Raw genomic sequence first — 63,827 nt, 5'->3', positions numbered from 1 at the left:
TCACCTTGGGTGTACAGAGTTGGGTAGTGGATCATGAGGCTGTCTAGCAAGGCTACAGCACCATTCCTCCCCTGGGTCCTCAGCAGATCCAACATGTAGCCTATAAACAGTAGAGAAGGGTATAAAGCTATTTTTAAATCCAACCCTAACATTTGAAGATTCCATCTTGTTTTGTCTTAATTTGTCAACAAAAGCACAACATCATCACTTCTCTTCACAGAAAAGTCAATGAATACTTAGTTACATCAAAAAGTTAAAATGTTACCAACTAGAGCAAATCAGTACACTCTCAAACACTATCAGGTGGCATAGCATGTTGGTTTTACTTCTAAATATTTGATCATGGTAATGTGAGTTTTGCTGGAATTTCCTCTGACTGTCTCAACAGCCAAGGTAAACAAAATCAGGTGCAGTAAAAATACCATCTAAAAAAAGAGTGCAACATGATGCTTGAAGTGCAGCTGTCCAAATTGGAAGCCCCAGTATTTTCAAATCTGACCCGCAATGGTCAATAGTTTTTTTCTTTTTGTTTGGTTTGGTTTTATTTTGTCCTTTTGGCTTAGCCCATGAGTTCAGAGTCCCCACAGCGGATCATTGTCTGCATGTTGATTTGTTGTTTTTGCTTTACACCGCATGCCCTTCCTGACGCAACCCTCCCCAATTTCTACTGGGCTTGGACCAGCACTGCACAGCTGGGGAGGGGAATGGACTGTTGGGGGTTCAGTGTCTTGCCCAGAGACACTTTGACTTATAGACAGGGATTGAGATACTGACCCTATGGTCTGTGGATGACTGCCTTACCAACTGAGCTACAGCCAGGAGAGGCTAATTAGTGATAAGGTAGCCATCCATATTTACATTTTTGCAGTATCCAAATTATGGTGACCACAGTTTAGTAATTTGAGCTAGTGAGGATGATTTATGAGTAAGCGCATTTAAGTGTTTGATTACGTGTTGAGATTTTTTTAACTTGAGTTGGGTACATATATTTGGAAAACATGGATGTTGTGAAATCTGAGAACGTAAAGGTTCAAAATGAAGTGTTAGTCAGTGGGTTGACTCTTAGTGAGAGGGACAATAAAGTTTTTGACTTCCTGAAACAGTGTGGACATGTGATAAGGTTAGTTCAGGTGCCTTCCACAGACAAATAGGTCAAGGTTATTGCTGAGTTCCAGCATGAAGCTACAGGGAGGGAGCTAGAGAAACGTTATTTACCTCTTGATAGATCTTGTACAGATAACCAGACAGACAGCAAATAGCTGATCTTCAGCTTCAAATTGCCCAACTGAAAACCCGTAACGATGAAAAAACGGCAAAAAGAGCATCACAAGCAACTAAAAAACTGCACCAGTGAGTTAAAAGTGAACAAGAAAAGGAAGAGATCCAGTAGAACCACAGCATTGGTACCCAAACCCAAGTTGTGTTGTTGTTTCACCTGCGGGGAGGATGGTCACATTGCCTCTGGCTGCAACAATGATCCTAACCCAGCATTATGCGAAAAGGAGAACACTCAAAGAGAAGCAGTGTGAGTGGGAGACCCTTAAAAAAATCCCACTGTCCCATCTCATTTAAACTAGCTCAAGCTTCTGTTGAGGGGCAAACAGAGGCCAGGGATGAACCATGTCCCACTTTTGCAAAGCATAAAAATCTGCTGTATCAAACAATAGCAGACTGTCAAGTCAACTTATGGGAAGGAAGTGTACGGCCAGAGATGCCGTTGTCTACTTGATACAGGTTCACAAGTCACTAGCACTTATCTGAGCACACAGCACATACACCCTCATGACGTTGAGGCAGTAAAGAAACATCTTCAAGCTCTTCTGGAGTCCCCATTTTCATCGCACATTGTAGTGCTGCGGAGAAATGATGGTGATGTGCTCAATCTGGAGGAATCTTTTTCAGCCCTTGCTGGGTCACAGTGGTTCTCTGTGATGGACCAGTCTGAACCAAAGACAGCCTTCGTGTGTCCCTTCGGGTTTTTCGAGTTCAATCATATGCTTCAGGGAATTACAAATGTCCCAAGTACTTTTCAAAGGCTCATGGAAAAATAGACACTGAACCCCAACTTAGTTGCTCCCGGTGAGTCTTGGTCAGATGCGTAGCAGCTCCCCCATCAGTGTGGGTGTGACTGTGAGTGCAAATGGGTGAATAGGAAGCAGCGTAAAACACTTTGAGTGGCAACAGGTAGAAAAGCGCTATATAAGCTCTACCATTTACCATGTAAGACCCGGCTAGCAAATAGTCAATACCTGAACCCTAAGGAACCTTTTGGCGAACGCTGGAGGGATGAATGTTAGAGAGCATTTGAAGGCATCATCGAGAAACTCGCCTCTCCTAATCCAAAATTACCATACTTTGTTCACACAGATGCCAGCACCACGGCGTTAGGAGACCATCATGTGAGAGACCATCATCATTATCATCATCGTCTCTCACGCAGTAAATCCAGATACCCACCCCTTAAACTAGAGTTCTTGGTTCTTAAGTGGGCCATAACTGAAAAGTTTCATGACTATTTGTATGGAAACACTTTTACTGTTGTTAAAGGTGTGTTCGCATAAAAGCTCCATCCGATAAAGCAGCCCCCCCCTGTAAACATCCACACTATGAGGCCTATGGAATTAATATGGAGCTTTCTTTCATCAGAACATAAAAGCCATCCTTGTGATCACCGATCACTTCACCAAATATGCAGTGGCCAGAGATCAAAAGGCCAGTACACTGGCAAAGTGCCTGTGGGAACACTTTCTACTCCATTATGGGTTTCCTGAGTGACTCCTTGGTGACCAGGGAAGAGGTTTCGAGTCACACACCATTTGAGAACTGTGCTCCTTACTGGGCATAAGTAAAGTCCAGACCAGTCTATACGACCTCAGAGGAAATCCAGTAGAGCGCTACAGCCGGACACTCCTGAGCCACCTGGCTACATTAAAGGACAAGGAAAAAACTCGCTGGCATGACTATGTAAAGCACCTTACACATCCATATAACAACAAAGTTTCAGAAAACACAACACTGCAACGTTTTGTGAAATTATGTTTTTCTTGAAATCGTTATTGTGCTCTCGTTTTTTTAATGTTGTGCTTTGCACCTATACTCCAACGAGCAGGTAAAAGTCAGATAGCACAGGACATGCTCTGGTCTCATAAAAAGTAGGTATTATATGGACAGTCCTTACAGAGACAGTACAAATGATGCTCATGAGAACATGTAATCTGAGGAGCCAGTTGAACCACTTTGCATGTTTACCCTCACTGAAAAATCATAATTGTTGGGTTGAAATCTCACCATAGTCCTGTACAACACATGTGCCACAATCAAGGAAGTGTTGAAGCTGTAGTGCATTGCTGATTATAATGTTTGAGATTACATGATGTGAAACATGTTAACAAGCTGGTCTAACATGAACAGACCAGGACAAGTGTGATCAGTAACAGTTTGCTATAACACATCTCATTTCTTGCAAATGAGCTGGTGGTGTTTTATGTTATACTAACATTATAGTAATCGAACAAAATTATAGATTCCAGATTTAAATGCTTCCCAATCAATAAATGGAATATTGCCCTACTGTATCTGGCCATCTAAAAAAATTGCTATATGGAAAATCTGTACAATATGTGGTGCTGAGGCCGCTACAAAATGATAAATGATGGAGAGGATTTAGCATATTACATCCTTTACCACAGGTGCTGCAGTTGTTTTAAGTTAATACACAGCAAATCAAAGAAATCAATGTAGTCGAATCCGTGTATTGTATTTATTAGAATCTGGCAAAAACTACTTGGACACCTAAATGACACCTGACTGGTTGGTGGAGGCTTAAGACCACAAGGAGGTAAATCCAGTTTAAAACAACATTAATGTTTGGGAGAATGTAGCTGAACTTTATAAACGCTACTGCTACCTTCAATATTTAAATGCTGGAGTATCACTCAACCACAACTGAGCTACCTTTTAAACTAACAGCTGGACAAAAAAAGCCAAGCAGAGCAGGTTATTTAATTACTGGCACTAGTGTTTATCAAAGTCTTTATTTTATTACACTATTTGTCAATCATTTCAGTGCAGCACAACGCAAACACAAAAACAAATGTCCTGCTACCACACACTGTTAATTTTCTAATCTTTTCTTTTTATCTTTCCCTCTTTTGCAATCACTCCTGATCCAGGGCCTGTGTGCGGGCTGCCAATGTGAGCGACAGCCTGCGGAGTGCCTCTTGGTGCTGGGGAAACTCGTCACACACGTGGAGCAGGATGCTGCTGACGGCATGCACACGCTGCACCTGGCTTTGCAGAGAGGCTTCTACAGACTCGCTTGTGGATAAGGCTTGGTAGCTGCCCTTACACACCTCCTGCAGCTTCTTGCCCTGGCTTTGTAGAGACACCAGGTGGGCGAGGTTCTACCGGGGGGAAAGAGAAAAGATGGGTACATACTGTATGGTCTGTGCTTTTACTTCTACCTAAGGTGGAAAACCCTGAGTAGCTATTTATATCTGGAATTCTTGGTTAGTAGGTGTGTTTCACGTGATACTCAAGTCTAAACTACCTGAACCAGAAAACAATGCCACCACACCTTCATCAGAGTTATTCAAACGGACTACAATTACAAAACCAAATAATAGACAACTACAACTTTTCACTAAAGAGTCTGTGCTCCTTACCTTTTCTTTGGTATCCTGGAAATTTACAATTTCAGTGTCAACGATGTAGCTGGTGCCGCAAAGTTCTAACAGCTGCTGTTTCTGCTCCTCAATCTTGTTGCTCAGACTCTGCTGATTCTCCTGTAGCTCCTTGATACTCTGCTCAGACTCTGCCACATGCTGAAAACAAGTTTACTGGATATAAGATAACAGTGCAACATGCTACAGTCACATAGGCAAACACTGAGAATCCACTTCTCCCACAATACCTTGAGTGTATCCTGGATCTTACGCTGTAAGCTGTGTATGACAAGAGTTAGGTCGCCCTTTGTAGTTTGTTTGTGAGAGGTGTGGAACATGGCCTCCTTACGGAGGACAGTGGTTTCCCTCCTCTCCACTGCTGCTTCACTTTCCCTCAGCAGCTGCTCCTGTTGCTTCATCAGCTGGTTGAGTCGCACCTGCACAGACACACACATACAGTACTGCATCCACAAACATTAAGCAAACAAACATCAGACTGTAGCTTAAGATGCTTTTCTGATTTCACCTACTGAGTTTTACATACATCTACATTTTACTCATGTTTCGTTCACCCAAACCACACAGCTGATTCTCATGTCATGTAGGTTATTAGTACAAAAGGTATTGCAACTTAATACTGAGGAAAAAAAAAACATTTAAAAAACACACAAGTACTGTTGTCATACTTTAATGTTTTGTAAAATTCTCTCACATTTTGGATTTGGGCAGTTAAACCTTTGGACTTCATAACTTGGTTTTTGAACAGATGTGCAGTGAGAACTGTGGGTTGTTTTATACCTTTTCAAACTATGTCCAATCTATTCAATTTCCATTAGGTGGACTCCCCCTTTTGCAATGTGATTACATTTGCAAAAAAGTTGTAGAAATTAAAAACCATTTTCTTCATCTCAAAATAAAACAACAATTTGCTGCTTCATTGTACATATTTAAAAAACTCAGTATTACAGTTTCCCTTTGTTTAATGAATTTTACCCGGCGTTTACCTCCATACGATGTATCTCAGCCTTAATCGTCTGCATTTCTCCCTGGTCCACCTCCACAGCTGAATGGGTCTCTCTCATGAGCTGCGTCTTTTTCTCCCACAGCATGATTTGCCGCCTGCAGGACACACAAGCAGTAAAGGATGCATGTGAAAAAACACCAAGCATGTATGAACTGGTAATGTCGAGGGAAAATGATTATAAGCAAGCTGAAATGAGCGCTACTTACGGCATGATTTCCTACCAATACGTATGTACTAATTAACTAATTTTTGTTCAGTATATAACAAAGAAATACAATTATTTTTTGACTGGCAGCCACACTGATATATTAGAAAAGAAACTTAATATCTATGACTTACTCATATTCCACCAGACTGTTAAGAAGCCTCTCTTTTTCCTCCTGGGTCTTCTCATATTTCATCTGCATCTCAGTACATTCCAGCTCTGCCTCCTAAACACAATCGTGCACATCACAAAGCAATAATTACCAATATTTACAAAGGAATTCAGTAAAAAGGAATTTAACAACCATCCCATGCCTTAAGTCTGTGGAGGAAGTCTGTCTCCATCAGTATATTTTCCTGCTCCAGGGCCTGGCTGAGCTGTCCATCCTTGCTCAGTAGGGTGTTGAGTTTTACCAAATCTCCCTTCAGCATCTTTGCATTTTTCTCCAGCTCTGTCTGCTCTCTGTACTCTACTTCAAGCTGACCTGGTGGGGTTGGAGGGGGTTTCAGAGTTGTTGGTTTATCGCATGTGGCAATGGTTATACTATAAAAACATCATTTTTGTTGTTTTTTTGTGAGGAACCACACATTACATTCTCAGACACACTGCTTACTAGTTCAATATAAAGCAACGTACTTGAATTTTCTGTGACAATAACTTGTAGTGACATGGAAATGTGGGACTATTGGGGGATGTGTGTGCTTCGTTCACTACGTTACATACTCTCCAAGCGGATTTTATTTTGCTGAATGGCAGTGTACTCTGCCTGCAGTTTGAGCATGCTCTTGCTGCTGGTCTCTATGTCCTGGGTGAGTCCTACTAGAGTTCCCTGCTGTTTTATCCAAAACTGCTGGTCCTTTCTTATATTTTCTGCCAGATCCTCAATCTCTGCAGTCAATGACTCTATCTTGATATGCAGAGGACTCAGGTCTTCATGCTGGGAATACAAAATCACAAAAGAAACATGTGAGCTTATTATTATATACCAGTTGAAAGACTTCTTCTCTTTGATTTATCCACATGAACAACACACAACCAGGGATTACTGCCTCCCCAACATCTCTCACCCCAGTGCTGGCTGCGATTTCACAGATCTTTTTGTTGTATTTTGCAATGGTGGCCTGTTTCTGTCCGATGACTGTAATTAAAGAAGAAATCTTATCCTGGTGGGATGTCAATAACTTGTTGTAGTTCGTGATCTCCTCATCAAGAGTCTCCTGGTTAAGGGCCAGGCTGTCCAGATGTTGGCTGACCATGCTGCTCTCCAGTCCCACAGACACCATCTCGTTCTCTAGCTGCCACAACTGAGAGATCTAAACAGGCCAAACAGACAAAAGGCAAAGATTTTTACGTATGTACAGTATATTTCTACAATTATGCATGTGTTGTTTGTGTCCTTTGTGTAATGTTTTATCTTCAGCACTGTGTTCTTTTTCAAATTTTCCATTTCCTCTCACTTTCCATTGCTTTGGGGAACAAATCTTGGTGATGGTTAACTCGTTAATTCGTCTTTAATGATCCCCTCTTTACCTTATCTTTCTTGAGTGTGGCCATCTTGCCCGTGAGCCGTTCAGAGTACTTGGCAGCTTGGTTGTGGGTGAGCTTCCGCTGCATGTGGGTCATGATCTTGTCCTCCAACTCCAAACGCAGTGCACTCTCTTTCTCCAACTGCCTCTTTTGATCATTCACTTCAGTCTGGTGGGTGTCGCTTTCCTAGAATGCCCAAGGAAAGAAAGAGAAGAGGAAAAAAAAACAAGAATCAGAAAGTGGCATAGTTAAGAAGAGAGAGAGAGAGATACAGAAGCTTTTTTTCATTTGTTTACCTTTGAAAGTCTGGCAAGGGTGTGAACTGTCTCTCTCAGAGTGCGGAGACAGGTGCTGTAGTCGGCCTGCAGGGCCTCCTGCTGGGCTTGCTTCTGACTGATTAACTTCTTAGAGGTGGCACAGTCCACCTGGGACCAGTTCAGCTTCATAGTAAGAGTTTCATTTAGCTCTTGCTCTTCAGTGGTGGATTTCTTGTAGCCTTCAATCTCTCTGTCCAGTACAATAACCTGGTGCTGAACCTCACTGAGGGAAACAAGAACAGCAAAAAGAAATGAACAAAACATGCGTTTGGTTGAATTTTCGTTACCTTTTCATTTAAACTTCAGGATTTTTCTTGGAATTATTTTACCTCACTTAAATGGTCACTGTGAATAAAATAACAAATGACAACATATAAAATGTTATTGTAAATCCTGCATTTTCATGTTGTTTATGAAGCATGTGCCCAGCAGGACTAACTATTATTAATAACAGATTATTAATTAAATGTATATGTGGCCTCCACATAGCATTTTAATATTGAGCCTTCCTTTGCCCCTTTTCTCACCGCAAGGCCGCCTGCATTGCGCTGAAAGCCTCATCTCGTTTCCTCATGCCCACCAGGCTGCTGTTCCACTGCTGCAGCAGCTGTTTACGTGCCAGCATCAGAGACTCCATTTCCATCTCAGCCTGCACACAAACAAACATGGATGATACCACTGATGCGGTATAGATACTTCACCAACAGTCAGCAAGAAAATACAAGACTTAAATTTTCTTTCTGAAGGAGCAATTCAATTCATTTTTGAATAGTTAATGTTATAAATAACTTCACTGATTTTTTGGCCTATTTTGCGAGTAAAATGTCTGCTAAATATTTCTCTACACACTAAACAGCATAATTAGCAAAAAACTGGATCAGGGACAAGATATTTATCTTTGGAGATGGTAGAGGCCAACATAGAGGTAAAGTGAGCATGGATTTTGACCTTACTGTGTGTTCATAAAGCAGCCAGAACTACAACTCCATATCATGTAGTAAACAACTGTTTTGCTAAATAATAATGTGTCAGCAGTATCCTCACAGTTAGTCCTACACCCCCTAAGTGGCCAAACATTAACACTGGTGGTCTTAAGAATGCCATTGAAGACAGGGGTGAGCGTGGCCATTCTGAACCATTCTTTCAAGTTCAAGCGGATTTAACTGCTGTTTGTTCTGACAGGTGGTTAACCCATAATAATACATCAGCATTTATTAGTTCAAAATATTTTTTATAAAAACCATATTATAATTTTTTAAGTTTCATTTTTAAAAATGTCCAACAGTTGCTTTTAGTTTTAACAGTACTCGCATGGTGATTAAACATTTCAAACTTACTGTTTTCTGCCATTTTTACTTACCAGAGACAGGGCCTCCTTGGCTGCCTGTGTCTCCTGTGCTTGAGCTCTGGCCTGGGCTTCATACATGGCTATCTGCTGCATTTGCCTCTCCATTTCCTTTGTTAGGTGTTCCACATACAAATCCTGATAACACAAGACTATTGGTAATTAATTACTTAGTGACAATACCTACAGTTATAAAAAGATGGGATGTTTTTTAATGCGCCTAACTTCAGCCTGTAACCTGCTTTAATTTCTGCTCCTCAGCCTTGCTCTTCTCCACTCCTGCTTTGTGTTTTGCATTCTTCATGGCTTTGACATTAGAGCGTAGATCTTCACTGACTTCTTTTGTGAAGTTAAGATGCATCAACAGGCTGTCAAGTTCTGACTGTACCTGGGACACTATGGAGAAGAGATACAAGCACAAACATTTAAACCTGAACCTTAAACTACTTAAGATGATTTGTTCAAGTTTTATACTATGAACTGAACTTAGGTCAATCTTGGTAAACGAAAACCAATGCGTACAAAGATATTTGAGTTATTTCTGTGTGACTTTTCAGAGATTTCTGTTATCAGCACAAACAGAAAAAGTTAAAGATTATGGTTCAATATACCTCAATTTGTTCCATGGCTATTTAAGAGTGTGTTAAACTGTTGTTATGACCTGGGTCATTATGTGTGTTATTATTGTTATTGTTTTGTTGTCTCCTCCTCCTCCTGTGTTTTGTGTGGGTGTCTGAGGGATGAGCCACAGGTGGTTTTCACGGATTGGTCTATTTGAAATCATTGTCAACACCTGTATAGAGAAGATGTAACTACTTTATTCATACACTCCTGTTTTGGGTTAGAAGTTATACATCCTGTCATTTATTTGTGTATTGTTTTGGTTTGATTAGGTAAAGTAGGGTTTGTGCTCAGGTTTTTTGTTTTGGCCATTGCTCACATCTGAGGCATATGAATTGCTCCCATTGGGTTTTGGAACACTTGGTCTGGTTTCTGCTTGGGGATGGAAAGAGTGGTTGAGCACATCGTGTTATGTCTATGTTCCCTTAGACCAGGAGCATAACATGATTTGGGGGCTCGTTACATGGCTTTGATTCTCCTTTGCCGTAGGTATTATGTTATTTGTCAAGTAGTTGTTTAGTTTTGTCAGGTGAGTAAGGTAATAAGCTTAGATGAGCTGTGTGAGCTCATCTCGCTAGGAGGAGTTTAAAAATCAGCTTCCTGAGAAAATTGTGATACACTAAAATCTTTCTGCGGCTGCTGATGGGTTTGCTTCTGAAACACGCATTATGTCCAGCTGTCATCCAATTTGGTGACTGGCAAGTGTAAAATTGCTGTGCGACTTCAGTTACCCATTGCAGGTATAGAGCTTATACTGCTGGAAAAGTTTTTCCATCTCGGGAGGCTGCTGCCAAAATTCCGTGCACTGAGTGAGATGTGTGTGTACCGCGTATCATCCAGAGAGTCAGCGCGCATTAGAAATATTTCACCAAATGTTCAAAACCATGATTCGGAAGTCCTGTTTCCTATGTTGTTTGCCCTCTGGCTGTAGCATAATGAACCAATCCATGCGCGCTCGCGCCAACTGAAGCAGTATAGTCCACGCCCACCGGTGAGTGGGCCAAAAAGTTGCTACTTTATCGCTCTCATGCTGCGCTCAATCACGTCCGCAATCACACCGTAAGAGAGCGGCGACTGTAGCACTTCTTCCATCTTTATCCTTCAGTGGCTGCCGCTGATGATGCGAGACGCCGTTGCTTGTGAGAAAAATCACAGAGCGGGAATGAACCGTGACGTGGCGGCGAATTTTCTCCGCGTCTTCTGAAGCCGTCTGCATCTCTTTAACTAGGTGCTGAAAATGGGACCAAACAGACCATCAGGGCTGATGGGTCCCTCCATCGTATCCTTCCTGACGGCCTCTGGGATGGAGGAAAGATGGAGTCGTCCGAGCCCGGTTCCTGTAGATGTTGCTCAGTAAGCAGGCGGTCAGGAGGCTCAATGTCAAGGACATCGCTCATAACCCAATACTGCTCCGGGGTTTCCGAGAAAAAGAATCAGCCCGGGAGCGTAGGGTGTCCACAGGTAGAAGCCTGCAGAACATGCAGGAAGCCCGGTCGGTAAGAGCGAGGCCCGCGTGTTGCGCCCCCAAGCAGCCAAGGCAGCGTGAAGGTCACCGGGTTCGATGTAGCCAACGTTACAAGAGCCGCAGATCCTGGTGGCGCCTTCTTAGCTTTGCTCCCGCCGTTATCATCGCCGCCGGAGGTGCTGCCGCTGCGTCGCTTTTCTTTAGAGGACATATCTGCTCTTAGTTGGCACAAGGCTGAAGGATAAAGAGGGAAGAAGTGCTACAGTCGCCGCTGTCTTATAGTGTGATTGCGGACGTGATTGAGCGCACCATAAAGCGATAGAGCGATAAAGTAGCAACTTTTGGCCCACTCACCGGTGGGCGTGGACTATACTGCTTCATTTGGCGCGAGCGTGCAGGGATTGGTGCATTATGCTACAGCCAGAGGGCAAACAACATAGTCATAGAATCTGGGATTACAATACGTAACCATCGTTCTGCACCGAGTCTAGCAGTGAGTGGGACGAGGGAAACTCATCAGGGTTTAGGGTTTTGTGCTCGGCCCATTGCGTTTCCCTATGAGAAATGGCTCTCAGAGAACCCATGTCCAGAAACCAACATTCTGGATTATGTTAGACCTGTGATCGTCCTGGCCATAAACTTAGTGAAGCCGATTAAGTAATGCGTGCAAGAAAAAACATGCTTAAAAAGTATGTTGAATTGGGAAGGTGTATTTTCTTCTCTTGCCATAGCTCCTGCTGTCTCGGTCTCTTAGTCTGTCCCGCAACCACCATTCAATCTTAACGATGATGGCTTAAATGACAGACATAGCTTTGCTCCCTGTGCCGCCTTCCAAACAAAGAGATCCTGAATAACTTAAAAGCATATTTGCCACACCTACCCGAACCGCCAAAATCTGACATTAGGAAAGTCATCGAAAATAATCTGACTTTATTAACGACATTCCCACTCAAACTCCTGCGATTAGCCATGACATTGATGTAGGTGCCCACAAACCCATTAAACAGCATGTGTATCGTGTCCATCCTACAAAACGTACAGCGATGCAACACGAAGATAAAATACCTCCCTGACCATGGCTTTTAATAATCCATAAACTTTATCTCCTCTTCTTGTTCCCAAACCAGACGTTTCCACTTCCACGTAAGGATGACTGTGTAAGACCGTGTTGGTTCTGCCATATATGTCACCAAACAGGACCTCGTCAAAGTAAAATAAGTGCCTTGGTCCCCCAGACCATTTCCTCCAGTATACAGTTCTGCCATTTGGATTAAGAAATGCCACTTTCCAGCGGCTGATGAATACAGTGCTTTCAGGTGTGAACACGTGAAGTATACTTGGATGACATAGTGACCTATTCGGCAGCCTGGTCTGAGCACCTGAAAACCTTTGGTGAACCTTTAGGTCGTTTGCCTGCTGCTTCCCTCACTCTTAACCTGGCCTAAATGTAAGTTTGGGAAAGCGGTCGATACCTATTTGGCAAACAAGTGGGACAGGGCCAAGTGTGCCCTCCTGCTGCCAAAGTTCAGGCCATCCTAGACTTTGCAGCTCCCCAGACACACCGTGAGCTTCGTCGCTTTCACGGTGGCTGGGAATTATCGTGATTTTTGTAAACACTTCTCTGACGTCACTGACGAGCTTAGTAAACCCCTAAACCCCCGCACCAGTTGTCAGAGAAATGTCAGTGAGCTTTTCAAGCTGCCCAAGTTGTCCTCTGCAGTGCCCCTGTGTTCGCTGCCCCAAACTTTACGCATCCATTTAAGTTGGAGTTGGATGCCAGTGCTCTCAGATGATGGTATAGTAAAACATTTACTTGGGGGGAATGACCTGGGTCATTATGTGTGTTATTTTTTTTAATTGTTTAATTGTTTTGTTGTCTCTCTCTCTCCTCCTCGTGTGTTGGAATGAGCCACAGGTGGGGTTCACGGATTGGTCCATTTCAATTAATTGTCGCCACCTGATTGGGCGAGATGTAACTACTTTCTTCATATACCCCAGATGTCAGCCGCCTTTCCTCGCCACCTCTGCCACTCCCTACCAACTCAGCATCCTGTTTTGGACTCAGTAAGAAAGCTTAGTGAATCGTGTGTTGTGCAGATATATCTGTAAATAAGTACATATATAATTCACTGTAAATATTGAGCACCAGGTAGCCACAGCAGAATTGAGAAGCGCTTTTATTTTAGTCATTTTTCTCCTGTTTTGTGTTAGGAGTTTAGGTTATACATCCTGCCGTTTATTTGTGTATTGTTTTGGTTTGATTAGGGAAGCTAGGGTTTGTGCTACGGTTTTCTTGTTTGTTGATTTGGCCACTGCTCACATCCGAGGCAAATTAATTGCTCCCATTTGGTTTTGGAACACTTGGTCTGGTTTTTGCTTGGGGATGGAAAGAGTGGTGGAGCACATCGTGTTATGTCTAGGTTCCCATAGACCAGGGGCATAACACTAACATTATTTTGCTCAAATAAAAAGCATTTTTTTAACCATACGCACGATTATGGACTAACACCAAATGGGAAGTCAGTCTCACCACTAGCTTTGGCTTTGGTGTTCTGGCTGGTAAGATGAGAGTACTGGCTCTTCATTTCGTCCAGTTGATCCTGTGCCTGGTGACGTTTGGCTTCAGCCTGTGCCTTTGTCTGATGATGGTCCTCCAGCCTAGTGTGGACTCGAGCCAGTTGCTCCTGAAGCCTGAACACCTCAACACCCATCTCCAGCATGTGGCTGGCATCTGCTTTCTCAATTGCCAGCTGGAGCAGTGGGAGAGGGATTATAGATAGGAATCAGAGAACAAGCTGACCTGACAATCTCAAGAAGTGCTCTAGTTCCATGTCAACAGCACCATCTTCTGGACATGTCACTCTATACAGTGTAAAGAAAGTGATTAAAATGTCCTTGGCTTGATGTCATATCTATACTGTAGAATTGAATATGTACAGGTGTTTATTAATAGAGCGTATAATTCTAAAAAACAAACAAAACAGTAAGCCAACCTTTTCTTTCAGGTACAGATTGATCCTCTCTAGCTGCTTTTGAAGCTGGCTGCTGAGAGCAGCTTGTTGTCTTCTGACCATTGGCTGCCAACAGATCAAACATGGCATTAATGACATGACATTAGATTGCACAATATCTAGTATAGTTCTTATGAAATCTGCGGGGGTATATAAATGAAACTTGTGTATCTGATAGTTGTGCTAATACTAACACATCATTATTAACTTGCTAATAATTTGTATAGGAATAATTTGAAGGAAAAGCCACAGACATGCTCAGGGTCAAGAACAATAAACTCCTCCTCCTCCTCCTCCAGAAACTCCTGATCCTCCATGTATTCTGATGCATTGAAGTTTGATTGGTGAGGATTAAAAAGCACTTCAGCAACATCATCTTGTTCTGAAAAAAGAAAAGAAAATCCATTATGTAACCCAATAACATCAATACTGTAAAATGTCAGAAATTCAAACACCACTGACAATTGCCTAATATAGAATTTGAAAGCATTTTTGTCTGTTTACGACTGTGATTTCAAAACGGACATTCCACTTATTTCTGCACTTATCTACATTTTTGTTATCACTTTTTGCTCCTGCTATAATTTTTCAGCACAATATCTTGTCTTTGCACAATAAAGGTTCCTGTAATAAATGTCCACTAATTAAAGGTAGTAGTAGTAAAAGCCCCTTGAACTTATCAAAACTATATTAGCCTATTTTTTTTTCTTAAAACATCCAATGCTGTGCCATATGTTTCTGTATATAATACTGAAATATAAATCCCTAAAAGAGCTTGTAATGTGACTGACCTAATGAGGCCGCTGGGGAATCTTCATCTGCACCACTGATAAGATGTGGGTGAGCTGAGCCATCCAGTTCTGGTTCTGACTGACCCTGTGAGCCACAATGGGACAAAGACAGAGCATGTGCAAAGGTCCTTAACACTATAGTATACAGTATAGTTTATTAGTTATTAGGCTTAAGCTCCTCTATAGTTTGTGCAGTAATGACATCACAGAAACCTCACAGCACCAAGACATGGGTAACTTATATCTGTAAGAAGCTGATGAAAAAAGAAATGATGAAAAATGTGTTGGGCAGTAGTGAGCTACATGTACTGAAACTAGTAGCTTTGCCAACATTTAGCAGCAGCTTGCTGGGAGCTCAATTATATTATATTATTTGCACAATTAAATTTTATAATTTTTGGAAAACTTTGACTTCATAATTCGGATCATGTGTTGTATAAACAAGGTCTTCGGCTGTAGAAAGCAAAAACACCAGCCCATTGTTTGACCAGTATTCAAGCTGTTTACACTGTCTACAAAGTTTTTAAAGTTGTTAAAATGTTAATGTCAGATGTTAAGAAGCTGCAGAAACACAAATGGCCTGTTTTTTTTTTAAGACCACTGCCGAAGTGGTCACTAGAAGTAACGTATGGCATAAGTACAGGTTTAAAGCCAATTTGACATCAGGAGACATTTGACTCGTTTATTTCGGAGACACGCTACCTCCTGAGCAGGCGGAGCATTCCCCTCAGAGTCTTCCGCTCCTTTGTCAGCCCTTTCCTGTCGCTTGAAGTCTCTCTCATCCCGCCTGGACCTTCCGTCCTCCCCGCCTTCCTTACCTCCAGCGCTCTGCATTGGACCTGTTACGGCGAATTTCTCCGTTAGCGTCAGTTAGCATAACTTTACTAGCTTCTTAACATGGAGTTTTCTCCCCCCTGTTAGCTAGAGAACAGCAACAAAAAGATAAACACCACGTTACTGTAACTTGTTTAGTTATGTTTTTTTTTTATTGTTTCTTTTATTTCAGCTCGCATCTGTGGCCATACAGAAAGCACTAATTCACCTAACTGTAAGGCCATTTCCTAACGCTAGCTCCCGGTTGCTTATCTTTCATGAAGCAAGCTTGGTAGCTAACATTAGTCTAAGAGCAGCAATTATTAGAGCTCAAGCAGAGATGTCGAACAAAAGATTGATCCACAATTACAAAAGTTGTCGATAAATATTTAACCAATAAAATAAATACAACGCATTTTCAAAGAACATATTTAGCTGTTAGTCCTAATAAACGACCATTTACAGGCGATTTCTTACCAGCGTAGCACTGACAAATTAGTGTACTGACGTTGCTAGGTAACCGTAAACTTCCGATGGAGTGGGAGGCGCAGTTCTCTTCTGATGTGTCGTCACAAGTGTGCGTGCTGTGGGTGTTTTTGTTTTTACCGGTAGTAATACAATAATGATGACTATACAGAGTTCTTAACATGGCATCAATGCTTTAATTGAAACTACAGCAGTGTACTTCTCAGCCTTTCCAGCTGAGGCAAGCTTATACATACAAAGTAATTAAGTAGACACATTCAGTGTAAATTACTGTGAAATTATTACACTGTACTTAGACAGCTATAGTCTTTACTTTGTAAAAAAGATTTTACATTAAATAATTTTGATAATTAAATCTGATGCGTTATGGATTAAACTAAGAAGCAATGTTAATGCATTAGGAACCATATCACAAGAGCCTTTCTACTGCCTATTAAATACCTAAATACCTCAAATTTGTTTCCCTGTTGCAACTTTGAATACACAGGAAAACGATTTTCATTTAATAGAGATTTATTTGCTTCATAAATAAGGCAGATATACATAATCACCAAATTTGGCCTTAAAATTACTGTAAATTCTTCTTAAAAAGTCATTAATATTTCACAGATACAAATCATGACATGGTCTTCATACATCGTCAAAAATATTACATCACACCGCTTAATCCAAAGAAGTAGACAAAAACAAAACCAACCATAACCATCATTTAGCCATTAAAAACAAATACTTAACAAGAGGCAACAGGGGGAAAAAAAATAAAATTTCAGGTTACAGTGCTTTAGTGTGCTAAGACAGCAAAAATGAAAATACAAGAATACTTTCCTGTAAGTGTTAATGTAGATATTGTAGCCCATTTGTAAATATTACCTCAATGCATTATCAATACAGGATGTGTACCTTCGAGAAAAGAGCTATCTGGCACTCTAGGCGTTTTGAAAAGCCTTTGGTTAATAAATATTGTTAAAAAAGTATTCTCAGAAGGGGAACCTGTACTATACATTCTTGGCAATACATGTTTTACTATATAATACGTACCTTAAGCTCGCCCAAGTCTTATCTGTGTATTAAAGTCTTTCTACATACAGTATGGCAGGCAGTGTTTTTATAGCACTGTCACATACAGTATTGAAGTTGGTCATTTAAATTCATCATCTTTAAATTCATCATCTTTCACAAGCATAAATGACGTATAAAAAGGTAAATACACCAATTGATACTGAAACATGATGACTGAATGACACAACTGGAAAAAGATGCACGAGGAGATAGTGTTTCTCATAAGAAAACAAGATAACAAAAATTTGTATTTGTGCAACAATTTGCATACCCCAAATCAAAATTTGACTGGGAAAAACTGTTTCCATACAACAAAAAAGAGGAACCAAAATGTCCATACGTACATTCAATCTACTCGTACTTCTCATTAGGCACACACTTTAATATATTTTCATACTAGAACCTATGTAGCGTTTCCATCATTGCACTTTTTGTGTTGGTTTATTTCTATTAGCATGGAATTTAGATAGGCAATGCTCTTGATCACCATTTCCATAGAGACATGGATAATGGCATCTTCAGCACGAAGACGGGGTTTGGCAAAGGTATGGGGTGCTCAAGGTGTGGTCACAGCACAAATGAATACTGTTAACACCTGATCGAAAACTATTCACATAAAAAAGGGTTTATGTTTAATGGTATCATGAATTTGAGCTTTTTGTAATACACAGTTTGTACCTCCCTGCACAATGGGAACAACAGGTCTCATATGATTGACAGCAATTTACAACATTTACTAGATTCTATCTTATTATAAATCTCCACGTGTGCTTCTTTAATAAAAAGGGCTACCATGTTCTATATCTTTTTAGCCTTTGCAGAAACATGTCATCTGCAGGCTATAAGGTATCTGGTGAATGCTTTCAAATCAACAATGCACCTATTAACTTCAATCACCCCCAGTTCTGAAACAAACATGGCCCTCTTCATTTATTGGCCCCTATCCAATAGGCCTGTAATATAATTAACAATCCTTCAGTGACAATTTTCCTCTGGCACAATAAATTCTACCGAAAAGCAGCAAGCAAGGATTTTTTTTTAGTGTTTCCTTGGCCAACCCTAACTCATTCCTTTATATTGTCTCATTTATGGCAAATAAAAGAAAGTCTCATAATGGGACTGTGTCTGTATTAGAGTAGCATCTGATCTATCACCTTTGGCTCTGGATTCCCATTATGAAAAGTCACAAGCTCTAAAAAAAAGTTGTAAACAATCTTCATGGTGGCATGGTGCCATCACTCTCAGGCTTGGAAGGGTCTGGGTCCACTGGGGGACCAACTAAGGGTCCACCAGCGGTGCGCATGTCCATGGCAGAGTGCATGATAGTCAGCCACACATCGTCCATGTTTGGCATTACAAATATTTTCTAACACAGGGAAAGAGTGAGAAAAAAAGACAGTGAGTGGTGTAATTGTGTGGTGTTTTATTTTTTACACAAAAGGTTTTGCAATGTAAAACATATGTAGTAACCCTTAAGAAAACATTGTGCAAGTGTCAGTCTGAGGTTAAATCATACATGTGGTTAATGTCAGATAGTTCAGATCTATGCCACTGCAAGTAACTAATATAAATGAGTTTAGATCTGACCTACTGATATCCATCCCTCTTACTTATTTTGATTAACATAACAATTTAATGAATCAATACCTGGAATTCCTGGTCCAGTTTTTTCTCTATCCAATCAGTAACATGAGCCAGAGTGACTTCTCTTTCTCCTAGTTTGGGCCGTGCCTTCAGTTCCAGGTGAGGAGGTGTCCTAAAGCCATACCTGCAACAGAAAATAATTAACACAATGAACAAATGGTATAGACACTAACACTAAAGCACCAGCAGAGCGCAGTGATAGATCAAATGTTACACTTCATTCTGTCAAAGCAAACAAGCTTTTGCTAAAATGAGTTTCAGTTGTTCTGAGTATTAATATTGTTACTGTACATGTTTTATATGAATTATCTACCATTTAGAAATAAAGGTGTTTTAATGTATTTATATCATATATGTATGTATGTTATTTTAGGTAATTGTTGACATGACTGAGGGATACTTTCACTAAGACTCTTTAATAGTTTTAGGACTTGCTTGCCGAATTCCAGAGGAAGAGGTAAATGTGAATAATTGTCACCATGAAAGTCATAGACACTGCAAAGCATTCCACAGATTACTGTATATACTAAAAAAACAAATAAAACAACAACAACAACAAAACAACAAAAACACTTCCTTCTCATACCATATCCTGTCAGTGGGTGGAGGGGGTATGTTGACAGCCAGGGTGCCTCGAAGTTCCTGCACCTCAACTGTGAGCAGGAGGGGTGTATTGGACACTTCTTCCATCTTCTTTTTTATAAACTCTGTCTCTGTGGCCTTCTGGAAGTATTTAGATTTGGTGATCTTGTCCACAAAGCGCATAATCTTGCTCGGTTTGTGGCCTCCAACCAAACTATAATAGTGAAATAAGGGTAAGGGATAAAGTTTCATACTAAATTGTGTACTTCCATGAAATCGATTTCTTAAAACGCTATTATATACATAAATAGATTAGATAGTGACATGACTTAATATTTCATATCTAGCCATGCAAATCCCACAAAAGGGTCATAAGGGAAATTTTTTTAAATCAAATTTTTGTGCAATTTTTTTTATTGTGAGGTAATAAAAAACATACGCAACTTACGCCAACACAAAGACTCATACAAAAATAATAAAATGAATAATTATTCATAGTCACTGCATTATTTAGCCTGTGTAGGCTTCTCTAGCAGACCTTCTGGTTCACAAAGTAAAGCGTTTTAAGTCCTTTACTCTACCATTTTTCCCCTGGTCCAGAAAAGAACACCTTCAAGGAGTTAGATGTACCGGTTATAACTTGTTGGATGGTGCTTCACAGGGTAGATAAACAAAACGGGTAAAAATGTTTTTACAATGGCCAAGACAATCACCTCATCTGAATATAAATGAGCAAACTTCATTTCATTTTTTTTCCCCAGGGAAGAAAATATTTGTCAAAATTATCCAAATGATACTGTCCAAATGTATAACAGGTTTTTACAATATTAGCTGTATAGTTTTTTTCCCCCCAAAGATTCTACTTGTGATTATGAAAATTAGGTGAGCATAGAAGATCTAGAGAATATAAGTTACTCTCACCCCTCTGCGCCAGCAGAAACATTTGAGAGTTCTGAGGAGTTTTCCTCGTCTGAGGAACCTGCACTGGATGACTCTTCATCACTATCTGCTAGGCAGTAAGTCCGTGGTCTGTATCTGGAATCACAAACAAATTAGTACAGCTACGCACATGTATAGTACCAACATGCACATAATTTAGTTTTTTTCCCACTCGTACTGTGCTGTACCAACATAGTGATGTCCCATTAGACAATGGACACAATTATTGAGATAAATACTTTAAATGTTTAAATATGCCCCAACACTGCCCACATGCACAAAGAAACTCTGTTAAAATACAGACATTTCCAAATAAATTACTAAGCTTTGGCTTAGTATGTTTTTCTCATTTTTATTTATTTATTTATTTTTTATATGTTAGTGAATGTGAAACCAAGTTTTAAATGTAATTTCTTCCATTATTAGGTACATGTGTTCAGTGTAGTGGGCCAATGACATAATGCAATCCAAGGGATCCCATGCTTCCTTACATTAAAATGATTTCAATCAGATCAATACATATGTTAAATTAAATGCTGACTAAAGAAACACTGGTAATGCATTGGTATTGCTGCAACCCTGATAATTGGCATAATGGAATCAGTACTTTGAGAAAAGGTTGTAACTGCATACTGCTATATTTACCCTGACATATAATAACTTATCTTTGTTGCTAAAAATGGACTTTGGAGATAAAAAAACAACAACAACAACAAAAACAAAACAAAAAACCAAGCAGAGATTAAAAGGCACTGCACACATGGATATTTGATGAGAAAGCACTGGGTAGTAACATAACTTTAGAGAACTACATAATGTGAGTTAAGCACTTACCCACCAAGAGGAGAATTACATCCAATTAACAGTCGTACAAAAGTAGAATCCAGACAGTATAGAGGGAATAACAGTAAAAAGAACAGAGAAGATATAAGAAATACAGAACAAAGAGTAAAACGTGAGGTGCCAGGCAGAATGTGGCAGACTTCTGATGGAAAGTATACATTTTATTATCAAGTAAGGAGGAACAAGGCATCTAATCTAACAACTAAATGCATTAGTGCTTTTTTTAAAGTGTGCATGGGGTATTGATGGAATTTAAGCGTCTTACCCATCTTTGCAAAATTCCCCTATCCGAAGCCCTTCTCCTTCCTTGCCCAGGCGAATGAGGTTCATCTTGGTCTCCAGAGTCATCAGGAAAGAGCCACTGTAAGAAACCTCCAGGTCAAACCACAGACCTGAAGGATACAAAGTGGTTAATAGAAATTCTGACCTGAGAACAAAATGAAAGAAGTGAAACTGTTAACTGCTGTATGTTTTGAGTAAGTGAGATAAACATAAAACTAGCCATAGTTATCACTTCCCCACTTCTCACAATCTTCCTGTGCTAACTTGCCTTTTTGATGTATTAAAAGTGAGTGAGCCAGATGAAGAAAGGCATTAGGAGAATCTAAACTAAAAAAAATATTTCAATATATTATATATTAGAATGGTGTGAGAAGTCAAACACACAAACAGATGAACAGCAATGAGACTGGATGCACTCTTCTGTTACCTTAACACAAGCTGGTTGTGCTAAATGTGGCAAATGGTAATGCAGCGAGTTGTGGCAAATAGCAAAAACAATCAGAGTGAGTCTGAGAGAAACAGAAAGTTAAGAAACACACAAAAAATGAAAAACTGGAGCAACAGAAAAAGCATAAGGTTAGAAAGTCAGAAAAGATGCGAGAAAGCATTAAGTAAAAACAGAGAAAGGTTGAGGTAAAATGCTAGCTCTGCTGAGTCCAGAAGACTTTTTTCACCCGCCTGATACAGCAGTTTTAATACCACTGTACATTCTCTAGCCACCACTTTAAAAGTAAAACGCTACTGATTATAGCAGGTTATACGCTGTAGACAGAAAGATTCACAGTGATTAGTGAATGTCCTCATCTTTCCCAAACAGGGCAATATGGGTTTTCCTTTTTTGCTTCCTGCTTCCTCTTCATTCTAAAGTATATATCTGAAAAATAAGGGACTTTGCTGTTATAGATTCACAGTGGGTAATCTAGATTAATTCACCTGCAAATTGACAGCAAGCATTTGGCAATATATTGCACTTCTAGATGATTGTGCAATTAAAGCTGACAACCTTTCAACAAAAAACAAGAGTGCTAAGCACACAATTACATTTGGAGTGACTATTAAATTGCATTTTGCCTGGAACAATCTGAAAAATAGTGCTGTTGTCTCACTTGGAGTTGCAATCAATTTTAGCTCATTACAGGGATATGTGAGTGCTGCAGTGATAAAAACAAGACAGTGACTCATAGTATGGGAGGGAGGAACAGAGATACTGAGACTGGAGAGTCACGACAGTCAATCACAGAGTCCTGTAAAATAACATGCCCAGCTCTTGGTCAAAAATAAAGGAGAGTTAGTTGAAAACTTTAACATCAGGGTGATTCTGTGCTCCCTCAAAGTTAACACCTCACACTAAGCCTCAGTTTACCATAAAACCTGCTGAAGTGCTTAGGGGTAGATTACATTGTAGTCAGCTAAGAGTTCAGTAACCAGTGAAATTCCATTACACCTCTGTAAACAAGGCTGTTGATTGTGAAGTCCTTTCCAGGATATATTTTGAGTAACACCTTTGGTAAAAGAGATTAGTTCATATTAAATCAAGCACGCATGCCTTTGTAACATTTGCAGCAATCCAGCAAACAACAACCCCTTCAGACCCTGAGTGAAAGGTTTGTTCTACAGCAAATTGTTCTGTAGCAAATCGCAGTAATCTTGCCTGTGCATCCATCTTCAATAATTTCAGCTATTCGCTGCTTACTAGGTCTAAAAGAAGCAGGCGCCATTGTAATTTTTTTTAAACTTATTGAGAGTATTTGATAGTTTAAACATGCTCAGAAACATTATATAATGTCGATGCTGATTCATGAGTATATGACCACTGCTTTAAATTTAAAATAAATTGTAGTTTAAAAATTGTAATTTGCGGTGTCAGAGGGGCCTTATTGGCATCTCAGGCTGGAATGTGTTGTTTTCAGTGGAGAGTTAGGATTGCTAACAGCAGTTTTGCTGTTCTTTGGATAGACTGACAAAACCAGTGAGACACAGGCTATTCTGCTCTTATTAGTCAGCAGTCATAGGACACAAATGTCACTTCTGTCCATATATATATATGTACATGCACAGTATTGCAAAAGTTCTCAACCATATGACATTTTATACTGTTTGTATGCTGCAAGGATTTTAAAATGTGAATTTTTGATTACAGTTTGACTGGTTGTCTACAATGGCTGCCTAACCTAAACTATGTAGAAATTATATGAAATATTATTATATATATATTAGAATATTCTGACAACTAAGACACTGTTAAGATACAGTTTTCTAACAATAATTGAACTGAATTAACCTAATTGTCTTCCACACCTCTATGCAGGGCATTTTTGTGAAATATGGTACTATTCTTTGTCAGATCTTGTTTACACATGCAAAAGCTACAGCATAGAAATATAAACTCTGGTCAAGTTGTGGTTAGTCGCTTTCTTCTGTGCAAGTTTGCAAAAGGCAGAGCTTTTATACGGTCTATGTTACACTCTATGAACCTTTTTATTAGTGCAGTTTACAGTGCAACTGTTTTACTGTACACTAAAAGACATTTGAGTTTAAGGGCTGTGACACTCAACATTAATGAACTAGCTCCAATAAAAGGCCCACTGCTGTTATGGCTCTTGTTGCATATTGTCTGGGCTGACAAGCGGCACTTGAACACAGTGCCAAGGTGGCAGCTGACGGGCATTTTGCATCGTTGAGAGGAAAAGAAAGCAGAAGACCTAAAACTGCAGATATAGAAACTTTAAGCAAAGCAGTGTTAGCGTAACATTTTAACAGCACAGCACAGCACAGGTACTTCTAATCAAGCATGTGCAGGACAATACATTTTAAAATGTACTGTTGTTAATACAATAGCATTAAAACAGATCAAATTTAGTAAAGTAAATTAAAGAAAATAAAATTTAATTCTTCGTTTCAATTTCCCTGTTTGCAATATCTGCGTTAAGCCTGTGACTCACTGTCGGTTTCTTCTCTTGATATGCTTTTCCGGACTTTTACTACAGGGGTTTTCCCATCAAGCTCCTCTTCAACAGGTGCAATTAAATGGTCAGTTGAATTAAAGAGCGGTGACTGACTTAACCAGTCTAAAACCCGCCATTTCTCCCTCTGACGAAGTCCTTTCTTGAGTTCGCACCATGTTTTAGATCATTGTCTAGCTACACGATGAAGCTTCTTCCTATTACTTTTGATGCATTTCTTAAATTTAAATGTCTCTGTACCCCTATTAATTTATTTGTGCAAATTCCAACCAGGCTTTATGATTATGAGCACTAACTGCTGATGACAAGTTATGTGGTGGATTGCGATCATTTCACTTTTAGTTTGATTCTATTTTCTGGAAATCGCAAACTGTTGTATTTCTATGCTAAATGTTTGTACAATGTCTCTAATCGATTTTTCTTTTGTCAATTTCAATATGACTTACTTTTCTCCCATAGAAAACAGTCTGGTTTTTAAGTGGTTGATAAGAAACACCTGTCAGTCAAACTTTTAAATACTGTTGATCACCTAACATTTGGATCATCTGATACTAAAATGTGTTATTTCCTATGTTGTTCAATGTATTTATTTAAAGTGTTTCCTTTTTTTATAGCAGTCCTTACAGTATTGTAATGTTTTTACCTTGTTATTGTATTGGATTCTATAGTGTATTATAATGTTTCGTTGAAGGGAACGTGAGAAACATTACTTCGATCCTCTAGATATATAGCAAAATTGACAATAAAGTTAACTGTGACTTTGTGTCGAGATGTAAATACCAAATTAAAGCTGAAATTGTGAATTCTGATCTTTTGATTGTAAACACAAATTATCTTGAGTGTACAAAAAAATACTTTTAGAATACTCTATATATGCAGACACTGACCCAAGGTCAATAATGCGAGCCTATGACCTCTGTAAACAGAGGTAAACACAACACGAACAACTACTAAGATGAGGACACTCACAACTAATCAGCCAGCAAAGCTTTGCTGTGTCTTCGAATGTGGAGATCCCAGAGAAAACAGTTGTACTGTTGCATTCTAACACTAAGTGTGTTAATAACAGAAATTAAATAAATCTCTCTTGCCTCGGTGGTCAACAGAGGGTTTGGATGCCTGAAGAATTCTGGGAGTGGCCGAGCCCATGTCCAGTTCTGTCAGGGTTAGCTCATTCATGAAGTAAGGCAACTAGGAAAAGACAGAAGCATATAAGTGAGCTTAGCACACTTTGCAGATGTATTTCAATTGCAGACTGTAATAAAGCTATTACATGCCTTAATATCTATATTTGTGTCTTAGTTTCTTGTGGACGGAAAAAGGCTTTTTTTGCACTATTATTCTAAGACAATAATCTTACCTGCAGCTATTGCCACAGCACATTGTGGAAAGTGGCAGTAACAAAAAGATATTAAATGAGGGACAGAATCATAAAAAGCACAGCAGTGAAATAAAGGATATGGAGTTTCTGTTTCTTTGCCCCCGTTTCGAAACTCAGGTTGAAACTGTTTGGGCTTTTTCAAAGGCACACATAGCTACACATTGAAATTTGGAGGGCTTATCAATCAGTGTGTATGCTGGACACACTGAGTGATAATTTTTACTTCTTCCCTACTTTCTACTTTACCTCCTCTTTGTTGGCCCGTTTCAATTTTAACAATGACTGAAGAGAAATGCTATTAATGGCCTCGTTTCACTCACCCGTATCTTGCTAAGCTTCATCTGAATCTTCTTGGAGACCAGTTCACCCCAGTAGGGTTCAGTCAGGAAGTCCCAGAAGACACGCCCAAGAGCTGCATTCACCCAGGCAACAGTCTCCTCCTCCTCTCCCCCTTGCTGCACATGAGGTAAATTGGTGCTCTGAAGCTACAGGTAGCAAAATATTACAAGGAATGAATATGAATCTCATTTATCTGTAAAGGATGATATAATATGACTTGTAGCACAGGAAGTTTAAACTTTAAAACAAAGGTAATTAGAACATAGAAATTAGAACAAAAATATGTTACTGGAATAAGTAAGTGAGTATATGCTACCTTTTTGTCAGCCCCAGGGCTACTCTGAGGACTCAGGGGTGTAGGGCTGGCAGCTGTAGAGCTAACTGCAGCCTGTTCTGGGAGTACAGTGGCCATATAGGTACTGTACTCTAGTTGCTTGGGTTTAGTACTTCCTATTGTTCCTGAGGGGATGGGTGAGTCTTTTGACTTGGGCTGAGATGCCAGTGCGTCATCGGAACTGCTGCGGCTGTGAAAGCTCAGGGCTGTGGGTAATGGCATCACAAAGACAAACATCACAAAGAGGTGGGAATTTAAATGCTGTAGTTACATTTAGAGTTGTAAAGTACCCAATATGTCAATACGTCTAGACAGACATATTTTCTTGCTGAAAAGTATAAGAATCATTAGAAAATCTTAGCCTTGGGAAAAAATACACAATAAAAAGCAAAAAAAACATCTCTGCCGTCTACAGTCAATTTTGCTCACCGCTCTTAACCCCTGCAAAACTGTAACTTTTTTTTACGTCTGCCTTGAGTTTGGAAGCTGACAAAAACCGCTGAAACCACTCCTCCTTCTCCCTCCCAGTCCTTCCAAACAGATACAGAGTCAGGTCTCTGCTGGTTGAAGATGAAACCTGTGCTCCTCCACTGCATTCTCCTCGCTCCCTTGTGCTCAGGCCTTCACTGGCATCCCACCTGTCACCCTCTGCCTTTGACATGAAGTCATCCTGTTTGCCAAGTTCAATGCATATAGGGTATTTCTTGTTCCATACACGCTTCCTAGCCAGGCTGTGAGGCACTAGATATACCTGAGGGAAGATTTGGAAAAAAGATGAGTTTTGCTTTCAAAAATTATAAAACTTATTCCTTAGCTTACAAGGACACATTTTTGAATGGTGTATGTGCTGTATTATACTAAAATGAATTCTAAAATAGTCTTAAAATATATGTATATATGTTTATATAATCAAACAAAGAACAAATGTGTTCAACATTCCAAGATTTACTAGCTTTGACTAATTACCATTTACAGTTAACTCTTCAAGCTGCAAACGCTAACATCTTGGAGGCAAAAAAGGTAATATAACATACTTTGCTGTTGGTCAGGTCATAGATCTTCTGACTGATGTAGTTGACATCAGGTTTTGGTTCGTTGTGTGTGGCACGGCGGGCAATGTTGTGGTTGGGTTTAGAGAGACGAATGATGGAGCCCTCCAACCGGACATACACAGAGTGTGTCAATGTGGCATGGTATGTCTCCGGGTCATAATTCGATATCTCGTTCATCCAGCCCTGGAACCATTTAACACAATGAGTGTGCAAGTTTCAGTACAATTATAGGGACTAGTCCCATATAGATGATACTTAGATAAAAAAATAAATAAAAAAATCTACGATGTGCCTTGAATGTCTTTGAGCATTCGCAGAAAGAGAATAAATAAATTCATGTATCAATTTACCTTTGTAAATAAAACCTAAAAATATGTTTTCAGTTTAGCATAATATATTTTTGTTAGTTATAGGATGATTGGGAAAACCCAGAAGTTTAATTAACTGCCATTCAGTGGAATCAGCCAAAAAAAAAAAAAAAAGAAGGAGGTAAAAATAAGTTGCAGGACAGTATTTCTACAAATGCTCAGGTGGCCTACGGTGTAAGTTCTGCTTAGATTCTACGCATGACTAAATCAAGGTTTAGTGAAAGTGAAAGTTTTAAAACATATGCAGCAAATACGTTTTTATGAAATGGTTAATTACAGTATGTAGTATCTTGTAGTATGAATGTCGCCGTCAATTAAAAAAAAATGTTATTGCTGAATTGGCATTTTACAACTTTAAAAGACCAAAGAGAGAAAAACCTTTTTGGGGAGCTAAACACTCCTGCAGCATGGCAGAATGAAGGGAAGGTAGTCTGAAATTATCTAAAAAAGATTAAAAGGATTCACTGACCTTATAGATATCTGGTTCCTTAATGTCTAAGTTGGTCATTTTCGACGGCTTCCCATGGTGTCTGAAACGTCTACTAGAAGGTGTTGGTCCTGTGAGCCACACAACACCAATAGCTAGAAGAAATCCCAGGCCAATCCCAAGCAGCATTCCACCAACATAACTGGGTAAAGGTAATACAAAATACCCATAGACCAGTATGATGAGGAAAATAAGAGTATAGTGAGGAACACTAGGTGCTAGTTCAGTACTTTCGGATTCATCTTCACTGAATTGTTCAGTAGTACCACTCGGCGGCACTTTAGTCTTACTACCAGTTCGAGTATCATCAGTCCCATCAACACCATCACCTACTGTGTCAGTGCCAGTTTCAAATTCATCGCTGTACAGGATGCAAAAGTCCTCATCCTCTTGTTTAGCAAGAGCAGACATTGAGCATTTGTCTAATGACATAGAAATCAAAGTTGATTTGTTTGGGCTTTTAGTGTCAACAGAGGAGGAAATAGACAATTCATTTGGTCCAGAAGCCCTGCCGTTCGGATTATCAGCCTCCCATTCAGCTCCTTCTTCCTCCTTAATGCAGTAGTTGTTGTTGCTCTCCAAGTGACCATTGATAGAATTAATGCTGAGTTCTGAGGCACTGGCTGAGAGGGCCTTGGGCCGATAAATACTGCTACCAACTAAGCTGCCACTCTTTTCATCCATCATCTTACTTAGCAGCTGGAGGGGTTCAGAGATGACTTCAGAGAGGCGCCGCTTTGTGTCCTCAATTCGTGCCTCAACATCTGAGACCTTGAAGAAGCTGCGGTTATCTGGTGAGGTCAATGGGGATGAGGGGGCGGTTTTAGAGTCACCAGTTGATGACATTGCAACAGATGACATGCGAGACTGTGTGAATTGCTTGAAGAGTTGCAGGTTAAGACGTGATTCTGGAAGACGGTGGAGGCTAGAGGTGGAGGAAGAGTCTTGGGAAGTATCTGAAGATAAGGATTTAACGAGAGACTTCATCAGATGTCTGTGCCTTAATGATGGAGCAGGAACAGAAGAGATGCTGTCACAAGCCTCAGGATCAGAGGAAAGAGACTTCCCAAAGTTCAAAAACGGTTTGTCACTGCAGGGAAAGCTCAAAGATTTTGTAGGAGAAGAACTGGAAGTTGTGCCTTTCTGCTCAATAATAGATGATGAATTGTTAGTGTGAGGTCTGGAAAAAGGAGAAAGTCTGGATGATTCAGGAATGACAGCAACCTCAGCTGCAGAGTCTGCTGGCAACCCATCAAACAGCTCCTCGCTTGCCTCTATGGCAGTCACAATATTTGCGTCATCCTGAGCGGCTGAGGCACCGGAGAGTGTTGTACAGTACAGCTCTTCTTCCTCATCCTCCTCTTCCTCCTTCCCAAAAGCTGAGAAGTGGATAGTGATGGTGTCCTTTGACAGCGATCGCTGCACATGGAGTTTGGGGGCCACGGCAGGTGGCTGTTTGTCTGCGGTGTGATCGCTCTCTCCATGGTTGGATTGCTGAATGTTCATCGCAGTACTCCCACTAACTCACAGTCTACAAAGAAAGTAAAGAGATGACAATAATTTGAATGGGTATAAGTATTTAATTAACTACCTTTTTCAGAAAAAAAAAAAAAGGCTGGCTTTTCAAATGTAAGCATTCTGATGTTCTTAGTCACATTTTAATAGTAAATGGAATATCTTTCAGGGTTTTGGACTGTTATTGGACAAATTATCTTAGGCTCAATCAATTATTAATTAACGGTATTCACCTTTAGTAAAAGCACAATAATAACACTTCTGTGTGTCTGGAAGCGACATGTACATTACGTGTGTATGTATCCTACAACTAACATTTTAACTGTTTTGAGGTACTCTAGGTTTTAGTAACAAATTCTGAAGTAATGATATATAATTTTGGCTTTTAATATTTTAAGTACACATAAAATCAAAATAATATTCTGGTTATAGTTGCTGCCCTTCAATTTATTGTTACAGTTTTACAGGTTTGCAAATTAACATCAGGTTAGGATCACAAATGTTGCAAATATATTGCATGTTAAAATAAATAAAAGTAAATAAAATTAAGTTATTTCAAATCTTCCCTGGGCTTTTTTCTTGTAAAAATAAATAAATAAATAAATTTAAAAAAAACTTAAAATATGATTGCTGGGAATAGTTTGTATTTTGCAATAAATCAATCACTGCTAATAACTGTATTTTTATTGGTAAATATGATGCAAAGCTCACAATCTCCAAATCCATCATGGCGCCAAGGAACAAGCAGAAGTGGCAGTTTACCCTAATGAGACGCCAGTAAGAGAGCCCATCAATGTATTACAAATCCCACTGGTTTGTCTGAGCCAATGGACAAGAAGGGTGTGTTTGGGGAGACACTCAACCTCCACAGGTTCCTTGACAACGTCACTGATAGTATGAATCGACAACACTGTACTCCAAACTGTAAGTAAACTGCCATATGCATCATCTGCAGGAAATTTCCAGCTGTAGTAAAACTAATTCTCAGTAAAACAAGAGAAGATAAAAGGTTATCACTTTATTATATAAGAAAATAACTAATAAGTAAAATCTAGTGTCTTTACATTATTAAGTCACTATACCCATTTAGAGAGGCTACTTACAGTTTTCTTAATCTGCTATTCAAATTCATTATTTTTTAATGTGTGACAACGTGGCGTATGCAACATGTTATTACTCAACCAATAAATAAGTAATTTACACACACAGTAATTAGATCTATCAATCCCAGTCAAAACCTGCTGACACTTCTGCAAGTACCTACCTCACTCTGCACTTAAATTCTAAGAAAATTTAAGCCCAATGGGAAGGAGTTGAAAACAAAAACTTGCTTCTTACTTAAATCTATTATAATAAATAAATAAATAATACCTTTCTGCTTTTTCTTGCACTTGTATCTCGTGAACTGTGGACACTTTTCTGTTAGGACTTTGCTTTGATATTTTCTCCTTGACTTAGATTTTTGCTGCCTTGTACCTCACTTGTTGCTTTGGATAAAAGCATCTGCTAAATGACTAAATCTAAATGCTTTGGTGCTGAAAGGATTTTTCAAGCAAAGTTGAAAAAAGCTTAACTTTTTTTGCTTAAATAGCTGAAACAAAAAGTCACTTCCTTATATACTGGTTAGGTAAGTTGGAAAGCCAGTTAGCCTTAAAAACCTCAAAGGCAATTATGTGATGTCATTGATGATGTAATCGATGACGCCATCAAAGTATAAACTTCCTAAAATGTATTAAAGATATTTAAAAAGTCGTATACAAGTAACAATGTCCTTTAGAGGCTGAACATTTTGTTGTTTGAACTGTGTTACCAGCTAAAAGTATCGAGGTAGTCGAGGTAGTTAGTTGCCAAAAACGTACAGAAAATGGAAGTCATAATAATAATAATGATAAACACTTTTCAAAATTTAGATTTCAAAATGCTGTAAATGTTAAAACTGAGCCAACTGCGGTTAAGCTGATAGAAAGGGTTGTTCATTAATAAAGTCATGAAACAGCATTAAGTGTTATTCCTGTAACTAAGGTATTCAATGTTGTATCTGTATTTTTTTTCTGTTACAGTTAAGTATAAATACTGATCACAGGTCAAGAAGAAATAATGTTGATTAAATGTGTATGTGACACATTAATAAAACATCTGTAGTCTGATTTTACGACGTATATTTAACAATCTAGTCAATTGAAATAATTAAGGGCCTGATTAACAAATATTATGTTTTGCAGCTTAAACAATAACATGGCATCTATGAGATTAAGGGGTCTTTAAAAATGCAGGATGGATAAAGATAAAAAGTATTTTTCAAACCTGTTATTTAGAAATTAAATCCAAGTCTACACTGTGACATTCAGAATTTAAAGAGTCATTTTAACAGCAAAAGAAAATACATCTTACAGATTTGTTTTTGCTCAATTTTCCATTGTTACCAATATCAATAAACAACAGACGGCCCTTTACTTGATGCACCAATAGTGCGGAGATACCTGTAGGTAGCACCTATGTACTGGATGGTTATTCATAGTAAAATAATTACTTCATAGTAAAGTTTTAACTGTTACCAGAGTTTCAGTCATCTTGTAAGAATGTAACCCAGGGTTTTTGGATGTTGTTTGTTAACTTGGAGTTGACGCCGATAACCTTTTGGTGACTTGCTGTCCTTTGGTCATGAATCTCCCTAAAAATTGCTTCAGCCTAAATAATAGAATATACCATAGTATACATTTTAATTAAAAAAAAACGCCCTGAAATAAACACATACTTAAGTAAGGGTGCCATTTTTAATCTGGTATTTACTAAAAGCAAAAACTTGATAAATGAGCTTTCGCAACTACTGGAACTCTGAATTTTTAGGTAAATGTCCATGTATGAACTCTTGAGCTATGAGTTCATTGTGCTACTACGTGGCCTAGTGCAGTGCACAATAATGAGTTCATGATGGACAGGAGTTTGTTCCTAAGTTGTACTTTCCTAAGTTACATACTTCCCCATTCTCATTTGACATTTGGATTGCAAAAGACAAAAAGAATTCTTTTGGCAACAAGATACAGTTCATGTTTGGTATTGGAGTGAATCAGGACTAAAATATTGTTTTTTATATTTCATTTATGAGGCATTTTCTGGTAGTGAAAATAGAGTTATTGTAGTGTCTTTCTGACATTTGGCAATGGTGTCCTTGTGCCTTGTTTAGACAGCAGAGGTGATGGCGGTCATGCTGGCTCACTTCTATACAGACTCAACTTGGACACTCATTGTCACATGGGCCACAAGTGAGCTTGTTACCGGGCCAGGCAGTCTGCCAGCCACCTTTGTCCCTAGCTAGTCAGCCTTCAGTAAGCAGTAACACAATGTGGTTATTCTAGAGGATCACCAGCTGGAGATGGATTTTATTTTTACTTTACAAAACTCAGCCATATAAGAGCGTTTCTCTGAGCCACAAAACTGACTGAGAGGACAGTGCAAAAATAATATCTGGTAATGCTGATAAAGCTAATTAGAGAAGCAAGTCAGACTCATTAACCCTTATGTTTTGCACTCACTGGATAAGAGTTTACAGCTCACTTCTGCTGTGTCAAGCAGCAAAACCGGTTAATGACAGAGGGGGTATGTGAAGAAACTGGAAAAGATGTGGTTTTGTAAAAACACATGCATCAAAGGGCAATGCCAGTACAAGAAGTATTAAAAGGATATTCAGGTTTTAAACTGCGATATGATGTTGAAAGCTCAAAAGTTAGTAAGCTTCACACACACACACACACACACACACACAAAAAAAAAATGTAAGCTTCCCTCAATTGACTGTTACAGTTTTACAGGTTTTTGCAAGTTAACAGGTTTGGATCACAAATGTTGAAAATATATCGACTGTTAAGGAAGTTATTTCTTGAATAATTTTGTCAGGTGATGAGCCTTCCCTGGGCTTGTTTCTTGTTAGAAAAAGTTAAAATATGATCACTGGGAATTGTTTGTAATTTGCAATAAATAAATCACTGCTACTAGTAGTATTTTTACTGTTTATTATATGATACAAAGCTCACAATCTCCAAATCCATCCATCACTTTATCATATAAGTAAATAAGTAATAAGTAAAATCTAGTGTCTGTACATTATTGAGTTACTATCTACCTACCTAGAGAGGATACCTACAGTGTTCTAAATCTGCTATTAAATTGCATTGGTGTGTGTGACTGTGTGGGTTTTCACAAATGAACCAGTCAGACTTCAATTCAGCACAAACTTCTTAACTATCATTGAGTTTTATTTACCAAAACACACAAAAAACAAGTGTGTTTAATGTATTTTCTTCTGTAGTTTATATTTTTGTTTACTTGCACTTACAGTATGAATTCCCAAGAAATAACCATTTGTGACCATTTGTGTTAGTTCTGATAAAGTAAAAAACAAGTTCATCTTCATCATCAAAAGTAATAAAAATGGTCAAGGAGTTTATATTAAAAAGCTATAGTAAAATAAAGAAAAATTAAAAAGTCCAAACATTTGATAACTTAATTAAAATTAAGTTTAATTTCTGTTGAAGAATCATAATGCTAATTATGCATTCATATTATGTTGATTAAACAAATTCTTACTCATTTTGCCATTTCAAAATAAGGGTGTACTAATTTTGCACATGACTCATACAAGCGCTTCAACAAATACAAAGTCACAGGACATCAGTAAAACCCCATGTGATGCTGCCTATAATAATTTTTTATTTATTTTATTACTTCACTAGATGCTCGCAAGTTCTGGTACCTCTAGTCTTCTGTCCACAATCATCAACAAGTTTAATACAAGTACCTGTAAAAGTGGAAAGCCCCCCAACTAAAGCAGAAGTAGTTAACAGTAGAGAGGAAAACAGGCCCACTAAAGAACAAATAGAGTTATGTCACGTCTTAAGTTCAATTTTACTTTTATTACATGTTCTGGAAATAAATCGTAATATGTAGTAGTCTTTATATAACCACTTCCTTGAACTGCATGACTCAGTTTTCCAGAATGAGACCACCTCCTCCGTGACCTCAGGTTTCAAATCTCTCTATGACAATGTACAACCACAAATGTGACTGTTAGGAAGGAAAGAAACCTTCCCTTATAGTGTCATTCAGACATGTGCACCTTGCAACACATTAGCACATTCCAATGATACATTAACATACTCCTCAGAGAACTGTGACTGTGTTATTTCTTGGTCACAGTATTTGTTTGGTGACTCCCTTTTAAGAAACACTGACTCCTGGATGTACTACCCACTATACAAAAATAAAAAAATAAGAAAAATTTTGAAAAAAATTATCAAAAAAAGCTACAAAAAACACGAAGTCAAAGCAGCCAACCTCTGCTCTGAAACCACCAGAATGGAGAACTCTCAGAATTGAGGCCATGAACCCTTTGGTGGGAAGTGAGTGCAAAGCAACGTTTGCAACTTTTAAAGAATACTAGTCTTTACTTTTACCACAACAAACAATGCTAATGCATATTGTGTCTTATTTTCAAAGGCTAAAATTACATTCTGTCATAGAGACTGGAAAGAGCTGTTTTCTTATTCGTTGCTTTATCTAGTAAAACTTTAGGTGACCAGTTAATGTTCTTACATATGTCCCAGATAAATGCATGTGGGCCTGATATATCAGTGGAACTGGCTAAACAGGCTTCCCTTCAGTGAATGTACTGTAAGGGTATTTCTGCAAGTCATCTGGCCTGTATCTTTCTGCTAATATAACACTATATGCCAGCTCTCAAGAGCATCTCAAATGTCTTCAATTTCAGATGACATCACTGGCATTAAGAGGGTACTAGGGGAGAAAATACCCTAAAATCTCCTGCAAACATGCATCAGCTACCTCCCCTTTGGAGGTCTAATGAAATCTCAAACCACTATACCTTATTCATGTTGCCTAGGAAGGGATTAGAGGAAGTCCCACTTCAAATCCTTCTGTTTATATATATGCACTATTAATGGTTTTGTACGTGCTTACATTGACAGTTTAGCTGATTACATGCAAAGTGTCTCTCACAACTGAATGGTTACATTAGAGTTCCAGGCAGCACTGCAGCTATAGTAGCTAACTGTCAATAGCTTCCACGGGAATCTACCTTACAATTTACATATTTCTTCACAAGGTTCATGTTCCCCACTGTTTAGGTAAATGTTGAGGTGTGAGGAATGACAGCTTAACATGAATGAACATATTTCTGGAGAATGGCTCCATTAGCTTGTTTCAGCTTTCTCCCATAGATTAGGTTTCTTTTGTGCCAGATAGAAAAAGCAATAATCTTGGGTGGATGCATCTGGTATGTAAAATGGCACTTACTTTCACATTGTATTCTTCTGTGTTATTGTAGGAAACGGTATGAAAACTGCATAGACAGGTTAAGCTGAGCAATGAAACCAAGGGGTGTGAGACCTTGTTTGTGTGTGTGTGTGTGTGTGTGTGTATGTGTGTGTGTGTGTGCAGTGACTGTGTGATTAAGAGGCTATGACAAAGTGGCGAACACATTTCAGACCTCAGATTCTAAAGACAAATAAACAATAGTAGTCCAACAGAACCTAAACTGTTCACAAGAATGCTGACAAACTGGTGAGGCAGGCAGGGAATGAAATGTCAGGCAGCTAGATCATTATGTGTATCAACTGTCTCACAGCTTTTCTCTACCAACTAGAGCACCCTTGGATACTGGTACAAGATAACCAGCATGTGTTGCCAAAGTGCGATTATATTATTCTGTTTCTAAGATCGGTGTACTACTTTATCCTGCACAGCCACTGTTAAAACACAAACTAGCAATAATCTTATCACGCTGTAAAAACCTCTGGGCTCTTTTTGTGCTGTTGCAGATTCTTCCTAGAAATAAAAGTTCAAATGATTCATATGACAGTTGGCATCAAATAAGAAATAAATCAATGTGTAGTATAATATTAAAAAATTATGATGGCCATACAAAATATTCAGCCTTTCTGAAATACCCTTGTGAACGACAAGGGGACAAAACATAAGGCAGGATACACCTCAAATATCCAGAACATATATTATGTCATTTTTGTTAATGTAAACAAGTAGGGCTCCCCGATTTCGTCAATAAGTCATATTGTGATTATTGTGAATCATATATAAAATGCATAAAATACTGACAATTAAAAAATTTGCATTTCTTAAAGCAAACATGCACACAAAGATTTTTAATTTATCAAAATCTACTTTTAATACCAAAACCTTTGCCAATAGACTGACGTACTAACTGAAGTGGAAATTGAAAATTGTCTTCACTTACTTCACACACACACACAATGCTCGCCTGACCTAACGTGAATGTTAATGTATTAATCAGGCAACACTATTAAGATATGTGATGCATTTATTTATACATTACAGCTGTACTTAAAATAAAAATTAACATTAAGAAAGGCTAAAGTACTTAACTCTGCCTGCTGTTTAAAGTATTAAAGGCTGAATTGTGTATTCTAAGCCTTTCTGTCCCAGGTTTCTAACCATGTAAGTTAATTCATTAGGATAGATGCAAGTGATACATGAGACAAAACATGATGTGCAAATAGTAAATTTGTGTAATTCTTTTTCCCCTATTTTCTAACCTTCAAACATTCTGCTGACACAGCGGTCATGTTAGTCATCTGGATCGTTGAATTGCTCATTACACGCAATTGCTTAGCTGTTTTAGATTACAACAGTGAAATCAAGCTATCTTGTGGAAAGCATGTGACAGAGCATCCACCAAATTAGGGAAGTAAAAAAATAAAAACATTGAAGGAGATTGTAATACTAGACTTTCATAGCACAGTGACCCCAGCTTTACACAGCCACTACTACTCAGATAATACACTACTACTTAATTTTACTTGCAAAGAACATAAATACCACTCTGTCTTTGAAGGTTCAGCCCTGACATGGTTCATGTTAAATAATGCACTCCTCACTTGACTGGTTAACTTGTCAACATGCCCTAATTATTTTTGAATGAACTCCTTCACTGCTGCAAGACAAAACTGTAAAACAGATCCAGTTCAGAGATCTTCCTCTTTGCTCCAGTTACAAAGACTGTTTCAGTTTGCTTCAACCCCGACTCCCACAGGCAGTACATGTTTTTTTAAATAAAGAAATTTGATGGTTCTTCTTAGCTTTTTCCTGGTAGATTGTATGTTATTAATAAGAAAGTTCATTCATTACTAATTTACCATTTGTTTCACATTAAGCTCTATTCAACAATTCTGTTGCAGCTATAGTCACATGTGCAGTTTAAAAACAAGACAGCAGTTACAGAAACTAAAAAAAAAGGTATTCAGTTAAGATGCCATCCATGTTGTAACCAGATTTTAAACACAAAATATCAAAGCAAACCAAGGTCTTTTCATAAGGCCTTGGCTTAGAGCTTGGTTAAGTTATGGTTTATATTTCTGCAAAATGATGAACAGCCCACAGTTAAACTGTATCTTTTCAGGCTGCTTTAAAAATCTATAGGTGCCAAGAGATTTAACTAAAACAGCTTAAAGTGAAATTGAGCCTTCCTCCAACATGAGAACATAGGAATTCTTCAGTAGGCCAAGCCACAATGCACAATGGTCAATCCTCTTGGGCAACCATATGCCCAGCTATCCACATCTGGTCAAACCCAATGGAGACCAGCTTCGTGTTTTGTTTTTACAAAGCTCCCTAAATAGTTGCAGGGCCTTTCCTAATAACAATATACATATTCATAAATTTCCACAAATATAATTAAAAGAATGAAAAATAGACAATCACATAAACTTTTATTGTTTTTCATCATCTCAGTGCAAGATTAACCTTCATAACCAGGGCTGGTGACATATACCACTGTTATCTATCTAAAAAAAAAATTAGATTTTCATGCCAACACAACATCAGGCCTGTGAGAAAAACACTATCTAGAAAGTTCTGCACAAACACATAAAATATCAAACAAATCTAAGAAGTAGAAATTGAGAAGTGATAGTGTACATTTATTCAGTTTTTAATCCACTCTGTTCTCTGTTCCCTCTCTATGCTCTTTTATCCTCTGCAACTATCTGCTACTCTGCCACACTCTCCACAGGCCTTCACATGTTTCTTATGGAACTAAAATAACTAAGACTAATAACTAATAACTGTAATTTAAAAATGTTACATATACTGTATGAATTTGTTGTTTTTCTCAGGAATAATATAAAGCAACAATTTCTAACAAAAGACATAAGCCTAACACAAAAATAACCAAATGTGGAATGCTATAATCATACATTTATTATTATCAGAGTCATACAAAGTAAAAAGAATTTAAAAATAAATCTCTCTGCCAAACTAACAACAAAAGGCTACATTGTTATCCAGTGTTAGTGCCACTCGCGGGGAACTAAAATGGTCTGTTTATGCTGCTGTGTTCCAGCCTAATCTGCAAATCACGGTGAAAGACTGCTTGAAATTCTAAAGGAATGGTGATAATCTTATCAAAATGGCTACACTATTCCACTGTGTTCAAATTAAAGCAGATTTCACTGATGTGTAGAAAGTTTTTTTCTGGCATTTGTGCTCTCTCACAAAATGCTGCCTGTGACATACTGTAGAATTGTGAATAATTCATCAGTTTCAAGTGAGAAACTCCAAAGTAATATTTATAGACAGGCTATATTTATCCATCTTTCTACCTCCCACCACGCTTCTGTCTCTATCCTTTGGTAACAAGTGATTATCATGACGTTAGCAAGATGAATGGTACTGTCAGCACACAATGGAGACAGCACCTGAAACAGGCCAGCAATTGCTGCTGGCTGGCAGTCTGACACATTCTCCTGATGTCTCAGTAATGGTCATTATTTCAGTGGTTGGAAAGGTGAGCGAACTGTCTGAAACAACTGCAATGTTTGCTCGCACTTGCATGAATGTGGAGGGAGTTCAAGGGAAATAGCGCTTAGCTAACAATAGGCTTAAAAGCATCTTCAACTTTGAAAGGCACACCTTGATATTTATGTCATAACCAATTCAGCTCTTCAGGTATCAACCTTTTAACATAATCTACAAGAAATTTCTAGAAAAAAAAAAAAAAAAAATCAAGACACACCCCTGTGCGGAGTACTGGAACAATTACATGTTCAAACAAAATAGCTTTGGATATTACTCAGATAAAAACTACGTTGGCTCCAAAAGCATACACTCCGTGTCGATACGCTGGGTAAAAGGTTGTAAAGAAAGCGAATGCTAGTGTGGACAAATACTGTATATTCACGGATCAATCCTGTTCATTATTTCAATAATAATTACAACAATTACCATGTTATTTAGACTGATCTGATAAAATTTGGTTAGACCATGTGAGAACTTGCAAAACCAAAAAATGAGTCAAAACTATGACAGGTGTACAGTCAACAGGGGTGTCAGCCAGTTCCTACACAGATAAGGATAAGCAGCACATGTTCCCCGTTTCACTGTGAATGGTGACAACGATACACTCCATTTGAGGATGATAATACAGGTAAAAAGATAAAAAAAGCACATTTTACTTACTGTCAAGAAAACGTCTACTGTTCAAAGCAATGAAAAACAAGCATAAGTCAAACTAGTTGGGATTTGTCAAGTTGGTGAAAGGATTTCATAAAGTGAAATACGTTCAGATTTTGAGCAGTAAAGCACACGTTAACAAACTTTCTCAGACCAGTAAGTAAAGATCTGGTACTTTCCAAATCATTGTGATGTGCTGCCATAAACACCAGAGTGACGTCTCCCTTCACTGCACCTGCTGCTCAAACCAAAGACTCCTCCTGTTCAGGTTTTTTCTGCTTCCTTTCTCTAGCAAAATAACACCTTCCTCTCCCACTTAACCTTACTAACATGACAGCTAAGCACACACAGTGGCACTACTGTGCTGTGTCCTATCGATGACAACTATCAGGTGAAGGATAATCTTTTCTGTTTTTCAGCCAAAGCCTGGCTCACTGAACTTTTTTCACATTTCATTTCAAAACAGGCAAGCTGTACCATTATAGCTAGGTGGGATATTTTGACCAATTTTAGCCATTTTATTTCAGCTAATATGTTTTGGGGTTTTTTTAAGCTGTTTTTATATGAATACTTAAGTGTACAGCTACTATTACTGTCCACTCCCAGTGCACTGAATGTCATGGATTTTCAAACTGTTCTTAAGCATGTTCTATATCAGGCTTTGGGGTGCATACACCATCTTTATTAGCAGGCCGTTTTAAGTTTTAAATATGTAAATAATGTCGCAATTATAAGAATAATTAAACTGTATTAATTGAAAGCTTACAGGGAATTGTTAATATAGCCAGATTTTCTAAAAATAACTAACATTTTTGTTTTCTTTTCGGCATTTGTGATAAATGTAAAAGCTGCCTTTCAAATAACATGACAGTAATGACAGTAAGAAAAACAGATTGCTCTGGGGGCTTTATATCTATACATCTACAATACATGACAGATATAAATTCCTCTTTGTAAAAAAATTAAAAATAAAAAAAGTTAAAGCAATTCTCCACATGTTGAAATTGGCACCTTCTAGACATTATAACCCTGAAAAAAAAAACAACTTACTTTAGTGTGTGTGTGTGTGTTTTTAAAGTTATTGTGGCCAAATACAATTTAAGCATGAGCAATACAACTATCTATTCACATTAAAAAAGGTCTAGTAAATGACTCATGTTTCATTAAAGATTTGCAATTTAAACCACATTTACTTACTCCAAATAGCCAGCGGCTTTCCAAATTATACAAGATTAAAAGTACATAATATACAATGAGTCAAACAATGCTTTAGAAATGCAAGGGCAGGGCCATAAAAGTGTGGGATCTGAAACATGAAGATCATGTGATTTTTTTAATGAGAATGACAAGTGGGATAAAGAGAACGAATTTCAGAAATCCAAAAGCAGCAAGCCTTGTGAAAAAAGGCTGCAGATCTCTTCAGCAGATTTTGTGATTAATAAATCATCATCACATGACTTAGGCCTAAGAAATCAGCCTGTTTTTGGGCCCAAATCACCCCCTAATTTTAGGAGTGGTGTTCTGAGGCGCAGCAGTTCTGTAGTCTTGTCCCTTATGCACTAACATGATGAAATTGCCTTAGAAAAAACTGAGCATATACTTAGTAGCCAGAGAAAGTTGTTGGAGTTGGAAACTGGTTAAATGGGATAGAGTCATCATGAATTTGCAACCTTACATAGCCAGTTAGTTAACATTTAAAATATATCTTGAGGTCACTATGTGCACAGAAACCTGTAAAACACCTTGCTGCTATTGACTTTAACCATCTACAACTTCAGCACCTCTATTTGTAGACCCTAAAATGTAATTGCAGGCCCATTCTTCAGTTCAAAGGAAATAGTGACGTGCAAAAAAGGCTCTGGGGTATGCAACATTTCTAACAGCCATTGAGCCGTCATTTAGAGGCGAGATTTCTTATGAGCCCATGAATCTGTTACAATTTTTATCACCAGCATCACTGCAAGTGATTAACAAAGATGCCAAACTTACTATTATGATTCCTATGAGATACTACAAGCACAATACTTTCTAGTCTCTGGGTTGCAGCTTAGAAATATCAATCAACCTACTAAGTGTATGTTTTGTGAATGACAATAAAGCCAACTTGAGCAATACGACACAATAGTCTCTTTTAAACCTTGTACATCCTTTTTGCGTATTTCTACTGCAAATCATTCCCCTGAGCTGTGTTTATCTATTGTCCTACTCTTCTCTCTCTGTCTATCTGGACTTTGCCCTCATCGAGGTCATTTGTAGCTCAGGAAATGGATCAATAAGGAGTTCAAATTTACTGGCAAAGTGCTTACCTTGTATCCTCAGTGCCATTCAATCCAGCCTGGGACCTGCATCTGTCTAATGCGGAGTCAAGTTTCACATGTCCATGATGTTCTGGGGGCTTCTGGGGAACACATCATCAGGAAATGCAACATCATTAGATACAAAAAACCCAAACAAAATGACTGGACAATTTACAAAGGGAGTGTATTTGCTTCTTGGTGATAAAGCAGTTACATTGGTAGTGGACTGTGAACTAGCCATATGGCAAACAATAAAAATTACTAATAGTTGACATATGATTGTCGTAGTAAAGAGTTACATCGGCTAATAGTGCTAACGTGGTCCAAATAAAGATTTGTCAAGCTTTAATAGCAAACTCAGCAACGACTGGAGAAACCAGCCTGTCCGGCAAGATAACAAGCTAACAACACTTATCAAGGCACCGTTTGGCCTTTATTAGCTTAATTGCGACTTCGTAGTAAATTCTACAAAACTGACATTTTAAAAAAGTGAAAGAAACTCGCTTGCTTCAAATTGTACGACTATGTTTTAGCTACAGTCCATAGTGACCGACGTCAGCTCACCAAAGTCGCAGAATGTTTCAAAATCATATCTCGAAGATATCTTACCAGGATTAAAGGACTTCATTGTTTTAAAGCAGACACCAAACTTCCAAAGAAGGAGCAAAGGCGTTTCTCGGCGGTAGATACGGTACTGTTTGTGTCCAGTTTTTTGCTTCCACGTACCGAGCTGCTCCAACTGCCCGTTTCCTCGCGCAGCCTGTTGACAGCAGTGACTCGCTATCTACGCTCAGTTCCTTATAGAAAAAACACCACGCCGGAGTATATCAAGGCCAGAGTAATCGACACCAAAGAGTAAGATAGCTGGATTTCTGAGGCTGCCAATGGTTTCGGTGCTGTCAGTCGACTTTTCGACAGATCTGCTTGTAAGGCTTAGAGAACATTAGTGTAGATCTAGGAATAGATGTATTTAACTTAATGTAATTTTGCACATTGTTTACTGGATTATCAGTGCAAGAAACAAGACCAATACAAAGATTTTAAACTAAATTAACAAATGTACAGAACCTCAAAATTACGTAAGGTTTTGAGGCCTTATTAAATTAATTACCTGCCAAGCCAAACGGCCTACCATAGTTCCAATTTTATTTTATTTTATAGGTTTGTTCTGTGCGTGAAGGGTGATCAGTTTACTGTGTTGTTCATTAACTACACATCACAAACCGCAGCTATTTAATCCTGTGCTGTAATGTTCACATTAAAGCAAGATGTATCTGATTAGAAAATGTGAACGCAGATAATGAATACTGTCAAAATCAATGCATTTGAGTTGCCCAATACGTTTTGTTTATTTACACTTTAAGTCCAGTCCTGTGATTTAAATAAAGGCCGCAATGATACTGTTGCCATCTAGTGTTAGTGAAATGCAAGTGTATGATCTGAACTAAAACAACTTGAAAGTCTTGTGCCTTTTCAGTAATGAGACAAACATGTTTATTATTTGTCTGCACCTTTGGTGTAATTTTCTTCCGTGGTGACTTCTGTATGCTCATAAAGGATGCTGTGATATTATCATAACACTTGTGACAAAACTCCGGTTGACCCGGGGTACAGTTGGTGTTTCATTGTGAACTAAACCATAAATACGGGATCCTTTTACGAGTCAGTCAAACCAGTCCTATCTGTGTAACTCACCAGAGTAAAATAATGCAATTATGCTGACCAGTTGCATACATTGTTTAATATGTAAACAACTTTTATGGTTCAAATAAATTAGCAAGTCATAGGTCTAGAGAGATGATTTGAATACAGCAATGATTAACAGCAAAGCATAAGTTTGACTTTACATACTCGTCATCAAAAAGATATTTTATCCAAAAACCTTCAGGACTATATTTGACAAACTTCACATGGAATATGTTAAATGTGATGTGTTTCTTCATGTCCTATCACACAACAGTTTAATGGAGAAGGCAAGGTCAACAGTATAAGCTAACAGTGTAATAATGGCAAGTACTGTTTCCATAATAACCAGGTTTACATTTTCAGTCTTGACAGATGGGTCTTGCATCTGCAGAATCTTGGTGAAACAAATCACTGTGACCACAACGTAAAACAACACCCCAGTCAGGCTGAAGACAGCCAAAAATCGGTCAAAAGGCAGGAGACATCGTCCAGCAAAGTCACCTAATATTACCACCAGTATGACTAGAGACATGAGGATACAGATGCCGTATGACACACAGGAAACCGATTGCTGCCAGCAATGTACTTTACTAGATGACCCACACACCACCTCCATAACCAGGGGTATCACCTGACAGCCTCCCCACAGTTGGACAATCTTGAGGAGACCAGGCACGCTGCCCATGTAGCCTCTCTGTTCATGTGTTTGGGTTTGAAGAATGTAGGACTCCGAGCTATAAGCAATGAAGGTGAGAAAGGCAGCCACTGCAGCTGTCACAGAGCTCGGCGAAAGCCTTTGGTGATCCATGACGATCCAAGGGAAAACCAAAGAGGCACTGAAACACATCAGTGCACCTAACACTGCCACAGTCATCGTCAGGTTCTTCCAAGAAATTGGGATGAGGCTGTGAAACTGGATGACGCTGAGAATGTGGATGAGGAGCGTAATGGTGAAAAAGAAACACCAGGTAAACATGGAGAAGAGCTGGAAAGTGTTGGTATGGTTATGGATAGACACATTTTTGTGTAACTCTGAAGGTTCCAGGGAGGCCACAATACTGAAGGTGGTACAGCTGGTTAAGACTTCCAATGTCCGCACCAGAAAAAGTGGACTGGTGAAATCTCTGGCCTCCAGTACAATCACAGGCATGGTTGATGAATGTGAGCGATCAGAAATCCAAGATATCCAAGACGAGGCGAGATATCCTTGGTGTGACGAATAACACCTCTGTATCAGTTAGGTAGTCAATGAAGTAATATCAATCCCAAAATATCTGCTTAATATCGTGTTCTGGCGTATACTCCAGCAGAGTCCATCAACCAACTCTTAAAAGCCAAAAAAAACAATTCAAAATCTTCTTTCTCTTCCCCTCTCCAGTGTATAATCCTTTTTACACACAGAGTAGAACTTCACAATAGTAACTCTTAATATGTTTATGATGTAGCTCTCTAGCTGCCAAAATAGGCCTCGCCTACTTCCTTTTGGAGGTTGCAGTAATGCACTTTCAGTCTCGATGGAGCTAGGTGCAAATGACCACATAAAAAGCAGCTGCATACAGAGCACTCTTCCTCCCACCCTTTATTCTCATGAAAAGCTGTTCGTTTTTCTGAGGTAATAAAGTGTGGAGGTGACAGATTCTTCTGATTCTGTTGCTTTGCCACCTTTGCCTATTGTCGACTGCTTTGACCTCATATGTGAAGGCATACAATATGGTGACAGACAGATTTCTGGATCATAGTTCACATGGTGTTTGAAGATGTTGATTTTTTTTTTTTTTTTTTTTTCATTTATTGAGTGCTGTACATTTGCGTGAGCTGTTGCTAAATAATTTGGTCTGTGGGTGAGGACCTGCTTTACCCTCAGGGGATTCAAATCTCTATGATAAGCAGCTTGCGTCCCCTCCCAACTGATAATACTTGGAAATACTTTTTGAAGGTGCATGCGTGCACCTACACTGTGAAAAGTTTGCCAGTTGTGGGAGAAATGCATTTCTGTATTTTCCTGTGCTTGCTTGTTTTCAAAGGGCAGATGCAAATATGTGCATATTTGTACAAGAGTCCACAGAGGATTCCAGCCAATCACTGTGCCTTTGTGTATTGGCACACCCGCTCTTTGTGTTATAAATAGATGTCAATACAGCATACATCAATTCCTCCATGTCACACTGCCAAAATTCAAAAACGTCTGTGTTGACAGAAGAGGGAAACACACTCCACAAAAACATTGTGTTGCAACAGTGGTTGCCTGGAATTATAGAATTATGACTGTGATGTGTGCAAACAGGGTTTTGTTTTCATCTGTGCTCCGCTTAATAAAAGTTAAAATGTAATCTGATCAAGCCACCATGGTTAGAGTTAGTTGAGTTAGATGAAAGTCACCTCACATCAAAATTGAACTTGTTCTGTTCCATTCATTCCTTTAGACAAAATGTACTTCACAGTTGAAGGAAAAAAGAAAGAAAGAAAGAAAAAAGAAATTAAGAAAGAAAGTAAGAAAATGTACTGAATGTTAAACCATATTGTGGGGCCAGTGCTTATGGTCCATTAGATTTTTATAACTGTTCATCATTGTGGATAAAATGTAATACACCATTTATAATTACTTATTGTTTTCCCAAAATCATCTAACAACAATGAGTTTGATACTGTAATGTTGTAATTCCTACACATTTATTCACAGGAGGATTCTGGCTGATAAGCTAAAATTAAACTATTTATGTGAAACAGCTGTTATGAAAAGTTTACGTTTCTAAATAAAACCAGAGTAAAAATATCAACATCAACTTCATAGGGCAATCAGAATATTGGGAGTAGCCTGGCTGTGGTGACGGAGGAATAACAGCAGGGGGCGCACTTCATCAAAATATCTTTATATTGAGACCAAAAAGTCTTTAAAAGGAAACAGCCTCAGCACCAACAGGTGGCTTTTTATTGTTAGAATGCATGTACTCAACTCAATCAGTATTTCTTAAAAGACTTCTTAAAGGTTTTTAACAAAAAAAGTATTATTTATTTAATACTGAATGTTGTGTACGTCACCAATTTTAGGCCTTAAATAACCTGATGACATCTTTTCTAAACTCATTTATAACAGCCGGATATGACTGAGATGACATTTTCACAAAGCTTTTTTTGAGTAGTCAGCTGCTTTCCATTACATTACGTTTGGTGCATGTTGTCATCCAAAGCTAAAATAAATAAACCTTTATATAAAGAAGAGCTATGCATCAATTAAAAGGGTGTTAAAACTTTTTGTGTTTAAGGTTAAAGATGTGCTTTTACTTAGTGCACTTTATTAATATAGAAAATATTACGCTCTTGTATAATTTTTAAACCTAAAGGGATGATGTTTTTGTAAAGGCTAAAGAGAAAGTTACCATGTCTTCGGTTTCCTTGACAAAAAGTCAAATGGATTTTACAATTGGCCATTGTCTTATTGTAAAATAATAGGCTCACCATCAAACAAAAATTGTTATATTTACAGGGTTTTTGTTTAAGCAAGATAGGACAACACTTTTATGATTTTTTAAGTTTGAAGTTTATAAAACTTCAAAATAAATAGCTATTGTTACCATGAGCAAATTACTAAAAATCACCACAACTATCATAACATCCAACTTGTCATTTGATTCACCACTATAACATACATGTTCTACATGTTCTCACAGTAACCTCACAATATGTGGCAAGAAATTGCAAGTTAAAAACTCAGTGAGGCAGCAAAGACAGACTAAAGAGTATGAGTCAGTGTCCAGTATGATAATGTACAAGTTTCCTAACAAACTCTGTAGTCTGATTTAGGTTCTTGTTAGCAACTGACTTTTTTAAGACAAGTACAAGCTCAAAAATTGCATGAGCTGGGTATTTACTTATGAATGTTATATTGTTGAACTTACAAAATCTCTTGACCTTGTGTGAACCAAAGACCTTATTTCAGCCATTTAACCAAAAATCCATAAAAAAAAGTACACCAGACTTTGTGAGGAGTGCAAAAATTATAGGTTTTCAGGACTCATTACTACTGAACTCTGTTACTGTGCGTAGTTAAAGAGAGTCTGGTTAGAAAAAAACAAAGAGGAGATGGAAAAAAGTAAATATTAGTATCTTTTGTAGGTAAGCAACCTACAAAATGTCTTAATTTAAACACAAACAATAATAGTTTTAATAATTTGTTAGTGGTGCCTACAGAAATCAGTACATAAATTAATGAACTGCAAAAGAAGCTTCGTTGTTCCAGTAAGTGAGCTCGACCACATGAAGCTAAGCGTGAAATATGTCAGATGAGCAACACTAAATAAAAACCAAATGTGTGACATTTTAGTCTATGGTGTACTATAGGAGGGCTGCTACATTAAGGTTCTGCACATTCATATAGTAAAAGTATGAATAGCATTTCGCATTTCTATGGAAACCTGAAGCAAATTTAAATAGAATCATTGCAAAACACCAATTGATGGTAATTTCAGCCAACATTCAACAGAAACCTTTATTGTTGTTTTGCTTTATTTTAGGGTGGGATGCATCTGCAGACTTGCAGCACTGATGGAGTTTCATTATGTGACACAGGAAGTTTTCTATGCGTTTCCTGAGATGACTATTGCTGTCAAAATTTTGCTCAGTTTTTTGTTCAAAGGCAATATATGCTTTTGAACAAAAAAAAGAAGAATATATGTATTTTTGTTTCACAGTGAAACAAGTCTTCTTCCCTGGGTAACTCTATTTAATCTAAATAAATCTTTCTTATGTATCCCCATAGGGTTCAGTTCTTGGTCCAGTACTTTCCAATAAATCTCTATATATGTGGACAGTATTTTTAAACAATATGATATTGATTTTCATTCATATGCTGATGAAACCCAGTTATATTTTTTTTTTCACAAGATTGTGTAAGTCAAGCTGACAAATAGTATTACTGTGTTAAACACATTAATGATTGACACAAAACATTACGCAACTAAATCGAAATCCCCCTTTATCTCATGGATCTTGCAATCTAAATGTGGTTGATCTGCCAATTAAGAACATTACAACGCATGTCATCTCAGAATATACGTGGTGCCACGAAGTTTTTTTTTGGTGGGGTGAGATGGGGTTTTAGTATTATGAGGTGGGGCTAAAGACAAAAATCGAATTATTAAAGAACATGGCATTTAAAAATCTGCTTAAAGTATCACATGTAGGCCCATGCTATAGTGCATGTGGAGCTAGTCAGGTAGGCTGCCACTAGTGGTAGATGAAGTACTCTAAGGTTGTAGCTAAGCAAATGTACAAATACACAATCAAAAAGTTACTCTAGTAAAGGTATAAGTGTCAGGATCTCAGTGCACTTCCTGTTCCTGGACCTTTATTTTGATCTAGCCTCTTGTTATTTTCCACTTGTTTGGCCCTGCTTATTTCAGGTTTTAGGTATGCTTCTGTGTTTTTCTATTTGCCAGTGCTTTATGTTCAATTTGTTCATGTCTGCCTCCCCTGAGTTCCTGTGTTAGTTTCTGTGCTCCTGTTCCCTGTCCGAGGTTTTGGTTCACTCGGTTTATGATTCAGTTTAGTTATCCCTGCTGTATATCCTCGTGTTTCATGTTTGCTACCTGGCTTGTTTTCTTTCGTGTCCTCCTCTCAGGAGGGAGTTTATGTTAACCCCTTAACCTTTTTCAATAAAACCTGTTTATCAGTTCCCTCCCTCTTGCCGTCTCTTCACTTGGGTCCAGCCTCAAACCAGAATCGTGACAATAAGCACCATACTAACATTACTATATAGTAAAAGTAAGTATATTAGCTATAATCTACTTAAACTAATAAAAATAAAAGCACTCGACTCTTTGTTTTTCTTTCCTTTTCTGTGCATCAGCCCTATTTTGTTTGTTAATACGTTATTACCATTTTTGTGCTTTTTTTTTAAAGTCAACGTTCTTTGACGAGAGCATTTAACATTATCATTGTCTTACCTACTATATTTTCCCACATGATATGCTGCACACTTTGAGCAGCCTTTTTGGTGCCAGATTTCTTAAAATATTTCATTCAAAGCAAACAGGAAGGTGACAACTATGGCTTCCATTAGCCATTCACTCACTGGCCACTTCATAAGGTATACTTGTACAATCTAATGCAATCCAATAAAGCATCTCTGCCAGGAATGTTATATGAAACTGTCAGACAGGTGATAGTTCTACTCTTGGTTTATTACTGAGGTTGAAGAGAGTAGTGGAGTCATACTGGAGTGAATTAACATAAGAGGCGATTCTGAAGTTGTGGCCACCCTATTTAAAATAAATGTAGTAGCTAATATCTGGGTGGTGGATGGTGGGTTCAGGGTGAGGTTCTTACAGTATAGGCTAACATGACACTTTACATAATGGTAATAGACAAACTTGTTTTGGCTGCACAATCAAATGCCTTTTTATAGTGACAGTAACAGCCTACAGAAGTATTTGCACTGTGATTTCAAGAATGAAACACAGACCACAAACAAAATGTCAAGAAAGCTATAAAAAAGCTTAGTAGGCAAACACCAATGCATGAATTCCATGCACACAAAGGTTAGCTATGGAGTTCCACAAGGCTCTGTGTTAGGACCAATACTTTTTAATTTATATATCTCCTTTAGGCAACATTAGAAACATATTAGAAAACACTTCCATAGACAGCTATATCTATCTATGGAACCAGATTAGTTAATCAAGCTTCAAGCATGCCTCCAAGACATAAAGGCCTGGATGTCCCACAATTTTTTACTTCTAAACTCAGACAAAACTGAAGTCAAATCTCAGAAATATGATGTCCAACCATGTTGTTACTCTAGATGGCATAAGTCTGGCCTCCAGTACTACTGCAAGGAACCTTGGAGTTTTTTTTTGACCAGGATTTGTCTTTTACCTCACATATAAAACAAATCTCTAGAACAGCCTTCTTCCACCTAAGGAACATTGCCAAAGTTAGGAGCATCCTGTCTCAAAGTGATGCAGAAAAACTGGTCCATGCATTTGTTACTTCTAGGTCGAACTACTGTAATTCCCTACTTTCAGGATGCAGGATGAAAGTCCCTAAAGAGCCTGCAATTAATCCAAAATGCTACAGCAGGAGTGCTGACTGGAACTAGCAAAAGAGATCATATTTCAACTTCACTAGCTTCTCTCCATTGGCTTCCCATTAAATTTAGAATAGAATTTAAAACCCTGCTTCTTACATCTAAAAGCTCTGAATGATCAGGCTCCATCATATCCATCAGAAGACCTCATAGCACCATATCATCTCAGTAGACCTCTTTTATCTCGGCTTTGGAGCTGTATGTTTTTCAGTGTGCAGCTACTGGTCCTACCAACCTGCTCAATGTTTTGTTGTTGCTTTTGTTGCTCTTTTTCCTTCTCTCTTCACTGTCCACTAACCCCAACCGGTCAAGGCAGATGGCTGCCTACCCTGAGCCTGGTTCTGCTGGAGGTTTCTTCCATTAAAGGGAGTTTTTCCTCTCCACTGTTGCCTACATAGATATGTGGTAAGGCTTAATTTAAAAACAGGCACATATTCAGATGATGCCAGATATTCTGGATGTGCACAAGATAGGACCAAGTATGGTGATATTTTTAATTTTTAAAAAGTTTTTTTAATTGCTAACAAGCATTGGCCAAAACTCTTCACACAGTCAGCTAAATAGAAGTTCAAATTCATGAAGTTCACACAAAATGCACTCAGTGACCACAGTTACCAGAATTCAGGAACTCCTTTCTCAGTCAGAGACCCCTCCCTGCAACACTTTGCAGCACATTATTTAAATGCTAACATACTTTGTTCAAAGCAGTTAGAAATTGAATCAAAACAGAATTATGAAAATTTGCTGCAGGTTAACTGAAATCTATAGAAAATCATATCAAAAATATTGACAAACAGCTGAGTGCAGACTACAGCTGAAAACCTTCCCAGGTGAACTGCGTTTGGCTCATTAGCAAGCAGATTAGGGGGTGACTTCTGAATGTTGATTTTGGAAATATGGAAAAAAAAAGGAACGCTTAATGCAGAAAGAAGAACGACAGGGAGAGAAGGAAGAAGAAGGAGAGGAAGACCAAGATCTGTGCTCTCTGATGAGATAATGACCACAATTGTGGTGAATCATAGACTGTCTTTGAGAGAGGCCAGGTTAGGGGTGCAGCCAAACTTGCAGTGTTAAACAGTTGCATCAATATTGAGAATTTTCCATCAAAATTAAAGGGGAGACATGCACCTATTAAACTACATTTTACAATATGTTTATATATTATATCTAATAACATTTTAGAGATATATTGATTTTTTTGTGTTTTATATTGCTGTATGTAGGATTCAAATGTTGGATCCTACAGGAGTGAGAGGCCAAATTCTTTCAGATGCCCAGGAGACCGTTGTTATTGATAATGTCATTATAAACAATGCCATAAAATTAAGAAGAAATCGGGACAAAGTACTGGCAGACAATTTTATTTTTTGCAAATGTAAAAATGTTCAGCACAACAATTGCCAGAGCCCTTTAAAAACATAAAATATGAATGAAGCAGTGGTAAACAGTACCATTTCAAAGATATGGAGAACGTGTGAAAGAACTCCATTATCAATATTTTTAGGTAAAATGACTGTTCAATAAACAACAGAATACATACACAGCTATGCATAATGTGCTCTACTGTGGATTGACTTTATTTAATGGAGATGAAGGCCAGACCAACTCCACATAAATTCATTTTTGTGGATGAAGCTGGATTCAAGCTGGCAAAAACACAACAAAGAGGAAGAAAAGGCATTGGGCAGCGGGTAACTGTGGTTGTCCCAGGCCCACTGCAAACATTACAATGTGTGCAGGTCCATTGGTGCATCGACTAGGACGTAACTGTTGGGCTGGAACCTGTCCCAGCTGTTACTGGGTGAGAGGTGGGGTACACTCTGGACAGGTCACAACTATTCACACTCACATTCACATCTATGGACAATTTAGAGTTACCAATTAACCTAACACGCATGTCTTTAGACTGTGGGAGGAAACTAGAGGAAACCAGGCAAAGGAAACACGTGCAAACTCCACATAGAAGGGCCAAGGTATGCAGTTAGGTTTAAACCTGGGACCTTCTAGCTGTGAAACAACAGTACTAACCACTCCACCACCGTGGTATCTCTTATTATTATCATGATTATTAAAATCCCCAGTTAAAATACAATCCCCATATTTACAGTGTATACATGAAAGAAATCAGTTATAAAAGTGGAAAGACAGAGTTTAGGTCCTGTAGATTTAATTCTGTCATGAATAGAACAATAGCCTGTTGGCTAATTGATAGATCGTTAAGTTGGGATGCAGAAAGCCAAGGTTCAAATCTCACCTCACTAGGTGTGGCCCTGCCCAACCACCAAGGTCCACCCAGGGTAAAAACTCAAATCAACGTGCGGTACATGTTCTGCTGTGGCAACCCCAGAAGTGACAAGCCAAAAGCCACTGATCTAGTGGACGTTGACCATCATGGCCAAGGGCTGATGCAAGTACCTTGCTGTTTTGCTTATAGAATGAGTTGTTAGACAGTAATCCTTTATCAACCCATTGCAGTTAAAACAATTACTGCGAGAACAGAAATTCTCACGCATTCTTTTGCCAAAACAAATATGGTAATGACCAATGTATAAGAAACCGAGCAACTTTTGCTCTGAATAACAAAAAGAAAAGTAAAATAAGACCAACAAGGCAAGGATTTTGGGTAGGATGCAGAATAGACAAGTTCTGACAACTTGGTAGAGTCTATGAAGGTAAATTAACAAAGTAAAATAAAGTAAGTAGTAGTAGTAAGTAGTTCTATTTACTTTATACAGTATAACCCTCATTGTTGCTGATATCAGTCGCAAATATAGAAGTTTTATAAGTACGAGTACAAGTAAACAGAGGCCGAATCCAGCCCAATCAGAACATAGAGACATACCTAATTGATGAATAAATGTCACCCGAAAAAAACTGTATTTACATTAAATCTGTATTACAAATAAAGATACTTTATTTTAGTTTCTTTATTCAGTTGAAAAAAGCAGATACTGCTTCAGCTTCTCATTTGGTCATGATTATCTTCTCTTAGACCTTATACATGGTGCCTGTCATGCTTTCAACCTCAGCATTGGTTTGTCTCATACAAAACTTGGTGTGTTGCTTCAGGCACTGAGCAACTCCAGTTTACTCGGTTTAAGCATTTAAGTCATTTAAGTCTCATCTTTATAGTGTATGAAGGAAGTACAAATGTCACACGTTTTTAACGCAGATCATAAAACAGTTTAAAGGCGAATGGTACATTTTTAAATGTGTGACAAGTAAAGATGCAATCCAGACTCCACCTACACATCCAAAATATAATATTGGTCAGATATTCTCAGCTGAACAGACCTAAATCGAAACAGTCACAGTATGGTAAGATCATTGAGTTTGACTTGAGTAATGTTTCATTACATTGTATCTTTCTTCTAATCCTTATTCATTACCAATCAATTTTTATTGTAATAACAACATTTAAACGTTGCTTTGTTTACTAGATGTCTTTCTCAATGCCATTTCATCTTTTCTTGCCTTTCAACTTTTTTAACTAGATGGCAAAGCTGTGGCAACTCATGCTTCTGTTGTGGGCTTGGAGTCCTCTGTGTCTACCTTCCAGTGTGAGCTTCATCGGTACACCACAGGAGTGTAAAAGTGCTCACTTTGTCCCTGGTTACAATCTGGGTGGAGAAGGCTTCGACATCGTCACAATGGAGCGGAAAGGTGCCTATGTCGTCGACACTGAAACCTGGAATCTTGGCAATGGTACTTGCAGGCTGTACAGAAACAGCTACATGAAAAACAAAAATCAAAAGGTCCCAGTTTCTGTGGTGGACTGGAGAACCCTCCCCAAATGTAGCTTAACAGTCTCCAGTACTGTTTATGATTCTGTCGAAACTCTTGTCAATGACTCAACATCATCAGTGTCAAATGACTGGAAAGTCGGCCTTGAATTTCCTGTAAATCCAAGTGTCACTATTGGGGTTGGCTTGGGAGGTTCCCACTCCAGAGCTGCTACCTTTGGCATGCAGAAGTCAAAACAAGATCGCTACAACTTCTTTCGCCATTCTGTCAACTGTAGATTCTACAGGTGAGTGTAGGAAAACATAACTTGTACTGTTCACAATACTAATCCTTAATTCAGTACTTTAAAACCGTAGTCATACCTCATAGAACTTTTAAATTATTTTTTATTACATCACTGAATCAGTTTAAGTTGGGTTCTTTTAACTCTGATCAACAGATTATTTCACTTTCTATCTACAACAGTATATATATATAAATTAAAAGTATAATACAGAGGATACGTAAACAGGTCTCATCTAAATTTAAACATCTGAATACTGCAACTTTTTTAAAAAATCTCCTTAAGGAATGAGCTCAAGCTCTGTCATGTTGCATGACAGTTATGAGTGAACAGTGCTTTTCATGTTCGCTCAAAAATTCTAAATTGGATTGAGATCCGAGCTCCATTTAGCCTCTGTAGAACAGTAACACTGCTTTGCAACCATTTCTGGATAGATGCTTGGGGGCATTGACTTACTGGTAGACAAATCTCCCTCCTCACACTTTTGTCCACACAGCTTTTTTTCCAGGATTTTCTTATGTTTGTCTGCATTCATTTTCTCAAGCTTTCCAGGTGATGTTCTCAACATCATTATGCAACACAGGTTGGATGATGTTTCTCATGATGTACAGTGTTTGGTCTTTGCCAAACATTGTATATAATCTGCCTAAAGGCTCAGTTCAGCCTCCTTCAAATGTGGCAGCTACAGTTTTGTAGTATATGTTCTAGATTATGACAAAACAAAAAAATATATATAACTGAGGACAAACTAATATAAACCTAAATACAAACTACAAAGGGTTTGAGTTTAATATTATGTCCAGCTGACAATGTTAAATGCAATCTCAAACAAGATAGGCCCTGCTTTTTTATTAACCTGTTGTTGGCTGTTGTTGGTATTCTTTTGTCTTTATGTTGTAGTTCTTTTTTTGAAAATTCTAATTACTTTCATTCAAAGAATGAGGTTGAATAAATTATTATTTAAAAAAAAAAAGATGAAAAATTCCAATAAGGGTAAAAACCTTTTATAGACACTGTAAATGGCCGATTCAGCAACGTTGCATAAAATAACTAATATAAACAGTAACATGAATAAAACAGGTCTGTAACACACTGTAACTTAATTATATTCTTCCTTTGTTTTACAGCTACAGACTGACAACAAATCCTCCACTGAGTCATGACTATAAATTGGCCGCCAATGCTCTTCCTCGCTATTCCCAAAAAACTCAGGTCTCATATCGTAATTTTATTGACACATATGGTACACATTACATCACACAAGTATCTCTTGGAGGGGAAATAAAAGCAATCACATCTGTCAGGACCTGTCAGGCAACCATGAATGGACTGTCGGCAACAGAGGTCAGTGACTGTTTGTCAGTTGAGGCCTCAGCTAGTTTTGTAAAAACTGCCAGCATTAAAACTATGTACAAACACTGCGAAGCAGAGAAGAAGAAGTTAGGTTCAAGACAGAGTTTCAGCAGCACATTTAATGAACGTAACACAGAGGTCATTGGAGGACACATTGATGAGGCTGACATCTTGTTTGAAGGCCAATCAAACCCATCTGTCTATAAGAACTGGCTCAGCTCATTAAAAATCACACCTGATGTGGTCCGATACAATTTGAAGCCTCTGCACACCATCCTGCCACTCGGTCATCGTGCCAGGGCTGGATTAAAGCAAGAAGTGGAGAAGTACATCAAGAATAATGCAGTGTTGAAGAAATGTTCTGAATCTTGTCGAATTGGACACAGATCCAGCAAAAGGGATCCTTGTGCTTGTATTTGCAACAGTAATCAGAATATCAAGTCAAACTGCTGTCCTGCAGGGAAAGGTCTTGCAACATTGAAGGTATTCAAGCTTTATGCAAAGGGTCTGTATGGTGATAAATGGTCACAGACAGATGGTTCAGTGCTGGTTAGATATGGTGATCGGAGTAAGAGAACTATGATAATTAGTGACAATGATAACCCTAAATGGCCAGAGACCTTTGAATTTGGATCCATCACTATTAACATGAAAAACCGACTTACGTTCCATGTTTATGATGAGGACACTTACTGGAACAGTGATCCGCTTGGAGAGTGTTCAGTTAAACTGCATCAAGGTAAAGTGTTAGACAGCTGCATGTTAAACCACGGTACCTTGTTCTTCTCCTACATAGTGGAGTGTGCACCGAGTCTTAGTGGTGACCAGTGTCAAGAGTACATACCCTCCCCCATGAGTCCCTCTCTGGCCAAAGTGTTCTACACTAGAAATGGGGTCCTGGCTGGAGAATTCAGCAAGCACTTTGTGAAATCAGTCAGACAGTCAGGTGGAGGTCAGATGTTGTGAGATATAGTGATACAAGTAAGCATTTGGATTTATGATTTATATCTTGCTAATGGCGCATTTTGTTTTTCAATGTACATCCTCATGAACACACACCATCCCCACTGTGAAGCATGGTGGTAGCAGCAACAATGCTGTGAAGATCATTCTCTGCAGTAGGTCCTAGAAGTCTTGCGAAGGTAGAGGGTAAATACAGTTATTGTTGCCTGTCTGTTTTTGTTTAACTTTTTACAAAAAAAGTACATTCTGATTTTCTCAAGTTACATCTATGTCAGTACTTCCAGGAAATAGTTCAACCAAACCCCACCTGTGAATTTAGTTTGACCTTCCAATCTAAAACATCATTAAAAAATTAATCAGAAGCATCACGAATTTTTAGAAAAGCTCTCATGAAATAAGGCATTTTGGGCAATAATATTTACAAAAACCTGAAGGTACTCAAATGTGTTGTATGATTCACTTTTGTATCTTGTTTTTTTTTTCAAAAGCTGCCAATAAAGCATCAATAAAGACAAAACAGATGTCTGATTCCTTGTGTCAAAAAATACCATGTGATATAAATGCAGGTGGAAATTATGCACACAGAAACAAACAGACACCCACCATAAAAAGAACAGTTTTATATGCTACTTTTACCTGATTGAATAAAATCTTTGCACATTTATTAAAAATAAAAAATGAAAAAAATCTGCAAAAAAAGCAGATAGTGCTTCAGCTTCTCGTTTGGTCATGATTTACTTCTCTTAGACCTTATACATGGTGCCTGTCATGCTTTCAACCTCAGCATTGGTTTGCCTCATACAAAACTTGGCATGTTGCTTCAGGTACTGAGCAACTCCAGTTTAATCAGTTTAAGCATTTAAGTCATTTAAGTCTCATCTTTCTAGTGTATGAAGGAAGTACAAATGTCACAAGTTTTTAAATGTGTGACAAGTAAAGATGCAATCCAGACTCCACCTACGCATCCAAACTATAATATTGGTCAGATATTCTCAGCTGAACAGACCTAAATCGAAACAGTCACAGTATAGTAAGATCATTGAGTTTGACTTGAGTAATGTTTTATGCTTTTTTCTAATCCTTCATTACCAATCAATTTTTATTGTAATAACAACATTCAAACGTTGCTTTGTTTACTAGACGTCTTTCTCAATGCCATTTAATCCTTTCTGGCCTTTCAACTTTTTTATCTAGATGGCAAAGCTGTGGCAACTCATGCTCCTGTGGTGGGCTTGGACTCCACTGTGTCTACCTTCCAGTGTGAGCTTCATCGGTACACCACAGGAGTGTAAAAGTGCTCACTTTGTCCCTGGTTACAATCTGGGTGGTGCCTATAAGGTGCCTATGTCGTCGACACTGAAACCTGGAATCTTGGCAATGGTACTTGCAGGCTGTACAGAAACAGCTACGTGAACAGTGAAAATCAAAAGGTCCCTGCTTCTGTGGTGGACTGGAGAACCCTCCCCAAATGTAGCTTAACAGTCTCCAGTACAGTTTATGATTCTGTCGAAACTTTTGTCAATGACTCAACATCATCAGTGTCAAATGACTGGAAAGTCGGCCTTGAATTTCCTGTAGATCCCAGTGTCAGACAGCTGCATGTTAAAACACGGTACCTTGTTCTTCTCCTACTTAGTGGAGTGTGCACCGAGTCTTAGTGGTGACCAGTGTCAAGAGTACATACCCTCCCCCATGAGTTCCTCTCTGGCCAAAGTGTTCTACACTAGAAATGGGGTCCTGGCTGGAGAATTCAGCAAGCAGTATGTGAAATCAGTCAGACAGTCAGGTGGAGGTCAGATGTTGTGAGATGTGGTGATACAAGGAAGCATTTGGATTTATGATTTATATCTTGCTAATAGCGCGTTTTTTGTTTTTTTTTTTGTTTTTTTTTATACAGTTATTGTTACCTGTCTGTTTTTGTTTAACTTCTGTTTTACAAAAAAGTACATTCTCAATTTCTCAAATTACATCTATGTCAGTCCCTCCAGGAAATATTTCAACCAAATCTCACCTGTGAATTTTATTTGACCTTCCAATTTAAAATAACATGACAAATTTGTAACAAGCATCACAACTTTTTGATAAGCTCTCAGGAAATAAAGCATTTTGGGCAGTGAAATCATAAAGGCACTTGTATGATGTGTTGTGTGATCCACTTTTCAGGCTTGCTTCTTGTTATTTTCAAAATCTGTCAATAAAGCATCAATAAAGACAAAACAAATGTCTGATTCCATGTGTCGATAACAGACTGTCGATGGTTTTATAGAGAAGTGTAATATAGTACATTATTATTATCACAAGGCTTAAAAAATCTAATTAGAGCCAATATGCTACTTTTAGCTGATTGAATAAAATCTTTGCACATTTATTAAAAATAAAAATGAAAAATATCTCATAAGTATTCAAAATCTACATAAGTATTCACCCAAAATGAAATCCATTTATCATTCTCTTTTCACTTTACACATACGTACTACATTGTGTTGGTCTATCACATAAAATCTCAATCAAATACATTTATGTTTGTGGTTGTAATGTTAAAAAATGTGAAAAATTTCAACGAGTATAAATACTTTTACAACAAGTATGAATGCTTTTGGAAGGCACTGTATCTTGGTAAATGGTAATGGCCACTTATATAGCACTTTTATCTAAAGAGCTTTACAATGTTAATTCATATTCACACACCAGTGGTGGTGGCTGCCATGCAAGGTTCTCACCTGACCCACTGGGAGCAACTTGGGGTTCAGTGTCTTGCCCAAGGACACTTCAACATGTAACTGGGAACAGGGATTGAACCACTGACGCTGTGTTCCGTGGACGGCTGCCTTACTTACTTAGCTACAGCCGCCCATCTTGACTCACGTACAGTATAGTCTTTGTTTGGCTCTGTACAGACATTAGCTATAGAAAACATATTGAATCAAGGAGTTGCTGACAGCTCAAATGTTCATTAGTGACGGCTGGGAAAACCTGCTGCTGGAGATGGTGATTAAATATAAATGGTCTGCACTTATATAGCGCTTTTCTAACTATTGGCTCTCCACACACTGATTGGGGAGCTGTTAAGCAGCTGAACCACATTGATCAATCCAACAACTGTAGGATTGGTGGACGACCACTCTACCTTCCTGGGCCACAGTCGCCCAATGTCGCCCAATGATAAATAAAGTTGAATTAAATGAGATTCAACACTGTCAAGCCATATGTGCTATATTTATATAGCACTTTTTTTTATAACAAACATAATACATGCAGTTAAAAAATAAATATATAAAAAGTGTTATAATGCATCCAGTGTATACACACACCAAAGATGGTATGCATACAAATACATGTGTACATGCCCATATATACCAGTACAGATGGATGTGCATACATCTATACAAATGTCATAAACAGTCATATCTCTTTATATTTAACTATAGGAAGCAACAGAGACATTTAGTGTGTTACAAGAATGGTCCCCTACATAGATATGTGGTAAGGCTTAATTTAAAAACAGGCACCTATTCAGATGATGCGAGATCTTCTGGATGTGCATTTTCCTTTTGTGACAAGATAGGACCAAGTATGGTGATATTTTTAATTTTTAAAAAAGTTTTTTTAATTGCTAACAAGCATTGGCCAAAACTCTTCACACAGTCAGCAAAACAGAAGTTCAAGTGGAACTAACGGTGAATAACTTTTCATTGCTTTCACACAAAATGCACTCAGTGACCACAGTTACCAGAATTCAGGAACTCCTTTGTCAGTCAGAGACCCCTCCCTGCAAAACACTCTACTTTTGCAGCACATTTTTTAAATGCTAACATACTTTGTTCAAAACAGTTAGAAATTGAATCAAAACAGAATTATGAAAAAAATTGCAGTGGTAAACAGTACCATTTGAAAGATATGGAGAACGTGTGAAAGAACTCCATTATTAATATTTTTAGGTAAGATGACTGTTCAATAAACAACAGAATACATACACAGCTATGCATAATGTGCTCTACTGTGGATTGACTTTATTTAATGGAGATGAAGGCCAGAACGAACTCCACATAAATTCATTTTTGTGGATGAAGCTGGATTCAACCTGGCAAAAACACAACAAAGAGGAAGAAAAGGCATTGAATCCACTGCAAACATTACAATGTGTGCAGGTCCATTGGTGCATCAACTAGGACTTAACTGTTGGGCTGGAACCTGTCCCAGCTGTTACTGGGTGAGAGGTGGGGTACACTCTGGACAGGTCACAACTATTCACACTCACATTCACATCTATGGACAATTTAGAGTTACCAATTAACCTAACACGCATGTCTTTAGACTGTGGGAGGAAACTAGAGGAAACCAGGCAAAGGAAACACGTGCAAACTCCACACAGAAGGGCCAAGGTATGCAGTTAGGTTTAAACCTGGGACCTTCTAGCTGTGAGACAACAGTACTAACCACTCCACCACCGTGGTATCTCTTATTATTATCATGAGTATTAAAATCCCCAGTTAAAATACAATCCCCATATTTACAGTGTATACATGAAAGAAGTTCAGAAAAATCCGTTATGAAAGTGGAAAGATAGAGTTTGGGCTCTGTCGATTGAATACTGTCATAAATAGAACAATAGCCTGTTGGCTCAGTGGTGGATCATTGGGTTGGGATGCAGAAGGCCAAGGTTCAAATCTCACCACAGAAGTGATTGCCACATTTGGTTATGGTTTACTTCTCTTAGACCTTATACATGGTGCCTGTCATGCTTTCAACCTCAGCATTGGTTTGTCTCATACAAAACTTGGTGTGTTGCTTCAGGCACTGAGCAACTCCAGTTTACTCAGTTTAAGCATTTAAGTCATTTAAGTCTCATCTTTATAGTGTATGAAGGAAGTACAAATGTCACACATTTTCAATGCAGATCAAAAACAGTTTAAAGGCGAATGGTACATTTTTAAATGTGTGACAAGTAAAGATGCAATCCAGACTCCACCTACACATCCAAACTGTAATATTGGTCAGATATTCTCAGCTGAACAGACCTAAATCGAAACAGTCACAGTATGGTAAGATCATTGAGTTTGACTTGAGTAATGTTTCATTACATTGTATCTTTTTTCTAATCCTTATTCATTACCAATCAATTATTATTGTAATAACAACATTTAAATGTTGCTTTGTTTACTAGATGTTTTTCTCAATACCATTTCATCTTTTCTTGCCTTTCAACTTTTTTATCTAGATGGCAAAGCTGTGGCAACTCATGCTTCTGTTGTGGGCTTGGAGTCCTCTGTGTCTACCTTCCAGTGTGAGCTTCATCGGTACACCACAGGAGTGTAAAAGTGCTCACTTTGTCCCTGGTTACAATCTGGGTGGAGAAGGCTTCGACATTGTCACAATGGAGCGGAAAGGTGCCTATGTCATCGACACTGAAACCTGGAATCTTGGAAATGGTACTTGCAGGCTGTACAGAAACAGCTACATGAAAAACGAAAATCAAAAGGTCCCTGCTGCTGTGGTGGACTGGAGAACCCTCCCCAAATGTAGCTTAAAGGTCTCCAGTACAGTTTATGATTCAGTTGAAAGTCTTGTCCGTGACTCCACATCAGCAGTGTCAAATAATTGGACACTTGGCATCAATGTTACTGATGTTCACAATGCCACTGCTGCCTTGGGAGGGTCCCACTCCAGAGATGCTACCTTTGGCATGGAGAAGTCAAAACAAGATCGCTACAACTTCTTTCGCCATTCTGTCAACTGTAAATTCTACAGGTGAGTGTAGGAAAACATAACTTGTACTGTTCATTAATACTAATACTTAACTCAGTACTTTAAAAACATAGTCATCCCTCATGGAACTTTTAAATTATTTTTTATTACATCA

The 63,827-nt window shown here is 38.3% G+C and overlaps 4 protein-coding genes across 8 annotated transcripts in view; 2 read left to right on the top strand and 2 right to left on the bottom strand.

Moving 5' to 3' along the window:
- Positions 1–3,746: 3,746 nt before the first annotated feature.
- Positions 3,747–16,432, bottom strand: LOC137123914 (coiled-coil domain-containing protein 40-like). Its single transcript, XM_067498314.1, has 19 exons — positions 16,261–16,432; positions 15,673–15,809; positions 14,971–15,055; positions 14,434–14,561; positions 14,162–14,245; positions 13,699–13,918; positions 9,321–9,478; positions 9,098–9,220; positions 8,265–8,386; positions 7,717–7,960; positions 7,424–7,606; positions 6,961–7,206; positions 6,617–6,830; positions 6,208–6,377; positions 6,028–6,119; positions 5,669–5,783; positions 4,913–5,101; positions 4,665–4,823; positions 3,747–4,403 (listed from the first exon to the last, which is right to left on the bottom strand). The coding sequence occupies exons 1-19, from the start codon at positions 16,430–16,432 to the stop codon at positions 4,158–4,160; spliced, it is 3,087 nt and encodes a 1,028-aa protein (XP_067354415.1). The 3' UTR covers positions 3,747–4,157.
- Positions 16,433–16,764: 332 nt separating this feature from the next.
- LOC137123913 (testis-expressed protein 2-like) lies at positions 16,765–43,651 on the bottom strand. Of its 5 annotated transcripts, none has more exons than XM_067498309.1 (14): positions 43,464–43,651; positions 42,864–42,955; positions 28,525–30,073; positions 27,670–27,870; positions 27,065–27,386; positions 26,618–26,841; positions 26,283–26,447; positions 25,673–25,772; positions 21,602–21,728; positions 20,476–20,583; positions 20,136–20,207; positions 19,559–19,768; positions 18,976–19,096; positions 16,765–18,694 (listed from the first exon to the last, which is right to left on the bottom strand). In XM_067498309.1, exons 3-14 carry the CDS (start codon positions 30,046–30,048, stop codon positions 18,545–18,547), a joined length of 3,324 nt encoding a protein of 1,107 aa, XP_067354410.1. In that variant the 5' UTR covers positions 30,049–30,073; positions 42,864–42,955; positions 43,464–43,651; the 3' UTR covers positions 16,765–18,544. The 5 variants fall into 5 exon arrangements, with proteins under 5 accessions (XP_067354410.1, XP_067354408.1, XP_067354409.1 ...); XM_067498307.1 differs by having other exon boundaries at positions 20,476–20,589; positions 43,464–43,650; XM_067498308.1 differs by having other exon boundaries at positions 20,476–20,589; positions 42,864–42,952; positions 43,464–43,650.
- Positions 43,652–54,854: 11,203 nt separating this feature from the next.
- On the top strand, positions 54,855–58,479 carry LOC137124572 (perforin-1-like). Its single transcript, XM_067499658.1, has 3 exons — positions 54,855–54,942; positions 55,119–55,654; positions 56,779–58,479. The coding sequence occupies exons 1-3, from the start codon at positions 54,940–54,942 to the stop codon at positions 57,968–57,970; spliced, it is 1,731 nt and encodes a 576-aa protein (XP_067355759.1). The 5' UTR covers positions 54,855–54,939; the 3' UTR covers positions 57,971–58,479.
- A 4,446-nt stretch (positions 58,480–62,925) lies between these two features.
- LOC137124571 (perforin-1-like) overlaps positions 62,926–63,827 on the top strand; it is a 3,468-nt gene continuing 2,566 nt past the window's right edge. Inside the window, exons 1-2 of the mRNA XM_067499657.1 lie at positions 62,926–63,009; positions 63,186–63,715. Coding sequence (XP_067355758.1) covers positions 63,007–63,009; positions 63,186–63,715 — 533 coding nt within the window. The 5' untranslated portion in view covers positions 62,926–63,006. The remainder of the gene's footprint in view (positions 63,010–63,185; positions 63,716–63,827) is intronic.

The sequence above is a fragment of the Channa argus genome, chromosome 3, assembly GCF_033026475.1.
Source record: "Channa argus isolate prfri chromosome 3, Channa argus male v1.0, whole genome shotgun sequence".
NCBI classification, from domain to species: domain Eukaryota; kingdom Metazoa; phylum Chordata; class Actinopteri; order Anabantiformes; family Channidae; genus Channa; species Channa argus.
This window is presented reverse-complemented; position numbering and strand designations above follow the sequence as displayed.

What these genes read in the sequence shown, in the direction of transcription:
- LOC137123914 (XM_067498314.1), bottom strand. Translation starts at nt 16,432, where the DNA reads ATGTTAAGAACTCTGTATAGTCATCATTATTGTATTACTACCGGTAAA. An exon ending in GCAATGCAGGCGGCCTTGCG is followed by an intron (nt 7,961 to 8,264) that starts GTGAGAAAAGGG and finishes TGTTTCCCTCAG; the next exon opens with TGAGGTTCAGCACCAGGTTA. An exon ending in TCCAGGATACCAAAGAAAAG is followed by an intron (nt 4,404 to 4,664) that starts GTAAGGAGCACA and finishes TCCCCCCGGTAG; the next exon opens with AACCTCGCCCACCTGGTGTC.
- LOC137123913 (XM_067498307.1), bottom strand. Translation starts at nt 30,048, where the DNA reads ATGAACATTCAGCAATCCAACCATGGAGAGAGCGATCACACCGCAGAC. An exon ending in GTTTCTGCTGGCGCAGAGGG is followed by an intron (nt 20,208 to 20,475) that starts GTGAGAGTAACT and finishes TACCCTGTGAAG; the next exon opens with CACCATCCAACAAGTTATAA. An exon ending in TCTGGACCAGGGGAAAAATG is followed by an intron (nt 19,769 to 20,135) that starts GTAGAGTAAAGG and finishes TCACTATTATAG; the next exon opens with TTTGGTTGGAGGCCACAAAC.
- LOC137124572 (XM_067499658.1), top strand. An exon ending in GTCAACTGTAGATTCTACAG is followed by an intron (nt 55,655 to 56,778) that starts GTGAGTGTAGGA and finishes TTTGTTTTACAG; the next exon opens with CTACAGACTGACAACAAATC.